The sequence below is a fragment of the Astatotilapia calliptera genome, chromosome 10 (assembly GCF_964374335.1).
Source record: "Astatotilapia calliptera chromosome 10, fAstCal68.1, whole genome shotgun sequence".
In the NCBI taxonomy this organism is placed as follows: domain Eukaryota; kingdom Metazoa; phylum Chordata; class Actinopteri; order Cichliformes; family Cichlidae; genus Astatotilapia; species Astatotilapia calliptera.
The window spans coordinates 9549-80618 of record NC_137431.1 but is presented as its reverse complement, the minus strand read 5'-3'; the positions used below and the strand labels follow the sequence as shown (position 1 = coordinate 80618).

The window sequence follows — 71070 nt, the reverse complement described above, 5'->3', positions numbered from 1 at the left end:
GATGCCCCTCCTTCTTGGACTAACCCTCTTCAGAGGAGCCGTGAGAGCCAGGAACTTGTGAGTTTTGTATGTCCAGTCAGGCATCATTCATACCTGGTCTGTAGGAAGTTCCTGTCAGAAGGAGGTGGCACCGCGAGGGCGTCGAGGGGCGGAAGGCGGTGCCTTAGTGCCTCCCTCCTTCTGACATTGTAAAGGGACCCTAACTTTATTACTTTTTTAATAGTAGGATGTATGTATGTATGTATGTATGTATGTATGTTTGTTTGTTTGTTTGTTTGTTTGTTTGTTTGTTTGTTTGTTTGTTTTTTGTCCCACCAGGACATGCACACCTCACAAGTTCCCGGCTCTCTCGACTCGGTTGAAGACGGCTTTCTAGAAGAAGGCGAGGGCAGTGAGGCACAGTCCCCCGTCCCTCGACGCCCCTCGCGATGCCCCCCCTTCTTGGACTAACCCTCTTCAGAGGAGCCGTGAGAGCCAGGAACTTGTGAGTTTTGTATGTCCAGTCAGGCATCATTCATACCTGGTCTGTAGGAAGTTCCTGTCAGAAGGAGGTGGCACCGCGAGGGCGTCGAGGGGCGGAAGGCGGTGCCTTAGTGCCTCCCTCCTTCTGACATTGTAAAGGGACCCTAACTTTATTACTTTTTTAATAGTAGGATGTATGTATGTATGTATGTATGTATGTATGTATGTATGTATGTTTGTTTGTTTGTTTGTTTGTTTGTTTGTTTGTTTGTTTGTTTGTTTGTTTTTTGTCCCACCAGGACATGCACACCTCACAAGTTCCCGGCTCTCTCGACTCGGTTGAAGACGGCTTTCTAGAAGAAGGCGAGGGCAGTGAGGCACAGTCCCCCGTCCCTCGACGCCCCTCGCGATGCCCCTCCTTCTTGGACTAACCCTCTTCAGAGGAGCCGTGAGAGCCAGGAACTTGTGAGTTTTGTATGTCCAGTCAGGCATCATTCATACCTGGTCTGTAGGAAGTTCCTGTCAGAAGGAGGTGGCACCGCGAGGGCGTCGAGGGGCGGAAGGCGGTGCCTTAGTGCCTCCCTCCTTCTGACATTGTAAAGGGACCCTAACTTTATTACTTTTTTAATAGTAGGATGTATGTATGTATGTATGTATGTATGTATGTATGTATGTATGTATGTTTGTTTGTTTGTTTGTTTGTTTGTTTGTTTGTTTGTTTGTTTGTTTGTTTTTGTCCCACCAGGACATGCACACCTCACAAGTTCCCGGCTCTCTCGACTCGGTTGAAGACGGCTTTCTAGAAGAAGGCGAGGGCAGTGAGGCACAGTCCCCCGTCCCTCGACGCCCCTCGCGATGCCCCTCCTTCTTGGACTAACCCTCTTCAGAGGAGCCGTGAGAGCCAGGAACTTGTGAGTTTTGTATGTCCAGTCAGGCATCATTCATACCTGGTCTGTAGGAAGTTCCTGTCAGAAGGAGGTGGCACCGCGAGGGCGTCGAGGGGCGGAAGGCGGTGCCTTAGTGCCTCCCTCCTTCTGACATTGTAAAGGGACCCTAACTTTATTACTTTTTTAATAGTAGGATGTATGTATGTATGTATGTATGTATGTATGTATGTATGTATGTTTGTTTGTTTGTTTGTTTGTTTGTTTGTTTGTTTGTTTGTTTTTTGTCCCACCAGGACATGCACACCTCACAAGTTCCCGGCTCTCTCGACTCGGTTGAAGACGGCTTTCTAGAAGAAGGCGAGGGCAGTGAGGCACAGTCCCCCGTCCCTCGACGCCCCTCGCGATGCCCCTCCTTCTTGGACTAACCCTCTTCAGAGGAGCCGTGAGAGCCAGGAACTTGTGAGTTTTGTATGTCCAGTCAGGCATCATTCATACCTGGTCTGTAGGAAGTTCCTGTCAGAAGGAGGTGGCACCGCGAGGGCGTCGAGGGGCGGAAGGCGGTGCCTTAGTGCCTCCCTCCTTCTGACATTGTAAAGGGACCCTAACTTTATTACTTTTTTAATAGTAGGATGTATGTATGTATGTATGTTTGTTTGTTTGTTTGTTTGTTTGTTTGTTTGTTTGTTTGTTTGTTTGTTTGTTTGTTTGTTTTTTGTCCCACCAGGACATGCACACCTCACAAGTTCCCGGCTCTCTCGACTCGGTTGAAGACGGCTTTCTAGAAGAAGGCGAGGGCAGTGAGGCACAGTCCCCCGTCCCTCGACGCCCCTCGCGATGCCCCTCCTTCTTGGACTAACCCTCTTCAGAGGAGCCGTGAGAGCCAGGAACTTGTGAGTTTTGTATGTCCAGTCAGGCATCATTCATACCTGGTCTGTAGGAAGTTCCTGTCAGAAGGAGGTGGCACCGCGAGGGCGTCGAGGGGCGGAAGGCGGTGCCTTAGTGCCTCCCTCCTTCTGACATTGTAAAGGGACCCTAACTTTATTACTTTTTTAATAGTAGGATGTATGTATGTATGTATGTATGTATGTATGTATGTATGTATGTTTGTTTGTTTGTTTGTTTGTTTGTTTGTTTGTTTGTTTGTTTTTGTCCCACCAGGACATGCACACCTCACAAGTTCCCGTCTCCGACTCGGTTGAAGACGGCTTTCTAGAAGAAGGCGAGGGCAGTGAGGCACAGTCCCCCGTCCCTCGACGCCCCTCGCGATGCCCCTCCTTCTTGGACTAACCCTCTTCAGAGGAGCCGTGAGAGCCAGGAACTTGTGAGTTTTGTATGTCCAGTCAGGCATCATTCATACCTGGTCTGTAGGAAGTTCCTGTCAGAAGGAGGTGGCACCGCGAGGGCGTCGAGGGGCGGAAGGCGGTGCCTTAGTGCCTCCCTCCTTCTGACATTGTAAAGGGACCCTAACTTTATTACTTTTTTAATAGTAGGATGTATGTATGTATGTATGTATGTATGTATGTATGTATGTATGTATGTATGTATGTATGTTTGTTTGTTTGTTTGTTTGTTTGTTTGTTTGTTTGTTTGTTTGTTTGTTTGTTTGTTTGTTTTTTGTCCCACCAGGACATGCACACCTCACAAGTTCCCGGCTCTCTCGACTCGGTTGAAGACGGCTTTCTAGAAGAAGGCGAGGGCAGTGAGGCACAGTCCCCCGTCCCTCGACGCCCCTCGTGATGCCCCTCCTTCTTGGACTAACCCTCTTCAGAGGAGCCGTGAGAGCCAGGAACTTGTGAGTTTTGTATGTCCAGTCAGGCATCATTCATACCTGGTCTGTAGGAAGTTCCTGTCAGAAGGAGGTGGCACCGCGAGGGCGTCGAGGGGCGGAAGGCGGTGCCTTAGTGCCTCCCTCCTTCTGACATTGTAAAGGGACCCTAACTTTATTACTTTTTTAATAGTAGGATGTATGTATGTATGTATGTATGTTTGTTTGTTTGTTTGTTTGTTTGTTTGTTTGTTTGTTTGTTTGTTTGTTTGTTTGTTTGTTTGTTTGTTTGTTTTTTGTCCCACCAGGACATGCACACCTCACAAGTTCCCGGCTCTCTCGACTCGGTTGAAGACGGCTTTCTAGAAGAAGGCGAGGGCAGTGAGGCACAGTCCCCCGTCCCTCGACGCCCCTCGCGATGCCCCTCCTTCTTGGACTAACCCTCTTCAGAGGAGCCGTGAGAGCCAGGAACTTGTGAGTTTTGTATGTCCAGTCAGGCATCATTCATACCTGGTCTGTAGGAAGTTCCTGTCAGAAGGAGGTGGCACCGCGAGGGCGTCGAGGGGCGGAAGGCGGTGCCTTAGTGCCTCCCTCCTTCTGACATTGTAAAGGGACCCTAACTTTATTACTTTTTTAATAGTAGGATGTATGTATGTATGTATGTATGTATGTATGTATGTATGTATGTATGTATGTTTGTTTGTTTGTTTGTTTGTTTGTTTGTTTTTTGTCCCACCAGGACATGCACACCTCACAAGTTCCCGGCTCTCTCGACTCGGTTGAAGACGGCTTTCTAGAAGAAGGCGAGGGCAGTGAGGCACAGTCCCCCGTCCCTCGACGCCCCTCGCGATGCCCCTCCTTCTTGGACTAACCCTCTTCAGAGGAGCCGTGAGAGCCAGGAACTTGTGAGTTTTGTATGTCCAGTCAGGCATCATTCATACCTGGTCTGTAGGAAGTTCCTGTCAGAAGGAGGTGGCACCGCGAGGGCGTCGAGGGGCGGAAGGCGGTGCCTTAGTGCCTCCCTCCTTCTGACATTGTAAAGGGACCCTAACTTTATTACTTTTTTAATAGTAGGATGTATGTATGTATGTATGTATGTATGTATGTATGTATGTATGTTTGTTTGTTTGTTTGTTTGTTTGTTTGTTTGTTTGTTTGTTTTTTGTCCCACCAGGACATGCACACCTCACAAGTTCCCGGCTCTCTCGACTCGGTTGAAGACGGCTTTCTAGAAGAAGGCGAGGGCAGTGAGGCACAGTCCCCCGTCCCTCGACGCCCCTCGCGATGCCCCTCCTTCTTGGACTAACCCTCTTCAGAGGAGCCGTGAGAGCCAGGAACTTGTGAGTTTTGTATGTCCAGTCAGGCATCATTCATACCTGGTCTGTAGGAAGTTCCTGTCAGAAGGAGGTGGCACCGCGAGGGCGTCGAGGGGCGGAAGGCGGTGCCTTAGTGCCTCCCTCCTTCTGACATTGTAAAGGGACCCTAACTTTATTACTTTTTTAATAGTAGGATGTATGTATGTATGTATGTATGTATGTATGTATGTATGTTTGTTTGTTTGTTTGTTTGTTTGTTTGTTTGTTTGTTTGTTTTTTGTCCCACCAGGACATGCACACCTCACAAGTTCCCGGCTCTCTCGACTCGGTTGAAGACGGCTTTCTAGAAGAAGGCGAGGGCAGTGAGGCACAGTCCCCCGTCCCTCGACGCCCCTCGCGATGCCCCTCCTTCTTGGACTAACCCTCTTCAGAGGAGCCGTGAGAGCCAGGAACTTGTGAGTTTTGTATGTCCAGTCAGGCATCATTCATACCTGGTCTGTAGGAAGTTCCTGTCAGAAGGAGGTGGCACCGCGAGGGCGTCGAGGGGCGGAAGGCGGTGCCTTAGTGCCTCCCTCCTTCTGACATTGTAAAGGGACCCTAACTTTATTACTTTTTTAATAGTAGGATGTATGTATGTATGTATGTTTGTTTGTTTGTTTGTTTGTTTGTTTGTTTGTTTGTTTGTTTGTTTGTTTGTTTTTTGTCCCACCAGGACATGCACACCTCACAAGTTCCCGGCTCTCTCGACTCGGTTGAAGACGGCTTTCTAGAAGAAGGCGAGGGCAGTGAGGCACAGTCCCCCGTCCCTCGACGCCCCTCGCGATGCCCCTCCTTCTTGGACTAACCCTCTTCAGAGGAGCCGTGAGAGCCAGGAACTTGTGAGTTTTGTATGTCCAGTCAGGCATCATTCATACCTGGTCTGTAGGAAGTTCCTGTCAGAAGGAGGTGGCACCGCGAGGGCGTCGAGGGGCGGAAGGCGGTGCCTTAGTGCCTCCCTCCTTCTGACATTGTAAAGGGACCCTAACTTTATTACTTTTTTAATAGTAGGATGTATGTATGTATGTATGTATGTATGTATGTATGTTTGTTTGTTTGTTTGTTTGTTTGTTTGTTTGTTTGTTTGTTTGTTTTTTGTCCCACCAGGACATGCACACCTCACAAGTTCCCGGCTCTCTCGACTCGGTTGAAGACGGCTTTCTAGAAGAAGGCGAGGGCAGTGAGGCACAGTCCCCCGTCCCTCGACGCCCCTCGCGATGCCCCTCCTTCTTGGACTAACCCTCTTCAGAGGAGCCGTGAGAGCCAGGAACTTGTGAGTTTTGTATGTCCAGTCAGGCATCATTCATACCTGGTCTGTAGGAAGTTCCTGTCAGAAGGAGGTGGCACCGCGAGGGCGTCGAGGGGCGGAAGGCGGTGCCTTAGTGCCTCCCTCCTTCTGACATTGTAAAGGGACCCTAACTTTATTACTTTTTTAATAGTAGGATGTATGTATGTATGTATGTATGTATGTATGTATGTATGTATGTTTGTTTGTTTGTTTGTTTGTTTGTTTGTTTGTTTGTTTGTTTTTTGTCCCACCAGGACATGCACACCTCACAAGTTCCCGGCTCTCTCGACTCGGTTGAAGACGGCTTTCTAGAAGAAGGCGAGGGCAGTGAGGCACAGTCCCCCGTCCCTCGACGCCCCTCGCGATGCCCCTCCTTCTTGGACTAACCCTCTTCAGAGGAGCCGTGAGAGCCAGGAACTTGTGAGTTTTGTATGTCCAGTCAGGCATCATTCATACCTGGTCTGTAGGAAGTTCCTGTCAGAAGGAGGTGGCACCGCGAGGGCGTCGAGGGGCGGAAGGCGGTGCCTTAGTGCCTCCCTCCTTCTGACATTGTAAAGGGACCCTAACTTTATTACTTTTTTAATAGTAGGATGTATGTATGTATGTATGTATGTATGTATGTATGTATGTATGTTTGTTTGTTTGTTTGTTTGTTTGTTTGTTTGTTTGTTTGTTTTTTGTCCCACCAGGACATGCACACCTCACAAGTTCCCGGCTCTCTCGACTCGGTTGAAGACGGCTTTCTAGAAGAAGGCGAGGGCAGTGAGGCACAGTCCCCCGTCCCTCGACGCCCCTCGCGATGCCCCTCCTTCTTGGACTAACCCTCTTCAGAGGAGCCGTGAGAGCCAGGAACTTGTGAGTTTTGTATGTCCAGTCAGGCATCATTCATACCTGGTCTGTAGGAAGTTCCTGTCAGAAGGAGGTGGCACCGCGAGGGCGTCGAGGGGCGGAAGGCGGTGCCTTAGTGCCTCCCTCCTTCTGACATTGTAAAGGGACCCTAACTTTATTACTTTTTTAATAGTAGGATGTATGTATGTATGTATGTATGTATGTATGTTTGTTTGTTTGTTTGTTTGTTTGTTTGTTTGTTTTTTGTCCCACCAGGACATGCACACCTCACAAGTTCCCGGCTCTCTCGACTCGGTTGAAGACGGCTTTCTAGAAGAAGGCGAGGGCAGTGAGGCACAGTCCCCCGTCCCTCGACGCCCCTCGCGATGCCCCTCCTTCTTGGACTAACCCTCTTCAGAGGAGCCGTGAGAGCCAGGAACTTGTGAGTTTTGTATGTCCAGTCAGGCATCATTCATACCTGGTCTGTAGGAAGTTCCTGTCAGAAGGAGGTGGCACCGCGAGGGCGTCGAGGGGCGGAAGGCGGTGCCTTAGTGCCTCCCTCCTTCTGACATTGTAAAGGGACCCTAACTTTATTACTTTTTTAATAGTAGGATGTATGTATGTATGTATGTATGTATGTATGTATGTATGTATGTTTGTTTGTTTGTTTGTTTGTTTGTTTGTTTGTTTGTTTGTTTGTTTTTTGTCCCACCAGGACATGCACACCTCACAAGTTCCCGGCTCTCTCGACTCGGTTGAAGACGGCTTTCTAGAAGAAGGCGAGGGCAGTGAGGCACAGTCCCCCGTCCCTCGACGCCCCTCGCGATGCCCCTCCTTCTTGGACTAACCCTCTTCAGAGGAGCCGTGAGAGCCAGGAACTTGTGAGTTTTGTATGTCCAGTCAGGCATCATTCATACCTGGTCTGTAGGAAGTTCCTGTCAGAAGGAGGTGGCACCGCGAGGGCGTCGAGGGGCGGAAGGCGGTGCCTTAGTGCCTCCCTCCTTCTGACATTGTAAAGGGACCCTAACTTTATTACTTTTTTAATAGTAGGATGTATGTATGTATGTATGTATGTATGTATGTATGTATGTTTGTTTGTTTGTTTGTTTGTTTGTTTGTTTGTTTGTTTGTTTTTTGTCCCACCAGGACATGCACACCTCACAAGTTCCCGGCTCTCTCGACTCGGTTGAAGACGGCTTTCTAGAAGAAGGCGAGGGCAGTGAGGCACAGTCCCCCGTCCCTCGACGCCCCTCGCGATGCCCCTCCTTCTTGGACTAACCCTCTTCAGAGGAGCCGTGAGAGCCAGGAACTTGTGAGTTTTGTATGTCCAGTCAGGCATCATTCATACCTGGTCTGTAGGAAGTTCCTGTCAGAAGGAGGTGGCACCGCGAGGGCGTCGAGGGGCGGAAGGCGGTGCCTTAGTGCCTCCCTCCTTCTGACATTGTAAAGGGACCCTAACTTTATTACTTTTTTAATAGTAGGATGTATGTATGTATGTATGTTTGTTTGTTTGTTTGTTTGTTTGTTTGTTTGTTTGTTTGTTTGTTTGTTTGTTTGTTTGTTTGTTTGTTTTTTGTCCCACCAGGACATGCACACCTCACAAGTTCCCGGCTCTCTCGACTCGGTTGAAGACGGCTTTCTAGAAGAAGGCGAGGGCAGTGAGGCACAGTCCCCCGTCCCTCGACGCCCCTCGCGATGCCCCTCCTTCTTGGACTAACCCTCTTCAGAGGAGCCGTGAGAGCCAGGAACTTGTGAGTTTTGTATGTCCAGTCAGGCATCATTCATACCTGGTCTGTAGGAAGTTCCTGTCAGAAGGAGGTGGCACCGCGAGGGCGTCGAGGGGCGGAAGGCGGTGCCTTAGTGCCTCCCTCCTTCTGACATTGTAAAGGGACCCTAACTTTATTACTTTTTTAATAGTAGGATGTATGTATGTATGTATGTATGTATGTATGTATGTATGTATGTTTGTTTGTTTGTTTGTTTGTTTGTTTGTTTGTTTGTTTGTTTGTTTTTTGTCCCACCAGGACATGCACACCTCACAAGTTCCCGGCTCTCTCGACTCGGTTGAAGACGGCTTTCTAGAAGAAGGCGAGGGCAGTGAGGCACAGTCCCCCGTCCCTCGACGCCCCTCGCGATGCCCCTCCTTCTTGGACTAACCCTCTTCAGAGGAGCCGTGAGAGCCAGGAACTTGTGAGTTTTGTATGTCCAGTCAGGCATCATTCATACCTGGTCTGTAGGAAGTTCCTGTCAGAAGGAGGTGGCACCGCGAGGGCGTCGAGGGGCGGAAGGCGGTGCCTTAGTGCCTCCCTCCTTCTGACATTGTAAAGGGACCCTAACTTTATTACTTTTTTAATAGTAGGATGTATGTATGTATGTATGTATGTATGTATGTATGTATGTATGTATGTATGTTTGTTTGTTTGTTTGTTTGTTTGTTTGTTTGTTTGTTTGTTTGTTTGTTTGTTTGTTTTTGTCCCACCAGGACATGCACACCTCACAAGTTCCCGGCTCTCTCGACTCGGTTGAAGACGGCTTTCTAGAAGAAGGCGAGGGCAGTGAGGCACAGTCCCCCGTCCCTCGACGCCCCTCGTGATGCCCCTCCTTCTTGGACTAACCCTCTTCAGAGGAGCCGTGAGAGCCAGGAACTTGTGAGTTTTGTATGTCCAGTCAGGCATCATTCATACCTGGTCTGTAGGAAGTTCCTGTCAGAAGGAGGTGGCACCGCGAGGGCGTCGAGGGGCGGAAGGCGGTGCCTTAGTGCCTCCCTCCTTCTGACATTGTAAAGGGACCCTAACTTTATTACTTTTTTAATAGTAGGATGTATGTATGTATGTATGTATGTATGTTTGTTTGTTTGTTTGTTTGTTTGTTTGTTTGTTTGTTTGTTTGTTTGTTTGTTTGTTTGTTTTTTGTCCCACCAGGACATGCACACCTCACAAGTTCCCGGCTCTCTCGACTCGGTTGAAGACGGCTTTCTAGAAGAAGGCGAGGGCAGTGAGGCACAGTCCCCCGTCCCTCGACGCCCCTCGCGATGCCCCTCCTTCTTGGACTAACCCTCTTCAGAGGAGCCGTGAGAGCCAGGAACTTGTGAGTTTTGTATGTCCAGTCAGGCATCATTCATACCTGGTCTGTAGGAAGTTCCTGTCAGAAGGAGGTGGCACCGCGAGGGCGTCGAGGGGCGGAAGGCGGTGCCTTAGTGCCTCCCTCCTTCTGACATTGTAAAGGGACCCTAACTTTATTACTTTTTTAATAGTAGGATGTATGTATGTATGTATGTATGTATGTATGTATGTATGTTTGTTTGTTTGTTTGTTTGTTTGTTTGTTTGTTTGTTTGTTTGTTTGTTTGTTTTTTGTCCCACCAGGACATGCACACCTCACAAGTTCCCGGCTCTCTCGACTCGGTTGAAGACGGCTTTCTAGAAGAAGGCGAGGGCAGTGAGGCACAGTCCCCCGTCCCTCGACGCCCCTCGTGATGCCCCTCCTTCTTGGACTAACCCTCTTCAGAGGAGCCGTGAGAGCCAGGAACTTGTGAGTTTTGTATGTCCAGTCAGGCATCATTCATACCTGGTCTGTAGGAAGTTCCTGTCAGAAGGAGGTGGCACCGCGAGGGCGTCGAGGGGCGGAAGGCGGTGCCTTAGTGCCTCCCTCCTTCTGACATTGTAAAGGGACCCTAACTTTATTACTTTTTTAATAGTAGGATGTATGTATGTATGTATGTATGTATGTATGTATGTTTGTTTGTTTGTTTGTTTGTTTGTTTGTTTGTTTGTTTGTTTGTTTGTTTGTTTTTTGTCCCACCAGGACATGCACACCTCACAAGTTCCCGGCTCTCTCGACTCGGTTGAAGACGGCTTTCTAGAAGAAGGCGAGGGCAGTGAGGCACAGTCCCCCGTCCCTCGACGCCCCTCGCGATGCCCCTCCTTCTTGGACTAACCCTCTTCAGAGGAGCCGTGAGAGCCAGGAACTTGTGAGTTTTGTATGTCCAGTCAGGCATCATTCATACCTGGTCTGTAGGAAGTTCCTGTCAGAAGGAGGTGGCACCGCGAGGGCGTCGAGGGGCGGAAGGCGGTGCCTTAGTGCCTCCCTCCTTCTGACATTGTAAAGGGACCCTAACTTTATTACTTTTTTAATAGTAGGATGTATGTATGTATGTATGTATGTATGTATGTTTGTTTGTTTGTTTGTTTGTTTGTTTGTTTGTTTTTTGTCCCACCAGGACATGCACACCTCACAAGTTCCCGGCTCTCTCGACTCGGTTGAAGACGGCTTTCTAGAAGAAGGCGAGGGCAGTGAGGCACAGTCCCCCGTCCCTCGACGCCCCTCGCGATGCCCCTCCTTCTTGGACTAACCCTCTTCAGAGGAGCCGTGAGAGCCAGGAACTTGTGAGTTTTGTATGTCCAGTCAGGCATCATTCATACCTGGTCTGTAGGAAGTTCCTGTCAGAAGGAGGTGGCACCGCGAGGGCGTCGAGGGGCGGAAGGCGGTGCCTTAGTGCCTCCCTCCTTCTGACATTGTAAAGGGACCCTAACTTTATTACTTTTTTAATAGTAGGATGTATGTATGTATGTATGTATGTATGTATGTATGTATGTATGTTTGTTTGTTTGTTTGTTTGTTTGTTTGTTTGTTTGTTTGTTTGTTTTTTGTCCCACCAGGACATGCACACCTCACAAGTTCCCGGCTCTCTCGACTCGGTTGAAGACGGCTTTCTAGAAGAAGGCGAGGGCAGTGAGGCACAGTCCCCCGTCCCTCGACGCCCCTCGCGATGCCCCTCCTTCTTGGACTAACCCTCTTCAGAGGAGCCGTGAGAGCCAGGAACTTGTGAGTTTTGTATGTCCAGTCAGGCATCATTCATACCTGGTCTGTAGGAAGTTCCTGTCAGAAGGAGGTGGCACCGCGAGGGCGTCGAGGGGCGGAAGGCGGTGCCTTAGTGCCTCCCTCCTTCTGACATTGTAAAGGGACCCTAACTTTATTACTTTTTTAATAGTAGGATGTATGTATGTATGTATGTATGTATGTATGTTTGTTTGTTTGTTTGTTTGTTTGTTTGTTTGTTTGTTTGTTTGTTTTTTGTCCCACCAGGACATGCACACCTCACAAGTTCCCGGCTCTCTCGACTCGGTTGAAGACGGCTTTCTAGAAGAAGGCGAGGGCAGTGAGGCACAGTCCCCCGTCCCTCGACGCCCCTCGCGATGCCCCTCCTTCTTGGACTAACCCTCTTCAGAGGAGCCGTGAGAGCCAGGAACTTGTGAGTTTTGTATGTCCAGTCAGGCATCATTCATACCTGGTCTGTAGGAAGTTCCTGTCAGAAGGAGGTGGCACCGCGAGGGCGTCGAGGGGCGGAAGGCGGTGCCTTAGTGCCTCCCTCCTTCTGACATTGTAAAGGGACCCTAACTTTATTACTTTTTTAATAGTAGGATGTATGTATGTATGTATGTATGTATGTATGTATGTATGTATGTATGTTTGTTTGTTTGTTTGTTTGTTTGTTTGTTTGTTTGTTTGTTTGTTTGTTTTTTGTCCCACCAGGACATGCACACCTCACAAGTTCCCGGCTCTCTCGACTCGGTTGAAGACGGCTTTCTAGAAGAAGGCGAGGGCAGTGAGGCACAGTCCCCCGTCCCTCGACGCCCCTCGCGATGCCCCTCCTTCTTGGACTAACCCTCTTCAGAGGAGCCGTGAGAGCCAGGAACTTGTGAGTTTTGTATGTCCAGTCAGGCATCATTCATACCTGGTCTGTAGGAAGTTCCTGTCAGAAGGAGGTGGCACCGCGAGGGCGTCGAGGGGCGGAAGGCGGTGCCTTAGTGCCTCCCTCCTTCTGACATTGTAAAGGGACCCTAACTTTATTACTTTTTTAATAGTAGGATGTATGTATGTATGTATGTATGTATGTATGTATGTATGTATGTATGTTTGTTTGTTTGTTTGTTTGTTTGTTTGTTTGTTTGTTTGTTTTTTGTCCCACCAGGACATGCACACCTCACAAGTTCCCGGCTCTCTCGACTCGGTTGAAGACGGCTTTCTAGAAGAAGGCGAGGGCAGTGAGGCACAGTCCCCCGTCCCTCGACGCCCCTCGCGATGCCCCTCCTTCTTGGACTAACCCTCTTCAGAGGAGCCGTGAGAGCCAGGAACTTGTGAGTTTTGTATGTCCAGTCAGGCATCATTCATACCTGGTCTGTAGGAAGTTCCTGTCAGAAGGAGGTGGCACCGCGAGGGCGTCGAGGGGCGGAAGGCGGTGCCTTAGTGCCTCCCTCCTTCTGACATTGTAAAGGGACCCTAACTTTATTACTTTTTTAATAGTAGGATGTATGTATGTATGTATGTATGTATGTATGTATGTATGTATGTATGTATGTATGTATGTTTGTTTGTTTGTTTGTTTGTTTGTTTGTTTGTTTGTTTGTTTGTTTGTTTGTTTGTTTGTTTTTTGTCCCACCAGGACATGCACACCTCACAAGTTCCCGGCTCTCTCGACTCGGTTGAAGACGGCTTTCTAGAAGAAGGCGAGGGCAGTGAGGCACAGTCCCCCGTCCCTCGACGCCCCTCGTGATGCCCCTCCTTCTTGGACTAACCCTCTTCAGAGGAGCCGTGAGAGCCAGGAACTTGTGAGTTTTGTATGTCCAGTCAGGCATCATTCATACCTGGTCTGTAGGAAGTTCCTGTCAGAAGGAGGTGGCACCGCGAGGGCGTCGAGGGGCGGAAGGCGGTGCCTTAGTGCCTCCCTCCTTCTGACATTGTAAAGGGACCCTAACTTTATTACTTTTTTAATAGTAGGATGTATGTATGTATGTATGTATGTTTGTTTGTTTGTTTGTTTGTTTGTTTGTTTGTTTGTTTGTTTGTTTGTTTGTTTGTTTGTTTGTTTGTTTGTTTTTTGTCCCACCAGGACATGCACACCTCACAAGTTCCCGGCTCTCTCGACTCGGTTGAAGACGGCTTTCTAGAAGAAGGCGAGGGCAGTGAGGCACAGTCCCCCGTCCCTCGACGCCCCTCGCGATGCCCCTCCTTCTTGGACTAACCCTCTTCAGAGGAGCCGTGAGAGCCAGGAACTTGTGAGTTTTGTATGTCCAGTCAGGCATCATTCATACCTGGTCTGTAGGAAGTTCCTGTCAGAAGGAGGTGGCACCGCGAGGGCGTCGAGGGGCGGAAGGCGGTGCCTTAGTGCCTCCCTCCTTCTGACATTGTAAAGGGACCCTAACTTTATTACTTTTTTAATAGTAGGATGTATGTATGTATGTATGTATGTATGTATGTTTGTTTGTTTGTTTGTTTGTTTGTTTGTTTGTTTGTTTTTTGTCCCACCAGGACATGCACACCTCACAAGTTCCCGGCTCTCTCGACTCGGTTGAAGACGGCTTTCTAGAAGAAGGCGAGGGCAGTGAGGCACAGTCCCCCGTCCCTCGACGCCCCTCGCGATGCCCCTCCTTCTTGGACTAACCCTCTTCAGAGGAGCCGTGAGAGCCAGGAACTTGTGAGTTTTGTATGTCCAGTCAGGCATCATTCATACCTGGTCTGTAGGAAGTTCCTGTCAGAAGGAGGTGGCACCGCGAGGGCGTCGAGGGGCGGAAGGCGGTGCCTTAGTGCCTCCCTCCTTCTGACATTGTAAAGGGACCCTAACTTTATTACTTTTTTAATAGTAGGATGTATGTATGTATGTATGTATGTATGTATGTATGTATGTTTGTTTGTTTGTTTGTTTGTTTGTTTGTTTGTTTGTTTGTTTTTTGTCCCACCAGGACATGCACACCTCACAAGTTCCCGGCTCTCTCGACTCGGTTGAAGACGGCTTTCTAGAAGAAGGCGAGGGCAGTGAGGCACAGTCCCCCGTCCCTCGACGCCCCTCGCGATGCCCCTCCTTCTTGGACTAACCCTCTTCAGAGGAGCCGTGAGAGCCAGGAACTTGTGAGTTTTGTATGTCCAGTCAGGCATCATTCATACCTGGTCTGTAGGAAGTTCCTGTCAGAAGGAGGTGGCACCGCGAGGGCGTCGAGGGGCGGAAGGCGGTGCCTTAGTGCCTCCCTCCTTCTGACATTGTAAAGGGACCCTAACTTTATTACTTTTTTAATAGTAGGATGTATGTATGTATGTATGTTTGTTTGTTTGTTTGTTTGTTTGTTTGTTTGTTTGTTTGTTTGTTTGTTTGTTTGTTTGTTTTTTGTCCCACCAGGACATGCACACCTCACAAGTTCCCGGCTCTCTCGACTCGGTTGAAGACGGCTTTCTAGAAGAAGGCGAGGGCAGTGAGGCACAGTCCCCCGTCCCTCGACGCCCCTCGCGATGCCCCTCCTTCTTGGACTAACCCTCTTCAGAGGAGCCGTGAGAGCCAGGAACTTGTGAGTTTTGTATGTCCAGTCAGGCATCATTCATACCTGGTCTGTAGGAAGTTCCTGTCAGAAGGAGGTGGCACCGCGAGGGCGTCGAGGGGCGGAAGGCGGTGCCTTAGTGCCTCCCTCCTTCTGACATTGTAAAGGGACCCTAACTTTATTACTTTTTTAATAGTAGGATGTATGTATGTATGTATGTATGTATGTATGTATGTATGTATGTATGTTTGTTTGTTTGTTTGTTTGTTTGTTTGTTTGTTTGTTTGTTTGTTTTTTGTCCCACCAGGACATGCACACCTCACAAGTTCCCGGCTCTCTCGACTCGGTTGAAGACGGCTTTCTAGAAGAAGGCGAGGGCAGTGAGGCACAGTCCCCCGTCCCTCGACGCCCCTCGCGATGCCCCTCCTTCTTGGACTAACCCTCTTCAGAGGAGCCGTGAGAGCCAGGAACTTGTGAGTTTTGTATGTCCAGTCAGGCATCATTCATACCTGGTCTGTAGGAAGTTCCTGTCAGAAGGAGGTGGCACCGCGAGGGCGTCGAGGGGCGGAAGGCGGTGCCTTAGTGCCTCCCTCCTTCTGACATTGTAAAGGGACCCTAACTTTATTACTTTTTTAATAGTAGGATGTATGTATGTATGTATGTATGTATGTATGTATGTATGTATGTTTGTTTGTTTGTTTGTTTGTTTGTTTGTTTGTTTGTTTGTTTTTTGTCCCACCAGGACATGCACACCTCACAAGTTCCCGGCTCTCTCGACTCGGTTGAAGACGGCTTTCTAGAAGAAGGCGAGGGCAGTGAGGCACAGTCCCCCGTCCCTCGACGCCCCTCGCGATGCCCCTCCTTCTTGGACTAACCCTCTTCAGAGGAGCCGTGAGAGCCAGGAACTTGTGAGTTTTGTATGTCCAGTCAGGCATCATTCATACCTGGTCTGTAGGAAGTTCCTGTCAGAAGGAGGTGGCACCGCGAGGGCGTCGAGGGGCGGAAGGCGGTGCCTTAGTGCCTCCCTCCTTCTGACATTGTAAAGGGACCCTAACTTTATTACTTTTTTAATAGTAGGATGTATGTATGTATGTATGTATGTATGTATGTATGTATGTATGTTTGTTTGTTTGTTTGTTTGTTTGTTTGTTTGTTTGTTTGTTTTTTGTCCCACCAGGACATGCACACCTCACAAGTTCCCGGCTCTCTCGACTCGGTTGAAGACGGCTTTCTAGAAGAAGGCGAGGGCAGTGAGGCACAGTCCCCCCGTACCTCGACGCCCCTCGTGATGCCCCTCCTTCTTGGACTAACCCTCTTCAGAGGAGCCGTGAGAGCCAGGAACTTGTGAGTTTTGTATGTCCAGTCAGGCATCATTCATACCTGGTCTGTAGGAAGTTCCTGTCAGAAGGAGGTGGCACCGCGAGGGCGTCGAGGGGCGGAAGGCGGTGCCTTAGTGCCTCCCTCCTTCTGACATTGTAAAGGGACCCTAACTTTATTACTTTTTTAATAGTAGGATGTATGTATGTATGTATGTATGTATGTATGTATGTATGTTTGTTTGTTTGTTTGTTTGTTTGTTTGTTTGTTTGTTTGTTTGTTTGTTTGTTTGTTTGTTTTTTGTCCCACCAGGACATGCACACCTCACAAGTTCCCGGCTCTCTTGACTCGGTTGAAGACGGCTTTCTAGAAGAAGGCGAGGGCAGTGAGGCACAGTCCCCCGTCCCTCGACGCCCCTCGCGATGCCCCTCCTTCTTGGACTAACCCTCTTCAGAGGAGCCGTGAGAGCCAGGAACTTGTGAGTTTTGTATGTCCAGTCAGGCATCATTCATACCTGGTCTGTAGGAAGTTCCTGTCAGAAGGAGGTGGCACCGCGAGGGCGTCGAGGGGCGGAAGGCGGTGCCTTAGTGCCTCCCTCCTTCTGACATTGTAAAGGGACCCTAACTTTATTACTTTTTTAATAGTAGGATGTATGTATGTATGTATGTATGTATGTATGTATGTATGTATGTTTGTTTGTTTGTTTGTTTGTTTGTTTGTTTGTTTGTTTGTTTGTTTGTTTTTTGTCCCACCAGGACATGCACACCTCACAAGTTCCCGGCTCTCTCGACTCGGTTGAAGACGGCTTTCTAGAAGAAGGCGAGGGCAGTGAGGCACAGTCCCCCGTCCCTCGACGCCCCTCGCGATGCCCCTCCTTCTTGGACTAACCCTCTTCAGAGGAGCCGTGAGAGCCAGGAACTTGTGAGTTTTGTATGTCCAGTCAGGCATCATTCATACCTGGTCTGTAGGAAGTTCCTGTCAGAAGGAGGTGGCACCGCGAGGGCGTCGAGGGGCGGAAGGCGGTGCCTTAGTGCCTCCCTCCTTCTGACATTGTAAAGGGACCCTAACTTTATTACTTTTTTAATAGTAGGATGTATGTATGTATGTATGTTTGTTTGTTTGTTTGTTTGTTTGTTTGTTTGTTTGTTTGTTTGTTTGTTTGTTTGTTTTTTGTCCCACCAGGACATGCACACCTCACAAGTTCCCGGCTCTCTCGACTCGGTTGAAGACGGCTTTCTAGAAGAAGGCGAGGGCAGTGAGGCACAGTCCCCCGTCCCTCGACGCCCCTCGCGATGCCCCTCCTTCTTGGACTAACCCTCTTCAGAGGAGCCGTGAGAGCCAGGAACTTGTGAGTTTTGTATGTCCAGTCAGGCATCATTCATACCTGGTCTGTAGGAAGTTCCTGTCAGAAGGAGGTGGCACCGCGAGGGCGTCGAGGGGCGGAAGGCGGTGCCTTAGTGCCTCCCTCCTTCTGACATTGTAAAGGGACCCTAACTTTATTACTTTTTTAATAGTAGGATGTATGTATGTATGTATGTATGTATGTATGTATGTATGTATGTTTGTTTGTTTGTTTGTTTGTTTGTTTGTTTGTTTGTTTGTTTTTTGTCCCACCAGGACATGCACACCTCACAAGTTCCCGGCTCTCTCGACTCGGTTGAAGACGGCTTTCTAGAAGAAGGCGAGGGCAGTGAGGCACAGTCCCCCGTCCCTCGACGCCCCTCGCGATGCCCCTCCTTCTTGGACTAACCCTCTTCAGAGGAGCCGTGAGAGCCAGGAACTTGTGAGTTTTGTATGTCCAGTCAGGCATCATTCATACCTGGTCTGTAGGAAGTTCCTGTCAGAAGGAGGTGGCACCGCGAGGGCGTCGAGGGGCGGAAGGCGGTGCCTTAGTGCCTCCCTCCTTCTGACATTGTAAAGGGACCCTAACTTTATTACTTTTTTAATAGTAGGATGTATGTATGTATGTATGTATGTATGTATGTATGTATGTATGTATGTATGTTTGTTTGTTTGTTTGTTTGTTTGTTTGTTTGTTTGTTTGTTTGTTTGTTTGTTTGTTTTTTGTCCCACCAGGACATGCACACCTCACAAGTTCCCGGCTCTCTCGACTCGGTTGAAGACGGCTTTCTAGAAGAAGGCGAGGGCAGTGAGGCACAGTCCCCCGTCCCTCGACGCCCCTCGCGATGCCCCTCCTTCTTGGACTAACCCTCTTCAGAGGAGCCGTGAGAGCCAGGAACTTGTGAGTTTTGTATGTCCAGTCAGGCATCATTCATACCTGGTCTGTAGGAAGTTCCTGTCAGAAGGAGGTGGCACCGCGAGGGCGTCGAGGGGCGGAAGGCGGTGCCTTAGTGCCTCCCTCCTTCTGACATTGTAAAGGGACCCTAACTTTATTACTTTTTTAATAGTAGGATGTATGTATGTATGTATGTATGTATGTTTGTTTGTTTGTTTGTTTGTTTGTTTGTTTGTTTGTTTGTTTGTTTGTTTGTTTGTTTTTTGTCCCACCAGGACATGCACACCTCACAAGTTCCCGGCTCTCTCGACTCGGTTGAAGACGGCTTTCTAGAAGAAGGCGAGGGCAGTGAGGCACAGTCCCCCGTCCCTCGACGCCCCTCGCGATGCCCCTCCTTCTTGGACTAACCCTCTTCAGAGGAGCCGTGAGAGCCAGGAACTTGTGAGTTTTGTATGTCCAGTCAGGCATCATTCATACCTGGTCTGTAGGAAGTTCCTGTCAGAAGGAGGTGGCACCGCGAGGGCGTCGAGGGGCGGAAGGCGGTGCCTTAGTGCCTCCCTCCTTCTGACATTGTAAAGGGACCCTAACTTTATTACTTTTTTAATAGTAGGATGTATGTATGTATGTATGTATGTATGTATGTTTGTTTGTTTGTTTGTTTGTTTGTTTGTTTGTTTGTTTTTTGTCCCACCAGGACATGCACACCTCACAAGTTCCCGGCTCTCTCGACTCGGTTGAAGACGGCTTTCTAGAAGAAGGCGAGGGCAGTGAGGCACAGTCCCCCGTCCCTCGACGCCCCTCGCGATGCCCCTCCTTCTTGGACTAACCCTCTTCAGAGGAGCCGTGAGAGCCAGGAACTTGTGAGTTTTGTATGTCCAGTCAGGCATCATTCATACCTGGTGTTAGGTATTTTAGTACCATGGGAGCATTTACTGGATATTGTTTTATAGTGACATTATGCAGGAAAACTCTGTCATTCAATAAGGCCCCTTTGTTTCAGTATTTTTCTCTTTGACCCAAGAATTGATGTGTGAGAATCACAGGCTGGTACAAGGTTGAAATACCACAGAGATCACTCCCTCAGCTACATTAGTTTCTTAATCTTTTAGACGCCTGTTGAAGGCCAAATGGTTTGTTTCAGATTTCACTAATGTAAGAACTCTTCGTTTTGTGCCTTGAAAATATGTCGCTGAGATAATCACAATTGTAGCTGAACTAATAAACTACACAAAGGATGCTTCTTCACCCAAGGGCAGGAAGACGCTGCCTTATCTTGGTCTGTACTGGTTTAAACTGATAATCTGCTGTCTCATGAATTTTACCCTCTATATAAACTGTTGTACTTGTGAATAAAGTTGAGTCACTTTGGGAAGACAATCTAAAGCAGTCTCTGTTTTCTTGTTCTCCCAAGCTGCTCCCGAGCTCGTACTAACACGCTGAATGGCATGCTTGAATATTACTTGAGAATATATTTGACTGTGTTACAGACTAAGGGACATTCTCTGCTGATAGGTGAAGGTACATTCTCTGCTGATAGACGTCCACGCCTCGGAGGAAGCCGATCCACGGAGTAGGCCCTGGAAACAGTTTCCCTCAATTTTGGTGTCGAGAAGTGGGATCCTGACGAAGGTAGGCACGTGTCTTTTATTTTATAAGACTGTGTTATGCCTTTCTCAGTGATCCACATAGAAACGGGATACGCTGACGAGGCCTTCTTCGGTGGCCCACATAGTAACAAGTGGGATACACTGAGGAGCCTTATTTAGTGGCCCACATAGAAACACAGGAAGTTGCCTGTTGTTTTGTAAAATAAAAGCAGAAAGGACACAGGAAGTTGCCTGCTGTCATAAACTAAGAAGTTGCTCACCAGCAGAAAGGACACAGGAAGTTGCCTGGGGTCATAAAACGAGAAGTTGCTCGTTAAAAAGTGAGAAGTTGCTCACTAAAAACATAAAATTGCTAGCAAAAAATCAAGTAACCTCAGGTGTGCCACAGCAAAAATAGATACTAACTTAAATCCTTCAAAGCGTCTAAACCCCTCTGGAAATCACTGACCATGGGTCAGAATAATTCAAAGACCTTAGACGGGTCCGATAAAAACTCAAAATTAACTGTAAAACCGAAAAAAAATAAAATATAAAATCACAAATAGCGGCTCAGTACGACTCCCACTTCCGGTTACGTTTAACCCACGCTCGCGAATCAATGAAGACTTCCATGATTACGTATCCAGAACATGCGGAAGTGCTTACGTGACTGATTTCGTCTCGAACTTAAGAACTATAACTTTAATGCATCCTAATGTATTTCCGGAGCCCTATCCCGAACGATTATCGCCAGAAAACAGGTCAGTAGAAATGTTAAATACTATTTGTGATAAGAAAAGTAGGCTGATTAAAAAGTCCTGTAAAAAATATATGATAGAATGTCGTGATGTGACCAATCGCATGCTACCACTATGGAAAAAAGGACCCGAGCCAGACGTAAATGCTTTAAATCAAGCCAGTGTAGGCTCTAGTAAATCCACTGCAGAAAAAACTAGCCTTATATGCCCATCCGTTCAACCTACGGCTCCGCCGCCTTATGATGAAAAAACAGAACTAATAGCTGCTGCGGCGGCTGCACGTCATCAGCGCGTATATCCTGATTTAACAGCAGAATCCCAAAAGAGTGAGGAAGGCACTGAAATGACACCTAAATCAGAAGAAGATGACTGGTTTAACCTAGATCAAAGACAGGAACGAGAATACACTGAACGAGAAAGAGAGTTACAGGAACATAAAAAGCAAACAAAACAGTTAATGACAGAGTGTGAGGAAATCATGAAAGATCCTTTAACTGAACGTACGGAAGCTGAACTGCAGGAAGCCGTTTCTATCATAGATAATCATGTTCAGCGCCACACTAGAGTAGCGAATGGTTTAACTGTGCCAAAAGCAATAACTAACACCAGAAATTTAATAAGGAACTACTTAAAGCAGAAAAAAGAGGAAAAAACTCAAGAGGGCCCCCACAAAAACACCCGTTATAAAGAAAAGCAGGGATCACAATTTAATGACGCCAGCACCTCCCTCCCGTTCATGATAATAGGGGACATGTGTTGCATTCAACCCCCTAAAATTTCAGAGTTAGCAGCAACCATTAAAGAACTTCCCGATCCTCTACAAAATCCTACAGCCTTTGTTTCTGCATTACAGAGAAGTACCAGATACCACCACTTGGGTGGGCCTGACTATAGATATATATTATGTCAACGAATCCCAGGTGTGACTGAATCTCAGCTTATTGAAGAAGTAGAGGAACTAGACCCTAAAAACGACCAAGCAGCCAACACCACCTCGTTTTTGTGGATAAATGATGACAAAATCACAGCCTTTTTTCAAAATCTAAAGAGATTTCTGCTCACAATGTCTAGAGATAAAATTGATTTAAATGCAGTAACCATGTGTAAGCAAAAGCCAGATGAATCCATTCTAGTGTTTATGAAACGTTTCACACACTGCTGGACTAATGAGGCATGCATGCCTGAAGGAGGAAATGATCAGATTTTCATAACAACATTCTTAAACAACATTCATCCAGAATGTTCACAACTATTGAAGCTGACTGCCACTGATAATCTCTATGACATGAAAATAAAGAACTTTATCACACTTGTCAAAACAAAAGCTGGTGCAGATCTTTTCCCCAACAGCACGAAGGCTAAAACTGTTAAGATGTTGTTGAATTTTGATGTTGAAGGCTCAGAGGAAAGTGAAAAAATGATGTATGCAGGGGCCCCGCCCCCTCAACAAGCGCAGCAGGGAGATTTCAGAAGGAGAGATAGGAGTGGAGACGTATGTTTTTATTGTGGAAAAATAGGACACTGGAGGACGGAATGCAAATCAGCAGCAGGTAGATCTCAACCACAGAACACAGGACCAGCTCCTGCCACTAGGCGTAAGCAGAGCTCTTACAGACAAGGTAACTGGCAACGCAGACAGGAATCACATCAAAATAATGGCCCCTTTGCACTTAGGCAGCAACCTTATAATCCACATTTTAATCCCCACCCATATGATAACGAAAGACTGGACCGACAATAGGGAGGCCCAGGTGATGATGAGGGACAGTGTGAAGCACTACACACGATGCTGCATTTGCAATTGTCCCGTAACACAGAAAGCTTGCCCATGTTAGATATAGAGATAGGTGAAAAGACTTATTCCTTTTTAGTTGACAGTGGAGCCACTAAAAGTTCACTGTCTGGAAAATTCTATAGTGGGCCTGTTTCCTCTGTGTGCATCAACACCATGGGAATAAACGGAACTCTAGTGCAATGCCCCAAAACTCATTCTCTAAAAACACGCTGGGGCCCAAAACCAGATGAAATTACATATCATCCATTCATAATTATTCCAAACTCGCCTGTGAATCTATTAGGCAGAGATTTAATGGCAAAAATGAACTTGTGTATTTCATTTAACACAAAGGGTGAAATGTTTGCAGATACTGATAACAGCTATGTTTTCTCTGCCCTATGCACCGACACCATGGAGAAGGAACAGCCTCTGTGTCAGCTGGACGCCTCAGCGGAGAATGAACTCAATATCCATCTGACTGGTATCCCACGTCACACTCTGTGTCAAAAACATGTGCAAACACCGTTACCAGGTAGCCCCATGCCTGGAAGCCACATATTTGTTTCTCTCACACTGTTCAACAACATGATAACTGCTCACACCAGTGAAGGCCAAACAGTGGTTTTGTCACATAACTCAGACATAGGCTATGACATCACTGCACCATGTCAACACCTAGATCTAACCTACCCCATACACTGTACTATCTCTGCTGTCACATTGCCAGCTGAATATCAAAACATGACATTATGGTCAAGAGGTGAGAATGATGTAGGATTTATTGACTGTACACCTTATCATGCTCAGCTGAAAAACAACAAGCCGGTATATGTCAAGCAATATCCCATTTCCGCTGAAAAAGCCGCAGCCTTAGACATCATCATAGGAGATTTATTGACAGCTGGAGTAATAAAGCCCACAGTATCTCCATATAACACTCCTGTCAATCCTGTGCCAAAGCCTAACAAACCTGGCGTATGGCGTTTCACACAAGACTTAAGGCAAGTTAATGCAGTCATCATGCCTCTGCCACCTCTGGTTCCAGATGTTCCCAGCATACTGACATCTATTCCAGCAACAGCTACACATTTTACTGTGGTGGATTTGTGCTCCGCCTTTTTCTCAGTGCCTGTGCATAAAGACACACAGCCGATATTTGCTTTTACACATAGAGATAAGCAGTACACATGGACTCGCTTACCCCAAGGCATGGTAGACAGCCCTGCGGCTTTCTCAATGGTAGTACGTGCTACCCTGGACGGCTTCACTCCTCCAGAGGGCTGTACTCTGATCCAGTATGTAGATGATCTCCTCCTCTGTGCTGATAGTGAAAAACTATGTCAAACTGCCACACACATGCTACTCCAGCACCTCCAACAGACTGGCCACAAAGCATCAGCAAAGAAAATGCAGTACTGTCAGACTTCTGTTCAATATTTGGGATTTACACTGTCTCACGGACAACGTTCTATGACTACAGACAGGGTCAAAGCTGTGACCTCTGTCCCTAAGCCCACTACACAGAAAGAAATGCTGTCTTTCCTAGGCATGGTGAACTATTGCAGACAGTGGATACCAGACTGTTCTTTTCATGACCACATTCTGCGTGAATGCTGCAAAAAAGACAAGCCTCCTCGAATACTGTGGTCCACAGAAATGACTGCCTCTTTCAATGCATTACAGGGAGCGCTGACCTCCGCCCCTTGTTTGGGTCTGCCTGACTACCACTTACCGTTCCACCTGTACGTCACAGAGAACGGCACGACCTGTGCAGGTGTATTGGCCCAAGAGCATGGCTGTGGCTACCGTCCAGTAGCCTTCTACTCAAAGGTGCTGCCAGCAGTAGTTCAGGGGATGCCGGCCTGCCTGAGAGCAGTAGCAGCTTGCTCTATCATGATAAGGGACTGCGAGAAGCTCACACTCTCACATGACACTATTCTACACACCAATCACCAGGTCACGACCATTCTAGCAAACATAACTACACAACACATGACCGCACAACGTCACTCAGGTTATGAAGCTACACTGACTTCAACAGCAAATCTCACTATAAAAGCAAGCAGCACACCCAATTCGCCAGCACACTTACTCATTCGTATGCTGTGTTCTTCTGACCGACAGGATGGTTCAGACGACCCTGACGTTCATGATTGTATGACACGTATACAGGAATCCACAGCACCACGCCCAGACTTAGAGCAGACACCAATCCCAGACTCAGTCATTGTTTATGTGGACGGGTCCTGTTCAAAACCAAATGACAACTTATTTCTTTGTGGCTATTCGGTGGTGACATTGCCTGACATCATACTAGAGGCTCACTCATTACCATTTCACTCAGCACAAAAAGCAGAACTCATGGCTTTAATACGCGCCTGTGAGTTACATGTGGATAAGCGGGTAACAGTTTACACTGATAGCCGTTATGCATTCGGTGTGGTGCATGACTTTGGCACATTGTGGAGACAAAGAGGATTTAGATCTGCTGATGGAAAATCGATCGCTAATTCTGACCTTGTTCAAAGACTTTTGCAGGCTATACAGCTGCCATCGGCAATTGCAGTTGTTAAAACGAAGGGGCACAGCACGGCTGACACAGACGAAGCAGTGGGAAATGCTCTTGCAGACGTAACCGCGAAAGCAGCTGCTGCCTCACAGCAACCACCCAGAAGGGAAGTATTATCTTTGCCTTTACAGCTGCCACTTGTCACGCTCCCAGACTATTTAGAAACAAATGTTGACCTAAAATTCATACAAGAGCAAGCCTCTGCCTTAGATTACACTTACTGGGAAAGTAATGATTGTACCTTAGATAACAGAGACGGCTTATACAAAAACCTTGAGGGTTTGATTGCCCTCCCATCTTCACTACTGCCAATCCTTGTCCGCCATTTTCACGGTGTGAGTCATGTCGGACAAAGAGGGGTAATAGGAGCAATAAAATCAAGATTTGTAATCAAGAAAACATCACACGCAGTAAAACGCATATTAGCAACCTGTCTAACATGTGCACGAACTAATGTAGGAAAACCAAAAGCAAAACATCAGCATTTACCACAACCAGATTTCCCATTTCATACATTACAGATTGATTTTACACACATGCCAGCACAAGGAAGCATCAAGTACTTACTGGTAATAGTGGACCAATTTAGTAAATGGGTAGAAGCTTACCCAACATCAAAAGAAACTGCAGAAGTAGTCTGTCAAAAGTTGTGCAAGGAAATAATACCCAGATTTGGAATACCCCACCAAATTAACAGTGATAGAGGACCTTCATTCACATCAGAAGTAATTCAAAAGTGTGCTAAAACTCTAGCAATAGACTGGAAATATCATGTGCCATACCATCCTCAGAGTTCAGGAGTTGTAGAAAGAATGAATAGGACCATAAAAAACCGCCTGACTAAAGCAATGATAGAAACAGGAATGACCTGGATCAAACTACTTCCTCAAATCCTCTGCGAGATTAGAATGACTCCATCCGCAGCAACCAAATTATCTCCATTTGAAATAATCATGGGAAGACCGTTTCCAACACCATGGTCAGCCTCCAGAGGGGCACCGCTATTGGAAGGGGACATAGACACTGCATTGTCTGACTATGTTCATAACCTGGTAGAAACACTGAATAATAACTATCAGAAAGTTTGTCTCTCTCAGCCTCTCCCTTCCATAGATCCAACCCATCCGTGGAAACCAGGAGATGCGGTGTTGGTACAGTCGCTAAAACCAAGGGCACTCGGGGAGGCCGCGTGTTCCAGCCCCCAGACTGTACTTGCAGTGACGAGAACCAGCATCCTAACAGACGGACAACCTCAGTGGATTCATGCCAGCAGGGTTAAGACCAGCCCCACCAAACCACCTAAGGCGTCGGATCAAGTAGATGACGACTCAGGCGAGCCAGCGCCCGGATTCAATACACCTATAGATGACGACTCAGGCGAGCCAGCGCCCGGATCCAATCCACCTACACACACACAATCACTGATTAACACACAACGCCTGAAAGAGCCAAGACTCAGAAAGCCCTCTGATCCCCCGCCTGAACAACAACAAGGTACTCGAACATCCAGCAGGAACAGAAAGCCTAGAGTACCACACAATGTCTAACCTGATAAAGATAGACTCATTCCATCCTGATAATGGAGAAAATGAAATGCCCATTGTCATCACACGACGCTTATACGGTGTCTCTCGAACCTGGGACCAGGCCAGGAGACGACTAAAGAACTGTCTTTTTTATATATTTAGGTTATTAATCATATCTACTGCATTAATCTTAGGATTTTTATTTACTATTTCGTATTGTAAAGTGCAACCCTGTTCACATTTCTGCAAGCCACATTTTCAATGATAACCCATATAGCTACTAGTACAGCTACTTCAATGTATTTGCAATTAGCACAAATTGATCCTGAGGATGTGCCAGATGTTACCAATGATGTTCCTGATGTGTATATTGAACATTAGGTTGTGAACTATTACATTTTATGATTTGCCTTTTATATTATATTATTACATTTGTGATTTTTCCTTTCTATTTGAGTTATTATTTTTTTTAAAAAATAATAATAAAAAAAGAGTGGAACTGTTAGGTATTTTAGTACCATGGGAGCATTTACTGGATATTGTTTTATAGTGACATTATGCAGGAAAACTCTGTCATTCAATAAGGCCCCTTTGTTTCAGTATTTTTCTCTTTGACCCAAGAATTGATGTGTGAGAATCACAGGCTGGTACAAGGTTGAAATACCACAGAGATCACTCCCTCAGCTACATTAGTTTCTTAATCTTTTAGACGCCTGTTGAAGGCCAAATGGTTTGTTTCAGATTTCACTAATGTAAGAACTCTTCGTTTTGTGCCTTGAAAATATGTCGCTGAGATAATCACAATTGTAGCTGAACTAATAAACTACACAAAGGATGCTTCTTCACCCAAGGGCAGGAAGACGCTGCCTTATCTTGGTCTGTACTGGTTTAAACTGATAATCTGCTGTCTCATGAATTTTACCCTCTATATAAACTGTTGTACTTGTGAATAAAGTTGAGTCACTTTGGGAAGACAATCTAAAGCAGTCTCTGTTTTCTTGTTCTCCCAAGCTGCTCCCGAGCTCGTACTAACACGCTGAATGGCATGCTTGAATATTACTTGAGAATATATTTGACTGTGTTACAGACTAAGGGACATTCTCTGCTGATAGGTGAAGGTACATTCTCTGCTGATAGACGTCCACGCCTCGGAGGAAGCCGATCCACGGAGTAGGCCCTGGAAACAGTTTCCTTCACCTGGTCTGTAGGAAGTTCCTGTCAGAAGGAGGTGGCACCGCGAGGGCGTCGAGGGGCGGAAGGCGGTGCCTTAGTGCCTCCCTCCTTCTGACATTGTAAAGGGACCCTAACTTTATTACTTTTTTAATAGTAGGATGTATGTATGTATGTATGTATGTATGTATGTATGTATGTTTGTTTGTTTGTTTGTTTGTTTGTTTGTTTGTTTGTTTGTTTTTTGTCCCACCAGGACATGCACACCTCACAAGTTCCCGGCTCTCTCGACTCGGTTGAAGACGGCTTTCTAGAAGAAGGCGAGGGCAGTGAGGCACAGTCCCCCGTCCCTCGACGCCCCTCGCGATGCCCCTCCTTCTTGGACTAACCCTCTTCAGAGGAGCCGTGAGAGCCAGGAACTTGTGAGTTTTGTATGTCCAGTCAGGCATCATTCATACCTGGTCTGTAGGAAGTTCCTGTCAGAAGGAGGTGGCACCGCGAGGGCGTCGAGGGGCGGAAGGCGGTGCCTTAGTGCCTCCCTCCTTCTGACATTGTAAAGGGACCCTAACTTTATTACTTTTTTAATAGTAGGATGTATGTATGTATGTATGTATGTATGTATGTATGTATGTATGTATGTTTGTTTGTTTGTTTGTTTGTTTGTTTGTTTGTTTGTTTGTTTGTTTGTTTTTTGTCCCACCAGGACATGCACACCTCACAAGTTCCCGGCTCTCTCGACTCGGTTGAAGACGGCTTTCTAGAAGAAGGCGAGGGCAGTGAGGCACAGTCCCCCGTCCCTCGACGCCCCTCGCGATGCCCCTCCTTCTTGGACTAACCCTCTTCAGAGGAGCCGTGAGAGCCAGGAACTTGTGAGTTTTGTATGTCCAGTCAGGCATCATTCATACCTGGTCTGTAGGAAGTTCCTGTCAGAAGGAGGTGGCACCGCGAGGGCGTCGAGGGGCGGAAGGCGGTGCCTTAGTGCCTCCCTCCTTCTGACATTGTAAAGGGACCCTAACTTTATTACTTTTTTAATAGTAGGATGTATGTATGTATGTATGTATGTATGTATGTATGTATGTATGTTTGTTTGTTTGTTTGTTTGTTTGTTTGTTTGTTTGTTTGTTTGTTTGTTTTTTGTCCCACCAGGACATGCACACCTCACAAGTTCCCGGCTCTCTCGACTCGGTTGAAGACGGCTTTCTAGAAGAAGGCGAGGGCAGTGAGGCACAGTCCCCCGTCCCTCGACGCCCCTCGCGATGCCCCTCCTTCTTGGACTAACCCTCTTCAGAGGAGCCGTGAGAGCCAGGAACTTGTGAGTTTTGTATGTCCAGTCAGGCATCATTCATACCTGGTCTGTAGGAAGTTCCTGTCAGAAGGAGGTGGCACCGCGAGGGCGTCGAGGGGCGGAAGGCGGTGCCTTAGTGCCTCCCTCCTTCTGACATTGTAAAGGGACCCTAACTTTATTACTTTTTTAATAGTAGGATGTATGTATGTATGTATGTTTGTTTGTTTGTTTGTTTGTTTGTTTGTTTGTTTGTTTGTTTGTTTGTTTGTTTGTTTGTTTGTTTGTTTGTCCCACCAGGACATGCACACCTCACAAGTTCCCGGCTCTCTCGACTCGGTTGAAGACGGCTTTCTAGAAGAAGGCGAGGGCAGTGAGGCACAGTCCCCCGTCCCTCGACGCCCCTCGCGATGCCCCTCCTTCTTGGACTAACCCTCTTCAGAGGAGCCGTGAGAGCCAGGAACTTGTGAGTTTTGTATGTCCAGTCAGGCATCATTCATACCTGGTCTGTAGGAAGTTCCTGTCAGAAGGAGGTGGCACCGCGAGGGCGTCGAGGGGCGGAAGGCGGTGCCTTAGTGCCTCCCTCCTTCTGACATTGTAAAGGGACCCTAACTTTATTACTTTTTTAATAGTAGGATGTATGTATGTATGTATGTATGTATGTATGTATGTATGTATGTTTGTTTGTTTGTTTGTTTGTTTGTTTGTTTGTTTGTTTGTTTTTTGTCCCACCAGGACATGCACACCTCACAAGTTCCCGGCTCTCTCGACTCGGTTGAAGACGGCTTTCTAGAAGAAGGCGAGGGCAGTGAGGCACAGTCCCCCGTCCCTCGACGCCCCTCGCGATGCCCCTCCTTCTTGGACTAACCCTCTTCAGAGGAGCCGTGAGAGCCAGGAACTTGTGAGTTTTGTATGTCCAGTCAGGCATCATTCATACCTGGTCTGTAGGAAGTTCCTGTCAGAAGGAGGTGGCACCGCGAGGGCGTCGAGGGGCGGAAGGCGGTGCCTTAGTGCCTCCCTCCTTCTGACATTGTAAAGGGACCCTAACTTTATTACTTTTTTAATAGTAGGATGTATGTATGTATGTATGTATGTATGTATGTATGTATGTATGTATGTATGTTTGTTTGTTTGTTTGTTTGTTTGTTTGTTTGTTTGTTTGTTTGTTTGTTTGTTTGTTTTTTGTCCCACCAGGACATGCACACCTCACAAGTTCCCGGCTCTCTCGACTCGGTTGAAGACGGCTTTCTAGAAGAAGGCGAGGGCAGTGAGGCACAGTCCCCCGTCCCTCGACGCCCCTCGCGATGCCCCTCCTTCTTGGACTAACCCTCTTCAGAGGAGCCGTGAGAGCCAGGAACTTGTGAGTTTTGTATGTCCAGTCAGGCATCATTCATACCTGGTCTGTAGGAAGTTCCTGTCAGAAGGAGGTGGCACCGCGAGGGCGTCGAGGGGCGGAAGGCGGTGCCTTAGTGCCTCCCTCCTTCTGACATTGTAAAGGGACCCTAACTTTATTACTTTTTTAATAGTAGGATGTATGTATGTATGTATGTATGTATGTTTGTTTGTTTGTTTGTTTGTTTGTTTGTTTGTTTGTTTGTTTGTTTGTTTGTTTGTTTGTTTGTTTTTTGTCCCACCAGGACATGCACACCTCACAAGTTCCCGGCTCTCTCGACTCGGTTGAAGACGGCTTTCTAGAAGAAGGCGAGGGCAGTGAGGCACAGTCCCCCGTCCCTCGACGCCCCTCGCGATGCCCCTCCTTCTTGGACTAACCCTCTTCAGAGGAGCCGTGAGAGCCAGGAACTTGTGAGTTTTGTATGTCCAGTCAGGCATCATTCATACCTGGTCTGTAGGAAGTTCCTGTCAGAAGGAGGTGGCACCGCGAGGGCGTCGAGGGGCGGAAGGCGGTGCCTTAGTGCCTCCCTCCTTCTGACATTGTAAAGGGACCCTAACTTTATTACTTTTTTAATAGTAGGATGTATGTATGTATGTATGTATGTATGTATGTTTGTTTGTTTGTTTGTTTGTTTGTTTGTTTGTTTGTTTTTTGTCCCACCAGGACATGCACACCTCACAAGTTCCCGGCTCTCTCGACTCGGTTGAAGACGGCTTTCTAGAAGAAGGCGAGGGCAGTGAGGCACAGTCCCCCGTCCCTCGACGCCCCTCGCGATGCCCCTCCTTCTTGGACTAACCCTCTTCAGAGGAGCCGTGAGAGCCAGGAACTTGTGAGTTTTGTATGTCCAGTCAGGCATCATTCATACCTGGTGTTAGGTATTTTAGTACCATGGGAGCATTTACTGGATATTGTTTTATAGTGACATTATGCAGGAAAACTCTGTCATTCAATAAGGCCCCTTTGTTTCAGTATTTTTCTCTTTGACCCAAGAATTGATGTGTGAGAATCACAGGCTGGTACAAGGTTGAAATACCACAGAGATCACTCCCTCAGCTACATTAGTTTCTTAATCTTTTAGACGCCTGTTGAAGGCCAAATGGTTTGTTTCAGATTTCACTAATGTAAGAACTCTTCGTTTTGTGCCTTGAAAATATGTCGCTGAGATAATCACAATTGTAGCTGAACTAATAAACTACACAAAGGATGCTTCTTCACCCAAGGGCAGGAAGACGCTGCCTTATCTTGGTCTGTACTGGTTTAAACTGATAATCTGCTGTCTCATGAATTTTACCCTCTATATAAACTGTTGTACTTGTGAATAAAGTTGAGTCACTTTGGGAAGACAATCTAAAGCAGTCTCTGTTTTCTTGTTCTCCCAAGCTGCTCCCGAGCTCGTACTAACACGCTGAATGGCATGCTTGAATATTACTTGAGAATATATTTGACTGTGTTACAGACTAAGGGACATTCTCTGCTGATAGGTGAAGGTACATTCTCTGCTGATAGACGTCCACGCCTCGGAGGAAGCCGATCCACGGAGTAGGCCCTGGAAACAGTTTCCCTCAATTTTGGTGTCGAGAAGTGGGATCCTGACGAAGGTAGGCACGTGTCTTTTATTTTATAAGACTGTGTTATGCCTTTCTCAGTGATCCACATAGAAACGGGATACGCTGACGAGGCCTTCTTCGGTGGCCCACATAGTAACAAGTGGGATACACTGAGGAGCCTTATTTAGTGGCCCACATAGAAACACAGGAAGTTGCCTGTTGTTTTGTAAAATAAAAGCAGAAAGGACACAGGAAGTTGCCTGCTGTCATAAACTAAGAAGTTGCTCACCAGCAGAAAGGACACAGGAAGTTGCCTGGGGTCATAAAACGAGAAGTTGCTCGTTAAAAAGTGAGAAGTTGCTCACTAAAAACATAAAATTGCTAGCAAAAAATCAAGTAACCTCAGGTGTGCCACAGCAAAAATAGATACTAACTTAAATCCTTCAAAGCGTCTAAACCCCTCTGGAAATCACTGACCATGGGTCAGAATAATTCAAAGACCTTAGACGGGTCCGATAAAAACTCAAAATTAACTGTAAAACCGAAAAAAAATAAAATATAAAATCACAAATAGCGGCTCAGTACGACTCCCACTTCCGGTTACGTTTAACCCACGCTCGCGAATCAATGAAGACTTCCATGATTACGTATCCAGAACATGCGGAAGTGCTTACGTGACTGATTTCGTCTCGAACTTAAGAACTATAACTTTAATGCATCCTAATGTATTTCCGGAGCCCTATCCCGAACGATTATCGCCAGAAAACAGGTCAGTAGAAATGTTAAATACTATTTGTGATAAGAAAAGTAGGCTGATTAAAAAGTCCTGTAAAAAATATATGATAGAATGTCGTGATGTGACCAATCGCATGCTACCACTATGGAAAAAAGGACCCGAGCCAGACGTAAATGCTTTAAATCAAGCCAGTGTAGGCTCTAGTAAATCCACTGCAGAAAAAACTAGCCTTATATGCCCATCCGTTCAACCTACGGCTCCGCCGCCTTATGATGAAAAAACAGAACTAATAGCTGCTGCGGCGGCTGCACGTCATCAGCGCGTATATCCTGATTTAACAGCAGAATCCCAAAAGAGTGAGGAAGGCACTGAAATGACACCTAAATCAGAAGAAGATGACTGGTTTAACCTAGATCAAAGACAGGAACGAGAATACACTGAACGAGAAAGAGAGTTACAGGAACATAAAAAGCAAACAAAACAGTTAATGACAGAGTGTGAGGAAATCATGAAAGATCCTTTAACTGAACGTACGGAAGCTGAACTGCAGGAAGCCGTTTCTATCATAGATAATCATGTTCAGCGCCACACTAGAGTAGCGAATGGTTTAACTGTGCCAAAAGCAATAACTAACACCAGAAATTTAATAAGGAACTACTTAAAGCAGAAAAAAGAGGAAAAAACTCAAGAGGGCCCCCACAAAAACACCCGTTATAAAGAAAAGCAGGGATCACAATTTAATGACGCCAGCACCTCCCTCCCGTTCATGATAATAGGGGACATGTGTTGCATTCAACCCCCTAAAATTTCAGAGTTAGCAGCAACCATTAAAGAACTTCCCGATCCTCTACAAAATCCTACAGCCTTTGTTTCTGCATTACAGAGAAGTACCAGATACCACCACTTGGGTGGGCCTGACTATAGATATATATTATGTCAACGAATCCCAGGTGTGACTGAATCTCAGCTTATTGAAGAAGTAGAGGAACTAGACCCTAAAAACGACCAAGCAGCCAACACCACCTCGTTTTTGTGGATAAATGATGACAAAATCACAGCCTTTTTTCAAAATCTAAAGAGATTTCTGCTCACAATGTCTAGAGATAAAATTGATTTAAATGCAGTAACCATGTGTAAGCAAAAGCCAGATGAATCCATTCTAGTGTTTATGAAACGTTTCACACACTGCTGGACTAATGAGGCATGCATGCCTGAAGGAGGAAATGATCAGATTTTCATAACAACATTCTTAAACAACATTCATCCAGAATGTTCACAACTATTGAAGCTGACTGCCACTGATAATCTCTATGACATGAAAATAAAGAACTTTATCACACTTGTCAAAACAAAAGCTGGTGCAGATCTTTTCCCCAACAGCACGAAGGCTAAAACTGTTAAGATGTTGTTGAATTTTGATGTTGAAGGCTCAGAGGAAAGTGAAAAAATGATGTATGCAGGGGCCCCGCCCCCTCAACAAGCGCAGCAGGGAGATTTCAGAAGGAGAGATAGGAGTGGAGACGTATGTTTTTATTGTGGAAAAATAGGACACTGGAGGACGGAATGCAAATCAGCAGCAGGTAGATCTCAACCACAGAACACAGGACCAGCTCCTGCCACTAGGCGTAAGCAGAGCTCTTACAGACAAGGTAACTGGCAACGCAGACAGGAATCACATCAAAATAATGGCCCCTTTGCACTTAGGCAGCAACCTTATAATCCACATTTTAATCCCCACCCATATGATAACGAAAGACTGGACCGACAATAGGGAGGCCCAGGTGATGATGAGGGACAGTGTGAAGCACTACACACGATGCTGCATTTGCAATTGTCCCGTAACACAGAAAGCTTGCCCATGTTAGATATAGAGATAGGTGAAAAGACTTATTCCTTTTTAGTTGACAGTGGAGCCACTAAAAGTTCACTGTCTGGAAAATTCTATAGTGGGCCTGTTTCCTCTGTGTGCATCAACACCATGGGAATAAACGGAACTCTAGTGCAATGCCCCAAAACTCATTCTCTAAAAACACGCTGGGGCCCAAAACCAGATGAAATTACATATCATCCATTCATAATTATTCCAAACTCGCCTGTGAATCTATTAGGCAGAGATTTAATGGCAAAAATGAACTTGTGTATTTCATTTAACACAAAGGGTGAAATGTTTGCAGATACTGATAACAGCTATGTTTTCTCTGCCCTATGCACCGACACCATGGAGAAGGAACAGCCTCTGTGTCAGCTGGACGCCTCAGCGGAGAATGAACTCAATATCCATCTGACTGGTATCCCACGTCACACTCTGTGTCAAAAACATGTGCAAACACCGTTACCAGGTAGCCCCATGCCTGGAAGCCACATATTTGTTTCTCTCACACTGTTCAACAACATGATAACTGCTCACACCAGTGAAGGCCAAACAGTGGTTTTGTCACATAACTCAGACATAGGCTATGACATCACTGCACCATGTCAACACCTAGATCTAACCTACCCCATACACTGTACTATCTCTGCTGTCACATTGCCAGCTGAATATCAAAACATGACATTATGGTCAAGAGGTGAGAATGATGTAGGATTTATTGACTGTACACCTTATCATGCTCAGCTGAAAAACAACAAGCCGGTATATGTCAAGCAATATCCCATTTCCGCTGAAAAAGCCGCAGCCTTAGACATCATCATAGGAGATTTATTGACAGCTGGAGTAATAAAGCCCACAGTATCTCCATATAACACTCCTGTCAATCCTGTGCCAAAGCCTAACAAACCTGGCGTATGGCGTTTCACACAAGACTTAAGGCAAGTTAATGCAGTCATCATGCCTCTGCCACCTCTGGTTCCAGATGTTCCCAGCATACTGACATCTATTCCAGCAACAGCTACACATTTTACTGTGGTGGATTTGTGCTCCGCCTTTTTCTCAGTGCCTGTGCATAAAGACACACAGCCGATATTTGCTTTTACACATAGAGATAAGCAGTACACATGGACTCGCTTACCCCAAGGCATGGTAGACAGCCCTGCGGCTTTCTCAATGGTAGTACGTGCTACCCTGGACGGCTTCACTCCTCCAGAGGGCTGTACTCTGATCCAGTATGTAGATGATCTCCTCCTCTGTGCTGATAGTGAAAAACTATGTCAAACTGCCACACACATGCTACTCCAGCACCTCCAACAGACTGGCCACAAAGCATCAGCAAAGAAAATGCAGTACTGTCAGACTTCTGTTCAATATTTGGGATTTACACTGTCTCACGGACAACGTTCTATGACTACAGACAGGGTCAAAGCTGTGACCTCTGTCCCTAAGCCCACTACACAGAAAGAAATGCTGTCTTTCCTAGGCATGGTGAACTATTGCAGACAGTGGATACCAGACTGTTCTTTTCATGACCACATTCTGCGTGAATGCTGCAAAAAAGACAAGCCTCCTCGAATACTGTGGTCCACAGAAATGACTGCCTCTTTCAATGCATTACAGGGAGCGCTGACCTCCGCCCCTTGTTTGGGTCTGCCTGACTACCACTTACCGTTCCACCTGTACGTCACAGAGAACGGCACGACCTGTGCAGGTGTATTGGCCCAAGAGCATGGCTGTGGCTACCGTCCAGTAGCCTTCTACTCAAAGGTGCTGCCAGCAGTAGTTCAGGGGATGCCGGCCTGCCTGAGAGCAGTAGCAGCTTGCTCTATCATGATAAGGGACTGCGAGAAGCTCACACTCTCACATGACACTATTCTACACACCAATCACCAGGTCACGACCATTCTAGCAAACATAACTACACAACACATGACCGCACAACGTCACTCAGGTTATGAAGCTACACTGACTTCAACAGCAAATCTCACTATAAAAGCAAGCAGCACACCCAATTCGCCAGCACACTTACTCATTCGTATGCTGTGTTCTTCTGACCGACAGGATGGTTCAGACGACCCTGACGTTCATGATTGTATGACACGTATACAGGAATCCACAGCACCACGCCCAGACTTAGAGCAGACACCAATCCCAGACTCAGTCATTGTTTATGTGGACGGGTCCTGTTCAAAACCAAATGACAACTTATTTCTTTGTGGCTATTCGGTGGTGACATTGCCTGACATCATACTAGAGGCTCACTCATTACCATTTCACTCAGCACAAAAAGCAGAACTCATGGCTTTAATACGCGCCTGTGAGTTACATGTGGATAAGCGGGTAACAGTTTACACTGATAGCCGTTATGCATTCGGTGTGGTGCATGACTTTGGCACATTGTGGAGACAAAGAGGATTTAGATCTGCTGATGGAAAATCGATCGCTAATTCTGACCTTGTTCAAAGACTTTTGCAGGCTATACAGCTGCCATCGGCAATTGCAGTTGTTAAAACGAAGGGGCACAGCACGGCTGACACAGACGAAGCAGTGGGAAATGCTCTTGCAGACGTAACCGCGAAAGCAGCTGCTGCCTCACAGCAACCACCCAGAAGGGAAGTATTATCTTTGCCTTTACAGCTGCCACTTGTCACGCTCCCAGACTATTTAGAAACAAATGTTGACCTAAAATTCATACAAGAGCAAGCCTCTGCCTTAGATTACACTTACTGGGAAAGTAATGATTGTACCTTAGATAACAGAGACGGCTTATACAAAAACCTTGAGGGTTTGATTGCCCTCCCATCTTCACTACTGCCAATCCTTGTCCGCCATTTTCACGGTGTGAGTCATGTCGGACAAAGAGGGGTAATAGGAGCAATAAAATCAAGATTTGTAATCAAGAAAACATCACACGCAGTAAAACGCATATTAGCAACCTGTCTAACATGTGCACGAACTAATGTAGGAAAACCAAAAGCAAAACATCAGCATTTACCACAACCAGATTTCCCATTTCATACATTACAGATTGATTTTACACACATGCCAGCACAAGGAAGCATCAAGTACTTACTGGTAATAGTGGACCAATTTAGTAAATGGGTAGAAGCTTACCCAACATCAAAAGAAACTGCAGAAGTAGTCTGTCAAAAGTTGTGCAAGGAAATAATACCCAGATTTGGAATACCCCACCAAATTAACAGTGATAGAGGACCTTCATTCACATCAGAAGTAATTCAAAAGTGTGCTAAAACTCTAGCAATAGACTGGAAATATCATGTGCCATACCATCCTCAGAGTTCAGGAGTTGTAGAAAGAATGAATAGGACCATAAAAAACCGCCTGACTAAAGCAATGATAGAAACAGGAATGACCTGGATCAAACTACTTCCTCAAATCCTCTGCGAGATTAGAATGACTCCATCCGCAGCAACCAAATTATCTCCATTTGAAATAATCATGGGAAGACCGTTTCCAACACCATGGTCAGCCTCCAGAGGGGCACCGCTATTGGAAGGGGACATAGACACTGCATTGTCTGACTATGTTCATAACCTGGTAGAAACACTGAATAATAACTATCAGAAAGTTTGTCTCTCTCAGCCTCTCCCTTCCATAGATCCAACCCATCCGTGGAAACCAGGAGATGCGGTGTTGGTACAGTCGCTAAAACCAAGGGCACTCGGGGAGGCCGCGTGTTCCAGCCCCCAGACTGTACTTGCAGTGACGAGAACCAGCATCCTAACAGACGGACAACCTCAGTGGATTCATGCCAGCAGGGTTAAGACCAGCCCCACCAAACCACCTAAGGCGTCGGATCAAGTAGATGACGACTCAGGCGAGCCAGCGCCCGGATTCAATACACCTATAGATGACGACTCAGGCGAGCCAGCGCCCGGATCCAATCCACCTACACACACACAATCACTGATTAACACACAACGCCTGAAAGAGCCAAGACTCAGAAAGCCCTCTGATCCCCCGCCTGAACAACAACAAGGTACTCGAACATCCAGCAGGAACAGAAAGCCTAGAGTACCACACAATGTCTAACCTGATAAAGATAGACTCATTCCATCCTGATAATGGAGAAAATGAAATGCCCATTGTCATCACACGACGCTTATACGGTGTCTCTCGAACCTGGGACCAGGCCAGGAGACGACTAAAGAACTGTCTTTTTTATATATTTAGGTTATTAATCATATCTACTGCATTAATCTTAGGATTTTTATTTACTATTTCGTATTGTAAAGTGCAACCCTGTTCACATTTCTGCAAGCCACATTTTCAATGATAACCCATATAGCTACTAGTACAGCTACTTCAATGTATTTGCAATTAGCACAAATTGATCCTGAGGATGTGCCAGATGTTACCAATGATGTTCCTGATGTGTATATTGAACATTAGGTTGTGAACTATTACATTTTATGATTTGCCTTTTATATTATATTATTACATTTGTGATTTTTCCTTTCTATTTGAGTTATTATTTTTTTTAAAAAATAATAATAAAAAAAGAGTGGAACTGTTAGGTATTTTAGTACCATGGGAGCATTTACTGGATATTGTTTTATAGTGACATTATGCAGGAAAACTCTGTCATTCAATAAGGCCCCTTTGTTTCAGTATTTTTCTCTTTGACCCAAGAATTGATGTGTGAGAATCACAGGCTGGTACAAGGTTGAAATACCACAGAGATCACTCCCTCAGCTACATTAGTTTCTTAATCTTTTAGACGCCTGTTGAAGGCCAAATGGTTTGTTTCAGATTTCACTAATGTAAGAACTCTTCGTTTTGTGCCTTGAAAATATGTCGCTGAGATAATCACAATTGTAGCTGAACTAATAAACTACACAAAGGATGCTTCTTCACCCAAGGGCAGGAAGACGCTGCCTTATCTTGGTCTGTACTGGTTTAAACTGATAATCTGCTGTCTCATGAATTTTACCCTCTATATAAACTGTTGTACTTGTGAATAAAGTTGAGTCACTTTGGGAAGACAATCTAAAGCAGTCTCTGTTTTCTTGTTCTCCCAAGCTGCTCCCGAGCTCGTACTAACACGCTGAATGGCATGCTTGAATATTACTTGAGAATATATTTGACTGTGTTACAGACTAAGGGACATTCTCTGCTGATAGGTGAAGGTACATTCTCTGCTGATAGACGTCCACGCCTCGGAGGAAGCCGATCCACGGAGTAGGCCCTGGAAACAGTTTCCTTCACCTGGTCTGTAGGAAGTTCCTGTCAGAAGGAGGTGGCACCGCGAGGGCGTCGAGGGGCGGAAGGCGGTGCCTTAGTGCCTCCCTCCTTCTGACATTGTAAAGGGACCCTAACTTTATTACTTTTTTAATAGTAGGATGTATGTATGTATGTATGTATGTATGTATGTATGTATGTTTGTTTGTTTGTTTGTTTGTTTGTTTGTTTGTTTGTTTGTTTGTTTTTTGTCCCACCAGGACATGCACACCTCACAAGTTCCCGGCTCTCTCGACTCGGTTGAAGACGGCTTTCTAGAAGAAGGCGAGGGCAGTGAGGCACAGTCCCCCGTCCCTCGACGCCCCTCGCGATGCCCCTCCTTCTTGGACTAACCCTCTTCAGAGGAGCCGTGAGAGCCAGGAACTTGTGAGTTTTGTATGTCCAGTCAGGCATCATTCATACCTGGTCTGTAGGAAGTTCCTGTCAGAAGGAGGTGGCACCGCGAGGGCGTCGAGGGGCGGAAGGCGGTGCCTTAGTGCCTCCCTCCTTCTGACATTGTAAAGGGACCCTAACTTTATTACTTTTTTAATAGTAGGATGTATGTATGTATGTATGTATGTATGTATGTATGTATGTATGTATGTATGTTTGTTTGTTTGTTTGTTTGTTTGTTTGTTTGTTTGTTTGTTTGTTTGTTTGTTTTTTGTCCCACCAGGACATGCACACCTCACAAGTTCCCGGCTCTCTCGACTCGGTTGAAGACGGCTTTCTAGAAGAAGGCGAGGGCAGTGAGGCACAGTCCCCCGTCCCTCGACGCCCCTCGCGATGCCCCTCCTTCTTGGACTAACCCTCTTCAGAGGAGCCGTGAGAGCCAGGAACTTGTGAGTTTTGTATGTCCAGTCAGGCATCATTCATACCTGGTCTGTAGGAAGTTCCTGTCAGAAGGAGGTGGCACCGCGAGGGCGTCGAGGGGCGGAAGGCGGTGCCTTAGTGCCTCCCTCCTTCTGACATTGTAAAGGGACCCTAACTTTATTACTTTTTTAATAGTAGGATGTATGTATGTATGTATGTATGTATGTATGTTTGTTTGTTTGTTTGTTTGTTTGTTTGTTTGTTTTTTGTCCCACCAGGACATGCACACCTCACAAGTTCCCGGCTCTCTCGACTCGGTTGAAGACGGCTTTCTAGAAGAAGGCGAGGGCAGTGAGGCACAGTCCCCCGTCCCTCGACGCCCCTCGCGATGCCCCTCCTTCTTGGACTAACCCTCTTCAGAGGAGCCGTGAGAGCCAGGAACTTGTGAGTTTTGTATGTCCAGTCAGGCATCATTCATACCTGGTCTGTAGGAAGTTCCTGTCAGAAGGAGGTGGCACCGCGAGGGCGTCGAGGGGCGGAAGGCGGTGCCTTAGTGCCTCCCTCCTTCTGACATTGTAAAGGGACCCTAACTTTATTACTTTTTTAATAGTAGGATGTATGTATGTATGTATGTATGTATGTATGTATGTATGTATGTATGTTTGTTTGTTTGTTTGTTTGTTTGTTTGTTTGTTTGTTTGTTTGTTTTTTGTCCCACCAGGACATGCACACCTCACAAGTTCCCGGCTCTCTCGACTCGGTTGAAGACGGCTTTCTAGAAGAAGGCGAGGGCAGTGAGGCACAGTCCCCCGTCCCTCGACGCCCCTCGCGATGCCCCTCCTTCTTGGACTAACCCTCTTCAGAGGAGCCGTGAGAGCCAGGAACTTGTGAGTTTTGTATGTCCAGTCAGGCATCATTCATACCTGGTCTGTAGGAAGTTCCTGTCAGAAGGAGGTGGCACCGCGAGGGCGTCGAGGGGCGGAAGGCGGTGCCTTAGTGCCTCCCTCCTTCTGACATTGTAAAGGGACCCTAACTTTATTACTTTTTTAATAGTAGGATGTATGTATGTATGTATGTATGTATGTATGTATGTATGTTTGTTTGTTTGTTTGTTTGTTTGTTTGTTTGTTTGTTTGTTTGTTTTTTGTCCCACCAGGACATGCACACCTCACAAGTTCCCGGCTCTCTCGACTCGGTTGAAGACGGCTTTCTAGAAGAAGGCGAGGGCAGTGAGGCACAGTCCCCCGTCCCTCGACGCCCCTCGCGATGCCCCTCCTTCTTGGACTAACCCTCTTCAGAGGAGCCGTGAGAGCCAGGAACTTGTGAGTTTTGTATGTCCAGTCAGGCATCATTCATACCTGGTCTGTAGGAAGTTCCTGTCAGAAGGAGGTGGCACCGCGAGGGCGTCGAGGGGCGGAAGGCGGTGCCTTAGTGCCTCCCTCCTTCTGACATTGTAAAGGGACCCTAACTTTATTACTTTTTTAATAGTAGGATGTATGTATGTATGTATGTATGTATGTATGTTTGTTTGTTTGTTTGTTTGTTTGTTTGTTTGTTTGTTTGTTTGTTTGTTTGTTTTTTGTCCCACCAGGACATGCACACCTCACAAGTTCCCGGCTCTCTCGACTCGGTTGAAGACGGCTTTCTAGAAGAAGGCGAGGGCAGTGAGGCACAGTCCCCCGTCCCTCGACGCCCCTCGCGATGCCCCTCCTTCTTGGACTAACCCTCTTCAGAGGAGCCGTGAGAGCCAGGAACTTGTGAGTTTTGTATGTCCAGTCAGGCATCATTCATACCTGGTCTGTAGGAAGTTCCTGTCAGAAGGAGGTGGCACCGCGAGGGCGTCGAGGGGCGGAAGGCGGTGCCTTAGTGCCTCCCTCCTTCTGACATTGTAAAGGGACCCTAACTTTATTACTTTTTTAATAGTAGGATGTATGTATGTATGTATGTATGTATGTATGTATGTATGTATGTATGTTTGTTTGTTTGTTTGTTTGTTTGTTTGTTTGTTTGTTTGTTTTTTGTCCCACCAGGACATGCACACCTCACAAGTTCCCGGCTCTCTCGACTCGGTTGAAGACGGCTTTCTAGAAGAAGGCGAGGGCAGTGAGGCACAGTCCCCCGTCCCTCGACGCCCCTCGCGATGCCCCTCCTTCTTGGACTAACCCTCTTCAGAGGAGCCGTGAGAGCCAGGAACTTGTGAGTTTTGTATGTCCAGTCAGGCATCATTCATACCTGGTCTGTAGGAAGTTCCTGTCAGAAGGAGGTGGCACCGCGAGGGCGTCGAGGGGCGGAAGGCGGTGCCTTAGTGCCTCCCTCCTTCTGACATTGTAAAGGGACCCTAACTTTATTACTTTTTTAATAGTAGGATGTATGTATGTATGTATGTATGTATGTATGTATGTATGTTTGTTTGTTTGTTTGTTTGTTTGTTTGTTTGTTTGTTTGTTTGTTTTTTGTCCCACCAGGACATGCACACCTCACAAGTTCCCGGCTCTCTCGACTCGGTTGAAGACGGCTTTCTAGAAGAAGGCGAGGGCAGTGAGGCACAGTCCCCCGTCCCTCGACGCCCCTCGCGATGCCCCTCCTTCTTGGACTAACCCTCTTCAGAGGAGCCGTGAGAGCCAGGAACTTGTGAGTTTTGTATGTCCAGTCAGGCATCATTCATACCTGGTCTGTAGGAAGTTCCTGTCAGAAGGAGGTGGCACCGCGAGGGCGTCGAGGGGCGGAAGGCGGTGCCTTAGTGCCTCCCTCCTTCTGACATTGTAAAGGGACCCTAACTTTATTACTTTTTTAATAGTAGGATGTATGTATGTATGTATGTATGTATGTATGTATGTATGTTTGTTTGTTTGTTTGTTTGTTTGTTTGTTTGTTTGTTTGTTTTTTGTCCCACCAGGACATGCACACCTCACAAGTTCCCGGCTCTCTCGACTCGGTTGAAGACGGCTTTCTAGAAGAAGGCGAGGGCAGTGAGGCACAGTCCCCCGTCCCTCGACGCCCCTCGCGATGCCCCTCCTTCTTGGACTAACCCTCTTCAGAGGAGCCGTGAGAGCCAGGAACTTGTGAGTTTTGTATGTCCAGTCAGGCATCATTCATACCTGGTCTGTAGGAAGTTCCTGTCAGAAGGAGGTGGCACCGCGAGGGCGTCGAGGGGCGGAAGGCGGTGCCTTAGTGCCTCCCTCCTTCTGACATTGTAAAGGGACCCTAACTTTATTACTTTTTTAATAGTAGGATGTATGTATGTATGTATGTATGTATGTATGTATGTATGTTTGTTTGTTTGTTTGTTTGTTTGTTTGTTTGTTTGTTTGTTTGTTTTTTGTCCCACCAGGACATGCACACCTCACAAGTTCCCGGCTCTCTCGACTCGGTTGAAGACGGCTTTCTAGAAGAAGGCGAGGGCAGTGAGGCACAGTCCCCCGTCCCTCGACGCCCCTCGCGATGCCCCTCCTTCTTGGACTAACCCTCTTCAGAGGAGCCGTGAGAGCCAGGAACTTGTGAGTTTTGTATGTCCAGTCAGGCATCATTCATACCTGGTCTGTAGGAAGTTCCTGTCAGAAGGAGGTGGCACCGCGAGGGCGTCGAGGGGCGGAAGGCGGTGCCTTAGTGCCTCCCTCCTTCTGACATTGTAAAGGGACCCTAACTTTATTACTTTTTTAATAGTAGGATGTATGTATGTATGTATGTATGTATGTATGTATGTATGTTTGTTTGTTTGTTTGTTTGTTTGTTTGTTTGTTTGTTTGTTTGTTTGTTTTTTGTCCCACCAGGACATGCACACCTCACAAGTTCCCGGCTCTCTCGACTCGGTTGAAGACGGCTTTCTAGAAGAAGGCGAGGGCAGTGAGGCACAGTCCCCCGTCCCTCGACGCCCCTCGCGATGCCCCTCCTTCTTGGACTAACCCTCTTCAGAGGAGCCGTGAGAGCCAGGAACTTGTGAGTTTTGTATGTCCAGTCAGGCATCATTCATACCTGGTCTGTAGGAAGTTCCTGTCAGAAGGAGGTGGCACCGCGAGGGCGTCGAGGGGCGGAAGGCGGTGCCTTAGTGCCTCCCTCCTTCTGACATTGTAAAGGGACCCTAACTTTATTACTTTTTTAATAGTAGGATGTATGTATGTATGTATGTATGTATGTATGTATGTATGTATGTTTGTTTGTTTGTTTGTTTGTTTGTTTGTTTGTTTGTTTGTTTTTTGTCCCACCAGGACATGCACACCTCACAAGTTCCCGGCTCTCTCGACTCGGTTGAAGACGGCTTTCTAGAAGAAGGCGAGGGCAGTGAGGCACAGTCCCCCGTCCCTCGACGCCCCTCGCGATGCCCCTCCTTCTTGGACTAACCCTCTTCAGAGGAGCCGTGAGAGCCAGGAACTTGTGAGTTTTGTATGTCCAGTCAGGCATCATTCATACCTGGTCTGTAGGAAGTTCCTGTCAGAAGGAGGTGGCACCGCGAGGGCGTCGAGGGGCGGAAGGCGGTGCCTTAGTGCCTCCCTCCTTCTGACATTGTAAAGGGACCCTAACTTTATTACTTTTTTAATAGTAGGATGTATGTATGTATGTATGTATGTATGTATGTTTGTTTGTTTGTTTGTTTGTTTGTTTGTTTGTTTTTTGTCCCACCAGGACATGCACACCTCACAAGTTCCCGGCTCTCTCGACTCGGTTGAAGACGGCTTTCTAGAAGAAGGCGAGGGCAGTGAGGCACAGTCCCCCGTCCCTCGACGCCCCTCGCGATGCCCCTCCTTCTTGGACTAACCCTCTTCAGAGGAGCCGTGAGAGCCAGGAACTTGTGAGTTTTGTATGTCCAGTCAGGCATCATTCATACCTGGTCTGTAGGAAGTTCCTGTCAGAAGGAGGTGGCACCGCGAGGGCGTCGAGGGGCGGAAGGCGGTGCCTTAGTGCCTCCCTCCTTCTGACATTGTAAAGGGACCCTAACTTTATTACTTTTTTAATAGTAGGATGTATGTATGTATGTATGTATGTATGTATGTATGTATGTTTGTTTGTTTGTTTGTTTGTTTGTTTGTTTGTTTGTTTGTTTGTTTTTTGTCCCACCAGGACATGCACACCTCACAAGTTCCCGGCTCTCTCGACTCGGTTGAAGACGGCTTTCTAGAAGAAGGCGAGGGCAGTGAGGCACAGTCCCCCGTCCCTCGACGCCCCTCGCGATGCCCCTCCTTCTTGGACTAACCCTCTTCAGAGGAGCCGTGAGAGCCAGGAACTTGTGAGTTTTGTATGTCCAGTCAGGCATCATTCATACCTGGTCTGTAGGAAGTTCCTGTCAGAAGGAGGTGGCACCGCGAGGGCGTCGAGGGGCGGAAGGCGGTGCCTTAGTGCCTCCCTCCTTCTGACATTGTAAAGGGACCCTAACTTTATTACTTTTTTAATAGTAGGATGTATGTATGTATGTATGTATGTATGTATGTATGTATGTTTGTTTGTTTGTTTGTTTGTTTGTTTGTTTGTTTGTTTGTTTTTTGTCCCACCAGGACATGCACACCTCACAAGTTCCCGGCTCTCTCGACTCGGTTGAAGACGGCTTTCTAGAAGAAGGCGAGGGCAGTGAGGCACAGTCCCCCGTCCCTCGACGCCCCTCGCGATGCCCCTCCTTCTTGGACTAACCCTCTTCAGAGGAGCCGTGAGAGCCAGGAACTTGTGAGTTTTGTATGTCCAGTCAGGCATCATTCATACCTGGTCTGTAGGAAGTTCCTGTCAGAAGGAGGTGGCACCGCGAGGGCGTCGAGGGGCGGAAGGCGGTGCCTTAGTGCCTCCCTCCTTCTGACATTGTAAAGGGACCCTAACTTTATTACTTTTTTAATAGTAGGATGTATGTATGTATGTATGTTTGTTTGTTTGTTTGTTTGTTTGTTTGTTTGTTTGTTTGTTTGTTTGTTTGTTTGTTTGTTTTTTGTCCCACCAGGACATGCACACCTCACAAGTTCCCGGCTCTCTCGACTCGGTTGAAGACGGCTTTCTAGAAGAAGGCGAGGGCAGTGAGGCACAGTCCCCCGTCCCTCGACGCCCCTCGCGATGCCCCTCCTTCTTGGACTAACCCTCTTCAGAGGAGCCGTGAGAGCCAGGAACTTGTGAGTTTTGTATGTCCAGTCAGGCATCATTCATACCTGGTCTGTAGGAAGTTCCTGTCAGAAGGAGGTGGCACCGCGAGGGCGTCGAGGGGCGGAAGGCGGTGCCTTAGTGCCTCCCTCCTTCTGACATTGTAAAGGGACCCTAACTTTATTACTTTTTTAATAGTAGGATGTATGTATGTATGTATGTATGTATGTATGTATGTATGTATGTTTGTTTGTTTGTTTGTTTGTTTGTTTGTTTGTTTGTTTGTTTGTTTTTTGTCCCACCAGGACATGCACACCTCACAAGTTCCCGGCTCTCTCGACTCGGTTGAAGACGGCTTTCTAGAAGAAGGCGAGGGCAGTGAGGCACAGTCCCCCGTCCCTCGACGCCCCTCGCGATGCCCCTCCTTCTTGGACTAACCCTCTTCAGAGGAGCCGTGAGAGCCAGGAACTTGTGAGTTTTGTATGTCCAGTCAGGCATCATTCATACCTGGTCTGTAGGAAGTTCCTGTCAGAAGGAGGTGGCACCGCGAGGGCGTCGAGGGGCGGAAGGCGGTGCCTTAGTGCCTCCCTCCTTCTGACATTGTAAAGGGACCCTAACTTTATTACTTTTTTAATAGTAGGATGTATGTATGTATGTATGTATGTATGTATGTATGTATGTATGTTTGTTTGTTTGTTTGTTTGTTTGTTTGTTTGTTTGTTTGTTTGTTTGTTTTTTGTCCCACCAGGACATGCACACCTCACAAGTTCCCGGCTCTCTCGACTCGGTTGAAGACGGCTTTCTAGAAGAAGGCGAGGGCAGTGAGGCACAGTCCCCCGTCCCTCGACGCCCCTCGCGATGCCCCTCCTTCTTGGACTAACCCTCTTCAGAGGAGCCGTGAGAGCCAGGAACTTGTGAGTTTTGTATGTCCAGTCAGGCATCATTCATACCTGGTCTGTAGGAAGTTCCTGTCAGAAGGAGGTGGCACCGCGAGGGCGTCGAGGGGCGGAAGGCGGTGCCTTAGTGCCTCCCTCCTTCTGACATTGTAAAGGGACCCTAACTTTATTACTTTTTTAATAGTAGGATGTATGTATGTATGTATGTATGTATGTATGTATGTATGTATGTATGTTTGTTTGTTTGTTTGTTTGTTTGTTTGTTTGTTTGTTTGTTTTTTGTCCCACCAGGACATGCACACCTCACAAGTTCCCGGCTCTCTCGACTCGGTTGAAGACGGCTTTCTAGAAGAAGGCGAGGGCAGTGAGGCACAGTCCCCCCGTACCTCGACGCCCCTCGTGATGCCCCTCCTTCTTGGACTAACCCTCTTCAGAGGAGCCGTGAGAGCCAGGAACTTGTGAGTTTTGTATGTCCAGTCAGGCATCATTCATACCTGGTCTGTAGGAAGTTCCTGTCAGAAGGAGGTGGCACCGCGAGGGCGTCGAGGGGCGGAAGGCGGTGCCTTAGTGCCTCCCTCCTTCTGACATTGTAAAGGGACCCTAACTTTATTACTTTTTTAATAGTAGGATGTATGTATGTATGTATGTATGTATGTATGTATGTATGTATGTATGTTTGTTTGTTTGTTTGTTTGTTTGTTTGTTTGTTTGTTTGTTTGTTTGTTTGTTTGTTTTTTGTCCCACCAGGACATGCACACCTCACAAGTTCCCGGCTCTCTTGACTCGGTTGAAGACGGCTTTCTAGAAGAAGGCGAGGGCAGTGAGGCACAGTCCCCCGTCCCTCGACGCCCCTCGCGATGCCCCTCCTTCTTGGACTAACCCTCTTCAGAGGAGCCGTGAGAGCCAGGAACTTGTGAGTTTTGTATGTCCAGTCAGGCATCATTCATACCTGGTCTGTAGGAAGTTCCTGTCAGAAGGAGGTGGCACCGCGAGGGCGTCGAGGGGCGGAAGGCGGTGCCTTAGTGCCTCCCTCCTTCTGACATTGTAAAGGGACCCTAACTTTATTACTTTTTTAATAGTAGGATGTATGTATGTATGTATGTATGTATGTATGTATGTATGTATGTTTGTTTGTTTGTTTGTTTGTTTGTTTGTTTGTTTGTTTGTTTGTTTTTTGTCCCACCAGGACATGCACACCTCACAAGTTCCCGGCTCTCTCGACTCGGTTGAAGACGGCTTTCTAGAAGAAGGCGAGGGCAGTGAGGCACAGTCCCCCGTCCCTCGACGCCCCTCGCGATGCCCCTCCTTCTTGGACTAACCCTCTTCAGAGGAGCCGTGAGAGCCAGGAACTTGTGAGTTTTGTATGTCCAGTCAGGCATCATTCATACCTGGTCTGTAGGAAGTTCCTGTCAGAAGGAGGTGGCACCGCGAGGGCGTCGAGGGGCGGAAGGCGGTGCCTTAGTGCCTCCCTCCTTCTGACATTGTAAAGGGACCCTAACTTTATTACTTTTTTAATAGTAGGATGTATGTATGTATGTATGTATGTATGTATGTATGTATGTATGTATGTTTGTTTGTTTGTTTGTTTGTTTGTTTGTTTGTTTTTTGTCCCACCAGGACATGCACACCTCACAAGTTCCCGGCTCTCTCGACTCGGTTGAAGACGGCTTTCTAGAAGAAGGCGAGGGCAGTGAGGCACAGTCCCCCGTCCCTCGACGCCCCTCGTGATGCCCCTCCTTCTTGGACTAACCCTCTTCAGAGGAGCCGTGAGAGCCAGGAACTTGTGAGTTTTGTATGTCCAGTCAGGCATCATTCATACCTGGTCTGTAGGAAGTTCCTGTCAGAAGGAGGTGGCACCGCGAGGGCGTCGAGGGGCGGAAGGCGGTGCCTTAGTGCCTCCCTCCTTCTGACATTGTAAAGGGACCCTAACTTTATTACTTTTTTAATAGTAGGATGTATGTATGTATGTATGTATGTATGTTTGTTTGTTTGTTTGTTTGTTTGTTTGTTTGTTTGTTTGTTTTTTGTCCCACCAGGACATGCACACCTCACAAGTTCCCGGCTCTCTCGACTCGGTTGAAGACGGCTTTCTAGAAGAAGGCGAGGGCAGTGAGGCACAGTCCCCCGTCCCTCGACGCCCCTCGCGATGCCCCTCCTTCTTGGACTAACCCTCTTCAGAGGAGCCGTGAGAGCCAGGAACTTGTGAGTTTTGTATGTCCAGTCAGGCATCATTCATACCTGGTCTGTAGGAAGTTCCTGTCAGAAGGAGGTGGCACCGCGAGGGCGTCGAGGGGCGGAAGGCGGTGCCTTAGTGCCTCCCTCCTTCTGACATTGTAAAGGGACCCTAACTTTATTACTTTTTTAATAGTAGGATGTATGTATGTATGTATGTATGTATGTATGTTTGTTTGTTTGTTTGTTTGTTTGTTTGTTTGTTTGTTTTTTGTCCCACCAGGACATGCACACCTCACAAGTTCCCGGCTCTCTCGACTCGGTTGAAGACGGCTTTCTAGAAGAAGGCGAGGGCAGTGAGGCACAGTCCCCCGTCCCTCGACGCCCCTCGCGATGCCCCTCCTTCTTGGACTAACCCTCTTCAGAGGAGCCGTGAGAGCCAGGAACTTGTGAGTTTTGTATGTCCAGTCAGGCATCATTCATACCTGGTCTGTAGGAAGTTCCTGTCAGAAGGAGGTGGCACCGCGAGGGCGTCGAGGGGCGGAAGGCGGTGCCTTAGTGCCTCCCTCCTTCTGACATTGTAAAGGGACCCTAACTTTATTACTTTTTTAATAGTAGGATGTATGTATGTATGTATGTATGTATGTATGTATGTATGTTTGTTTGTTTGTTTGTTTGTTTGTTTGTTTGTTTGTTTGTTTTTTGTCCCACCAGGACATGCACACCTCACAAGTTCCCGGCTCTCTCGACTCGGTTGAAGACGGCTTTCTAGAAGAAGGCGAGGGCAGTGAGGCACAGTCCCCCGTCCCTCGACGCCCCTCGCGATGCCCCTCCTTCTTGGACTAACCCTCTTCAGAGGAGCCGTGAGAGCCAGGAACTTGTGAGTTTTGTATGTCCAGTCAGGCATCATTCATACCTGGTCTGTAGGAAGTTCCTGTCAGAAGGAGGTGGCACCGCGAGGGCGTCGAGGGGCGGAAGGCGGTGCCTTAGTGCCTCCCTCCTTCTGACATTGTAAAGGGACCCTAACTTTATTACTTTTTTAATAGTAGGATGTATGTATGTATGTATGTATGTATGTATGTATGTATGTATGTTTGTTTGTTTGTTTGTTTGTTTGTTTGTTTGTTTGTTTGTTTTTTGTCCCACCAGGACATGCACACCTCACAAGTTCCCGGCTCTCTCGACTCGGTTGAAGACGGCTTTCTAGAAGAAGGCGAGGGCAGTGAGGCACAGTCCCCCGTCCCTCGACGCCCCTCGCGATGCCCCTCCTTCTTGGACTAACCCTCTTCAGAGGAGCCGTGAGAGCCAGGAACTTGTGAGTTTTGTATGTCCAGTCAGGCATCATTCATACCTGGTCTGTAGGAAGTTCCTGTCAGAAGGAGGTGGCACCGCGAGGGCGTCGAGGGGCGGAAGGCGGTGCCTTAGTGCCTCCCTCCTTCTGACATTGTAAAGGGACCCTAACTTTATTACTTTTTTAATAGTAGGATGTATGTATGTATGTATGTATGTATGTATGTATGTATGTTTGTTTGTTTGTTTGTTTGTTTGTTTGTTTGTTTGTTTGTTTTTTGTCCCACCAGGACATGCACACCTCACAAGTTCCCGGCTCTCTCGACTCGGTTGAAGACGGCTTTCTAGAAGAAGGCGAGGGCAGTGAGGCACAGTCCCCCCGTACCTCGACGCCCCTCGTGATGCCCCTCCTTCTTGGACTAACCCTCTTCAGAGGAGCCGTGAGAGCCAGGAACTTGTGAGTTTTGTATGTCCAGTCAGGCATCATTCATACCTGGTCTGTAGGAAGTTCCTGTCAGAAGGAGGTGGCACCGCGAGGGCGTCGAGGGGCGGAAGGCGGTGCCTTAGTGCCTCCCTCCTTCTGACATTGTAAAGGGACCCTAACTTTATTACTTTTTTAATAGTAGGATGTATGTATGTATGTATGTATGTATGTATGTTTGTTTGTTTGTTTGTTTGTTTGTTTGTTTGTTTGTTTGTTTGTTTGTTTGTTTTTTGTCCCACCAGGACATGCACACCTCACAAGTTCCCGGCTCTCTTGACTCGGTTGAAGACGGCTTTCTAGAAGAAGGCGAGGGCAGTGAGGCACAGTCCCCCGTCCCTCGACGCCCCTCGCGATGCCCCTCCTTCTTGGACTAACCCTCTTCAGAGGAGCCGTGAGAGCCAGGAACTTGTGAGTTTTGTATGTCCAGTCAGGCATCATTCATACCTGGTCTGTAGGAAGTTCCTGTCAGAAGGAGGTGGCACCGCGAGGGCGTCGAGGGGCGGAAGGCGGTGCCTTAGTGCCTCCCTCCTTCTGACATTGTAAAGGGACCCTAACTTTATTACTTTTTTAATAGTAGGATGTATGTATGTATGTATGTATGTATGTATGTATGTATGTTTGTTTGTTTGTTTGTTTGTTTGTCTGTTTGTTTGTTTGTTTTTTGTCCCACCAGGACATGCACACCTCACAAGTTCCCGGCTCTCTCGACTCGGTTGAAGACGGCTTTCTAGAAGAAGGCGAGGGCAGTGAGGCACAGTCCCCCGTCCCTCGACGCCCCTCGCGATGCCCCTCCTTCTTGGACTAACCCTCTTCAGAGGAGCCGTGAGAGCCAGGAACTTGTGAGTTTTGTATGTCCAGTCAGGCATCATTCATACCTGGTCTGTAGGAAGTTCCTGTCAGAAGGAGGTGGCACCGCGAGGGCGTCGAGGGGCGGAAGGCGGTGCCTTAGTGCCTCCCTCCTTCTGACATTGTAAAGGGACCCTAACTTTATTACTTTTTTAATAGTAGGATGTATGTATGTATGTATGTTTGTTTGTTTGTTCGTTTGTTTGTTTGTTTGTTTGTTTGTTTGTTTGTTTGTTTGTTTGTTTGTTTTTTGTCCCACCAGGACATGCACACCTCACAAGTTCCCGGCTCTCTCGACTCGGTTGAAGACGGCTTTCTAGAAGAAGGCGAGGGCAGTGAGGCACAGTCCCCCGTCCCTCGACGCCCCTCGCGATGCCCCTCCTTCTTGGACTAACCCTCTTCAGAGGAGCCGTGAGAGCCAGGAACTTGTGAGTTTTGTATGTCCAGTCAGGCATCATTCATACCTGGTCTGTAGGAAGTTCCTGTCAGAAGGAGGTGGCACCGCGAGGGCGTCGAGGGGCGGAAGGCGGTGCCTTAGTGCCTCCCTCCTTCTGACATTGTAAAGGGACCCTAACTTTATTACTTTTTTAATAGTAGGATGTATGTATGTATGTATGTATGTATGTATGTATGTATGTATGTTTGTTTGTTTGTTTGTTTGTTTGTTTGTTTGTTTGTTTGTTTGTTTGTTTTTTGTCCCACCAGGACATGCACACCTCACAAGTTCCCGGCTCTCTCGACTCGGTTGAAGACGGCTTTCTAGAAGAAGGCGAGGGCAGTGAGGCACAGTCCCCCGTCCCTCGACGCCCCTCGCGATGCCCCTCCTTCTTGGACTAACCCTCTTCAGAGGAGCCGTGAGAGCCAGGAACTTGTGAGTTTTGTATGTCCAGTCAGGCATCATTCATACCTGGTCTGTAGGAAGTTCCTGTCAGAAGGAGGTGGCACCGCGAGGGCGTCGAGGGGCGGAAGGCGGTGCCTTAGTGCCTCCCTCCTTCTGACATTGTAAAGGGACCCTAACTTTATTACTTTTTTAATAGTAGGATGTATGTATGTATGTATGTATGTATGTATGTATGTATGTATGTTTGTTTGTTTGTTTGTTTGTTTGTTTGTTTGTTTGTTTGTTTTTTGTCCCACCAGGACATGCACACCTCACAAGTTCCCGGCTCTCTCGACTCGGTTGAAGACGGCTTTCTAGAAGAAGGCGAGGGCAGTGAGGCACAGTCCCCCGTCCCTCGACGCCCCTCGCGATGCCCCTCCTTCTTGGACTAACCCTCTTCAGAGGAGCCGTGAGAGCCAGGAACTTGTGAGTTTTGTATGTCCAGTCAGGCATCATTCATACCTGGTCTGTAGGAAGTTCCTGTCAGAAGGAGGTGGCACCGCGAGGGCGTCGAGGGGCGGAAGGCGGTGCCTTAGTGCCTCCCTCCTTCTGACATTGTAAAGGGACCCTAACTTTATTACTTTTTTAATAGTAGGATGTATGTATGTATGTATGTATGTATGTATGTATGTATGTTTGTTTGTTTGTTTGTTTGTTTGTTTGTTTGTTTGTTTGTTTTTTGTCCCACCAGGACATGCACACCTCACAAGTTCCCGGCTCTCTCGACTCGGTTGAAGACGGCTTTCTAGAAGAAGGCGAGGGCAGTGAGGCACAGTCCCCCCGTACCTCGACGCCCCTCGTGATGCCCCTCCTTCTTGGACTAACCCTCTTCAGAGGAGCCGTGAGAGCCAGGAACTTGTGAGTTTTGTATGTCCAGTCAGGCATCATTCATACCTGGTCTGTAGGAAGTTCCTGTCAGAAGGAGGTGGCACCGCGAGGGCGTCGAGGGGCGGAAGGCGGTGCCTTAGTGCCTCCCTCCTTCTGACATTGTAAAGGGACCCTAACTTTATTACTTTTTTAATAGTAGGATGTATGTATGTATGTATGTATGTATGTATGTATGTATGTTTGTTTGTTTGTTTGTTTGTTTGTTTGTTTGTTTGTTTGTTTTTTGTCCCACCAGGACATGCACACCTCACAAGTTCCCGGCTCTCTTGACTCGGTTGAAGACGGCTTTCTAGAAGAAGGCGAGGGCAGTGAGGCACAGTCCCCCGTCCCTCGACGCCCCTCGCGATGCCCCTCCTTCTTGGACTAACCCTCTTCAGAGGAGCCGTGAGAGCCAGGAACTTGTGAGTTTTGTATGTCCAGTCAGGCATCATTCATACCTGGTCTGTAGGAAGTTCCTGTCAGAAGGAGGTGGCACCGCGAGGGCGTCGAGGGGCGGAAGGCGGTGCCTTAGTGCCTCCCTCCTTCTGACATTGTAAAGGGACCCTAACTTTATTACTTTTTTAATAGTAGGATGTATGTATGTTTGTTTGTTTGTTTGTTTGTTTGTTTGTTTGTTTGTTTGTTTGTTTGTTTGTTTGTTTGTTTGTTTTTTGTCCCACCAGGACATGCACACCTCACAAGTTCCCGGCTCTCTCGACTCGGTTGAAGACGGCTTTCTAGAAGAAGGCGAGGGCAGTGAGGCACAGTCCCCCGTCCCTCGACGCCCCTCGCGATGCCCCTCCTTCTTGGACTAACCCTCTTCAGAGGAGCCGTGAGAGCCAGGAACTTGTGAGTTTTGTATGTCCAGTCAGGCATCATTCATACCTGGTCTGTAGGAAGTTCCTGTCAGAAGGAGGTGGCACCGCGAGGGCGTCGAGGGGCGGAAGGCGGTGCCTTAGTGCCTCCCTCCTTCTGACATTGTAAAGGGACCCTAACTTTATTACTTTTTTAATAGTAGGATGTATGTATGTATGTATGTATGTATGTATGTATGTATGTATGTATGTTTGTTTGTTTGTTTGTTTGTTTGTTTGTTTGTTTGTTTGTTTGTTTTTTGTCCCACCAGGACATGCACACCTCACAAGTTCCCGGCTCTCTCGACTCGGTTGAAGACGGCTTTCTAGAAGAAGGCGAGGGCAGTGAGGCACAGTCCCCCGTCCCTCGACGCCCCTCGCGATGCCCCTCCTTCTTGGACTAACCCTCTTCAGAGGAGCCGTGAGAGCCAGGAACTTGTGAGTTTTGTATGTCCAGTCAGGCATCATTCATACCTGGTCTGTAGGAAGTTCCTGTCAGAAGGAGGTGGCACCGCGAGGGCGTCGAGGGGCGGAAGGCGGTGCCTTAGTGCCTCCCTCCTTCTGACATTGTAAAGGGACCCTAACTTTATTACTTTTTTAATAGTAGGATGTATGTATGTATGTATGTATGTATGTATGTATGTATGTATGTTTGTTTGTTTGTTTGTTTGTTTGTTTGTTTGTTTGTTTGTTTGTTTGTTTGTTTTTTGTCCCACCAGGACATGCACACCTCACAAGTTCCCGGCTCTCTCGACTCGGTTGAAGACGGCTTTCTAGAAGAAGGCGAGGGCAGTGAGGCACAGTCCCCCGTCCCTCGACGCCCCTCGTGATGCCCCTCCTTCTTGGACTAACCCTCTTCAGAGGAGCCGTGAGAGCCAGGAACTTGTGAGTTTTGTATGTCCAGTCAGGCATCATTCATACCTGGTCTGTAGGAAGTTCCTGTCAGAAGGAGGTGGCACCGCGAGGGCGTCGAGGGGCGGAAGGCGGTGCCTTAGTGCCTCCCTCCTTCTGACATTGTAAAGGGACCCTAACTTTATTACTTTTTTAATAGTAGGATGTATGTATGTATGTATGTATGTATGTTTGTTTGTTTGTTTGTTTGTTTGTTTGTTTGTTTGTTTGTTTGTTTGTTTGTTTGTTTGTTTGTTTGTTTTTTGTCCCACCAGGACATGCACACCTCACAAGTTCCCGGCTCTCTCGACTCGGTTGAAGACGGCTTTCTAGAAGAAGGCGAGGGCAGTGAGGCACAGTCCCCCGTCCCTCGACGCCCCTCGCGATGCCCCTCCTTCTTGGACTAACCCTCTTCAGAGGAGCCGTGAGAGCCAGGAACTTGTGAGTTTTGTATGTCCAGTCAGGCATCATTCATACCTGGTCTGTAGGAAGTTCCTGTCAGAAGGAGGTGGCACCGCGAGGGCGTCGAGGGGCGGAAGGCGGTGCCTTAGTGCCTCCCTCCTTCTGACATTGTAAAGGGACCCTAACTTTATTACTTTTTTAATAGTAGGATGTATGTATGTATGTATGTATGTATGTATGTTTGTTTGTTTGTTTGTTTGTTTGTTTGTTTGTTTGTTTTTTGTCCCACCAGGACATGCACACCTCACAAGTTCCCGGCTCTCTCGACTCGGTTGAAGACGGCTTTCTAGAAGAAGGCGAGGGCAGTGAGGCACAGTCCCCCGTCCCTCGACGCCCCTCGCGATGCCCCTCCTTCTTGGACTAACCCTCTTCAGAGGAGCCGTGAGAGCCAGGAACTTGTGAGTTTTGTATGTCCAGTCAGGCATCATTCATACCTGGTCTGTAGGAAGTTCCTGTCAGAAGGAGGTGGCACCGCGAGGGCGTCGAGGGGCGGAAGGCGGTGCCTTAGTGCCTCCCTCCTTCTGACATTGTAAAGGGACCCTAACTTTATTACTTTTTTAATAGTAGGATGTATGTATGTATGTATGTATGTATGTATGTATGTATGTATGTTTGTTTGTTTGTTTGTTTGTTTGTTTGTTTGTTTGTTTGTTTTTTGTCCCACCAGGACATGCACACCTCACAAGTTCCCGGCTCTCTCGACTCGGTTGAAGACGGCTTTCTAGAAGAAGGCGAGGGCAGTGAGGCACAGTCCCCCGTCCCTCGACGCCCCTCGCGATGCCCCTCCTTCTTGGACTAACCCTCTTCAGAGGAGCCGTGAGAGCCAGGAACTTGTGAGTTTTGTATGTCCAGTCAGGCATCATTCATACCTGGTCTGTAGGAAGTTCCTGTCAGAAGGAGGTGGCACCGCGAGGGCGTCGAGGGGCGGAAGGCGGTGCCTTAGTGCCTCCCTCCTTCTGACATTGTAAAGGGACCCTAACTTTATTACTTTTTTAATAGTAGGATGTATGTATGTATGTATGTATGTATGTATGTATGTATGTATGTTTGTTTGTTTGTTTGTTTGTTTGTTTGTTTGTTTGTTTGTTTTTTGTCCCACCAGGACATGCACACCTCACAAGTTCCCGGCTCTCTCGACTCGGTTGAAGACGGCTTTCTAGAAGAAGGCGAGGGCAGTGAGGCACAGTCCCCCGTCCCTCGACGCCCCTCGCGATGCCCCTCCTTCTTGGACTAACCCTCTTCAGAGGAGCCGTGAGAGCCAGGAACTTGTGAGTTTTGTATGTCCAGTCAGGCATCATTCATACCTGGTCTGTAGGAAGTTCCTGTCAGAAGGAGGTGGCACCGCGAGGGCGTCGAGGGGCGGAAGGCGGTGCCTTAGTGCCTCCCTCCTTCTGACATTGTAAAGGGACCCTAACTTTATTACTTTTTTAATAGTAGGATGTATGTATGTATGTATGTATGTATGTATGTATGTATGTTTGTTTGTTTGTTTGTTTGTTTGTTTGTTTGTTTGTTTGTTTTTTGTCCCACCAGGACATGCACACCTCACAAGTTCCCGGCTCTCTCGACTCGGTTGAAGACGGCTTTCTAGAAGAAGGCGAGGGCAGTGAGGCACAGTCCCCCCGTACCTCGACGCCCCTCGTGATGCCCCTCCTTCTTGGACTAACCCTCTTCAGAGGAGCCGTGAGAGCCAGGAACTTGTGAGTTTTGTATGTCCAGTCAGGCATCATTCATACCTGGTCTGTAGGAAGTTCCTGTCAGAAGGAGGTGGCACCGCGAGGGCGTCGAGGGGCGGAAGGCGGTGCCTTAGTGCCTCCCTCCTTCTGACATTGTAAAGGGACCCTAACTTTATTACTTTTTTAATAGTAGGATGTATGTATGTATGTATGTATGTATGTATGTATGTATGTATGTATGTATGTTTGTTTGTTTGTTTGTTTGTTTGTTTGTTTGTTTGTTTGTTTGTTTGTTTGTTTTTTGTCCCACCAGGACATGCACACCTCACAAGTTCCCGGCTCTCTCGACTCGGTTGAAGACGGCTTTCTAGAAGAAGGCGAGGGCAGTGAGGCACAGTCCCCCGTCCCTCGACGCCCCTCGCGATGCCCCTCCTTCTTGGACTAACCCTCTTCAGAGGAGCCGTGAGAGCCAGGAACTTGTGAGTTTTGTATGTCCAGTCAGGCATCATTCATACCTGGTCTGTAGGAAGTTCCTGTCAGAAGGAGGTGGCACCGCGAGGGCGTCGAGGGGCGGAAGGCGGTGCCTTAGTGCCTCCCTCCTTCTGACATTGTAAAGGGACCCTAACTTTATTACTTTTTTAATAGTAGGATGTATGTATGTATGTATGTATGTATGTATGTATGTATGTATGTTTGTTTGTTTGTTTGTTTGTTTGTTTGTTTGTTTGTTTGTTTGTTTTTTGTCCCACCAGGACATGCACACCTCACAAGTTCCCGGCTCTCTCGACTCGGTTGAAGACGGCTTTCTAGAAGAAGGCGAGGGCAGTGAGGCACAGTCCCCCGTCCCTCGACGCCCCTCGCGATGCCCCTCCTTCTTGGACTAACCCTCTTCAGAGGAGCCGTGAGAGCCAGGAACTTGTGAGTTTTGTATGTCCAGTCAGGCATCATTCATACCTGGTCTGTAGGAAGTTCCTGTCAGAAGGAGGTGGCACCGCGAGGGCGTCGAGGGGCGGAAGGCGGTGCCTTAGTGCCTCCCTCCTTCTGACATTGTAAAGGGACCCTAACTTTATTACTTTTTTAATAGTAGGATGTATGTATGTATGTATGTATGTATGTATGTATGTATGTTTGTTTGTTTGTTTGTTTGTTTGTTTGTTTGTTTGTTTGTTTTTTGTCCCACCAGGACATGCACACCTCACAAGTTCCCGGCTCTCTCGACTCGGTTGAAGACGGCTTTCTAGAAGAAGGCGAGGGCAGTGAGGCACAGTCCCCCCGTACCTCGACGCCCCTCGTGATGCCCCTCCTTCTTGGACTAACCCTCTTCAGAGGAGCCGTGAGAGCCAGGAACTTGTGAGTTTTGTATGTCCAGTCAGGCATCATTCATACCTGGTCTGTAGGAAGTTCCTGTCAGAAGGAGGTGGCACCGCGAGGGCGTCGAGGGGCGGAAGGCGGTGCCTTAGTGCCTCCCTCCTTCTGACATTGTAAAGGGACCCTAACTTTATTACTTTTTTAATAGTAGGATGTATGTATGTATGTATGTATGTATGTATGTATGTATGTTTGTTTGTTTGTTTGTTTGTTTGTTTGTTTGTTTGTTTGTTTGTTTGTTTGTTTTTTGTCCCACCAGGACATGCACACCTCACAAGTTCCCGGCTCTCTTGACTCGGTTGAAGACGGCTTTCTAGAAGAAGGCGAGGGCAGTGAGGCACAGTCCCCCGTCCCTCGACGCCCCTCGCGATGCCCCTCCTTCTTGGACTAACCCTCTTCAGAGGAGCCGTGAGAGCCAGGAACTTGTGAGTTTTGTATGTCCAGTCAGGCATCATTCATACCTGGTCTGTAGGAAGTTCCTGTCAGAAGGAGGTGGCACCACGAGGGCGTCGAGGGGCGGAAGGCGGTGCCTTAGTGCCTCCCTCCTTCTGACATTGTAAAGGGACCCTAACTTTATTACTTTTTTAATAGTAGGATGTATGTATGTTTGTTTGTTTGTTTGTTTGTTTGTTTGTTTGTTTGTTTGTTTGTTTGTTTGTTTGTTTGTTTGTTTTTTGTCCCACCAGGACATGCACACCTCACAAGTTCCCGGCTCTCTCGACTCGGTTGAAGACGGCTTTCTAGAAGAAGGCGAGGGCAGTGAGGCACAGTCCCCCGTCCCTCGACGCCCCTCGCGATGCCCCTCCTTCTTGGACTAACCCTCTTCAGAGGAGCCGTGAGAGCCAGGAACTTGTGAGTTTTGTATGTCCAGTCAGGCATCATTCATACCTGGTCTGTAGGAAGTTCCTGTCAGAAGGAGGTGGCACCGCGAGGGCGTCGAGGGGCGGAAGGCGGTGCCTTAGTGCCTCCCTCCTTCTGACATTGTAAAGGGACCCTAACTTTATTACTTTTTTAATAGTAGGATGTATGTATGTATGTATGTATGTATGTATGTATGTATGTATGTTTGTTTGTTTGTTTGTTTGTTTGTTTGTTTGTTTGTTTGTTTGTTTTTTGTCCCACCAGGACATGCACACCTCACAAGTTCCCGGCTCTCTCGACTCGGTTGAAGACGGCTTTCTAGAAGAAGGCGAGGGCAGTGAGGCACAGTCCCCCGTCCCTCGACGCCCCTCGCGATGCCCCTCCTTCTTGGACTAACCCTCTTCAGAGGAGCCGTGAGAGCCAGGAACTTGTGAGTTTTGTATGTCCAGTCAGGCATCATTCATACCTGGTCTGTAGGAAGTTCCTGTCAGAAGGAGGTGGCACCGCGAGGGCGTCGAGGGGCGGAAGGCGGTGCCTTAGTGCCTCCCTCCTTCTGACATTGTAAAGGGACCCTAACTTTATTACTTTTTTAATAGTAGGATGTATGTATGTATGTATGTATGTATGTATGTATGTATGTATGTATGTATGTATGTTTGTTTGTTTGTTTGTTTGTTTGTTTGTTTGTTTGTTTGTTTGTTTTTTGTCCCACCAGGACATGCACACCTCACAAGTTCCCGGCTCTCTCGACTCGGTTGAAGACGGCTTTCTAGAAGAAGGCGAGGGCAGTGAGGCACAGTCCCCCGTCCCTCGACGCCCCTCGTGATGCCCCTCCTTCTTGGACTAACCCTCTTCAGAGGAGCCGTGAGAGCCAGGAACTTGTGAGTTTTGTATGTCCAGTCAGGCATCATTCATACCTGGTCTGTAGGAAGTTCCTGTCAGAAGGAGGTGGCACCGCGAGGGCGTCGAGGGGCGGAAGGCGGTGCCTTAGTGCCTCCCTCCTTCTGACATTGTAAAGGGACCCTAACTTTATTACTTTTTTAATAGTAGGATGTATGTATGTATGTATGTATGTATGTTTGTTTGTTTGTTTGTTTGTTTGTTTGTTTGTTTGTTTGTTTGTTTGTTTGTTTGTTTTTTGTCCCACCAGGACATGCACACCTCACAAGTTCCCGGCTCTCTCGACTCGGTTGAAGACGGCTTTCTAGAAGAAGGCGAGGGCAGTGAGGCACAGTCCCCCGTCCCTCGACGCCCCTCGCGATGCCCCTCCTTCTTGGACTAACCCTCTTCAGAGGAGCCGTGAGAGCCAGGAACTTGTGAGTTTTGTATGTCCAGTCAGGCATCATTCATACCTGGTCTGTAGGAAGTTCCTGTCAGAAGGAGGTGGCACCGCGAGGGCGTCGAGGGGCGGAAGGCGGTGCCTTAGTGCCTCCCTCCTTCTGACATTGTAAAGGGACCCTAACTTTATTACTTTTTTAATAGTAGGATGTATGTATGTATGTATGTATGTATGTATGTTTGTTTGTTTGTTTGTTTGTTTGTTTGTTTGTTTGTTTTTTGTCCCACCAGGACATGCACACCTCACAAGTTCCCGGCTCTCTCGACTCGGTTGAAGACGGCTTTCTAGAAGAAGGCGAGGGCAGTGAGGCACAGTCCCCCGTCCCTCGACGCCCCTCGCGATGCCCCTCCTTCTTGGACTAACCCTCTTCAGAGGAGCCGTGAGAGCCAGGAACTTGTGAGTTAGGATAATGGTAATGGCCCCGTCCCCCCTGGGGGGGACCAAGGAATGCACGGTCCTTCCCTCCTGGGCCCCTCCCTCCCCGGTCCCCTAAAAACCAGTCCTGGTCTCGAGATTGGGGTCGATAAGTGTCGGGCCGCATACGGGAGCGACCCCTCCTCCCATAGCGGACCTGCTGCCACCCCTCATCAGACATGATGGAGGGCTTAAGTAAATTTTTTTCAATATTTTTTTGTTATTTTTTTGTGTTTTTTACTTTTTTTTAATTTTTTATTTTTTAGAAAAAGAGAAAATAAAAATCAAAAAGGAGAATAAAACTCTTAAAAACGAAAAATGCCCGGAAAAGGGTTCAAAAAACTAAAAATTCCCTGAAAAGGGGTCAAAAAAGACTAAGCGTGTGCCACTGTGGCGACGTTTCGACCAATTGTGGTCTTCTTCAGGCCTGGGCACACCCAAAACTAAAATAAGCCCGCTACAGAAAAAGCGACTGTCATCGTCGAAGGGCAGCAAAAAAATGAGCCTGACCTGCAGGCTCACCCCTTAAATAAGCTCTGGCTCCGCCCCAACGGCTTCTGAAATTCCAACAAAAAGAAAAAGAAAAAGAAAAAGAAAACCCCACAGTAAAAATAAATTTAAACGTTTTTTTAACCCTTCCAATGAATTAAAACAACACCATATGAACTAACATGAACTAAATGGTGTGTATATACAGAAAATAAAATTACTATTTATAAAAAGGTTTTAAACTTAATATTTATACATCCATGAAGTATTTATGTATTTATTCATTTGGTTTTTTGTATTTTTAATTTTTTAATTTTTAATTTTTTTAATTTTTAATTTTTTTAGTAATTTACATATTTTTCACCAAGTATTCAACAAAATAGTGGGGGATGGGGGAAAGGGGAAGGGGATGGGACTAGGGTCAGGAATAGGAATAGGAATAGGGAAGGGGATTAGGGTTAGGATATAGGACAGGGGTTAGGACGATAGGTTAGGGTTAGGGCTAGGAGTGGGAAGTGGTTAGGGTTAGGGTAAGGAAACAGGATAGGGGATAGGGTTAGGATTAGGAACAAGGGAATGGTTAGGGTTAGGGTAAGGGAAAAGGATTAGGGTTAGGACATGGGTTGGGGTTGGGGTTAGGACAGGGAAGGGGTTAAGATTAGGGTAAGGGAAGCAGGTGGGGGTAGGAATAGGGAACGGGGTTAGGATAGGAAATGGGGTTAGGACAGGGAATGGGGCAGGAACAGGAATGGGGAAGGGATTGGGACAGGGATAAGGAAATACCAAGTCACCATACCTTGAATTCCCGCAATCCAAAGTGCTTGGAATCCGTGTGAAATAAAATGTCTAACCAAGGGATACAAAAAATCAAATTACAAGTTTAACTCCTCCGACCAACGGTCAAACATTGCCTGTGCCGTGTCCTTTGTCCAATGAATATTTTCCCTTTCAGTCTGGCACTCATCCGCCGTGAGCGGGCTGACAAAGGGCCAGTTTCCCCGGCCGTCCCAATATGTCCGGTCGGTCCAAACCCGTGAGGTTGTGGGGTAGAGACCCCACTCGGCTCCTCCAAAGCCGAATCAAGGTCCAACAGACCAACCGCATCAACGGACTTGTCATGCGGATCCCCGCAGACTTGAACGACTCCCGCAGGAAGTCGGACCGGCGGTTCCGCGTCCCCCGACTTATCCACACTCGGATCTCTCCCTCGGACCCTCCGGTCCCTCAGTGGCCGAGGGGGGGCGCCTCCAAGCGGTGAGGACTCCGTCCCAATCTCGTCCCAAGAGTTGACTTCAGTCGGACTGTCCTCCTGCCACCGCATTGCCCCTTGTTCCCCCTGTTCCCCATCTGTACGAGTGGATTGTTGGTGTGTTGCAATCACCTCCTCCTCAAAGGCCACCCGGGAAGGATCCCCCTGTGTGTTCCTGCTTGTCAATATACCCCGTGTGGGTGCGTTCCTCTCTACGGGTCCGTCACCCTGTTGTGGTTCCGTAGTGGTTGACCCAGTTGTCCCACCCGTCTGAGGGCTACCATCCGGACCCATGGCAGCTGCCACCAAGGCTTCAGCATGCTCCACCACGTCCTGAGGCAACCGTGGCAAGTTACGCCGAGTCCACCGTGTTGCAACGTCAAAGGCCACCTTCCAGTCCACATCTGTATCCAAAACCAAGCCCCCCAACGCCTCCTGCAAGGCCGTTTCATAATGATCCTGAAGAATCAACATGGTGGCATCGCCCCAGTTTTTGGCATTACCAAGGATCATGTCAGCCGTCTTGGCGTTTGGGGCTGCTGGCTTAATAACACCAGCCAACATGTCCACCATTCGGGAGATCATTTGGGGTGGAGACCTCTCTCCATTCACATTCCGTAAATGGTGCACAAGCTTAATAACCTTTTTCAATCGTCGCACCAATGCCCCAAATTTGGGGTCCACCGACGTGTCTTTCTGCTGACTCCTCGGCTGAGGAAGCTTCCCCTGCTGCCTAAACCAAGGTCGCCGGAAAAAATCATCATCACCGGCACTGCCCCCCCATCCGGGGTTGGCATGGCGAACCACCTCCGCATAGGACTGTTGTGGCACCCAATCCCTTGGCGGCATGGGAAGAAGGCGACACGGGAAGGAAGGAACCCTTTCGAAGGGAGGCACAGGCTGGTTAGGATAATGGTAATGGCCCCGTCCCCCCTGGGGGGGACCAAGGAATGCACGGTCCTTCCCTCCTGGGCCCCTCCCTCCCCGGTCCCCTAAAAACCAGTCCTGGTCTCGAGATTGGGGTCGATAAGTGTCGGGCCGCATACGGGAGCGACCCCTCCTCCCATAGCGGACCTGCTGCCACCCCTCATCAGACATGATGGAGGGCTTAAGTAAATTTTTTTCAATATTTTTTTGTTATTTTTTTGTGTTTTTTACTTTTTTTTAATTTTTTATTTTTTAGAAAAAGAGAAAATAAAAATCAAAAAGGAGAATAAAACTCTTAAAAACGAAAAATGCCCGGAAAAGGGTTCAAAAAACTAAAAATTCCCTGAAAAGGGGTCAAAAAAGACTAAGCGTGTGCCACTGTGGCGACGTTTCGACCAATTGTGGTCTTCTTCAGGCCTGGGCACACCCAAAACTAAAATAAGCCCGCTACAGAAAAAGCGACTGTCATCGTCGAAGGGCAGCAAAAAAATGAGCCTGACCTGCAGGCTCACCCCTTAAATAAGCTCTGGCTCCGCCCCAACGGCTTCTGAAATTCCAACAAAAAGAAAAAGAAAAAGAAAAAGAAAACCCCACAGTAAAAATAAATTTAAACGTTTTTTTAACCCTTCCAATGAATTAAAACAACACCATATGAACTAACATGAACTAAATGGTGTGTATATACAGAAAATAAAATTACTATTTATAAAAAGGTTTTAAACTTAATATTTATACATCCATGAAGTATTTATGTATTTATTCATTTGGTTTTTTGTATTTTTAATTTTTTAATTTTTAATTTTTTTAATTTTTAATTTTTTTAGTAATTTACATATTTTTCACCAAGTATTCAACAAAATAGTGGGGGATGGGGGAAAGGGGAAGGGGATGGGACTAGGGTCAGGAATAGGAATAGGAATAGGGAAGGGGATTAGGGTTAGGATATAGGACAGGGGTTAGGACGATAGGTTAGGGTTAGGGCTAGGAGTGGGAAGTGGTTAGGGTTAGGGTAAGGAAACAGGATAGGGGATAGGGTTAGGATTAGGAACAAGGGAATGGTTAGGGTTAGGGTAAGGGAAAAGGATTAGGGTTAGGACATGGGTTGGGGTTGGGGTTAGGACAGGGAAGGGGTTAAGATTAGGGTAAGGGAAGCAGGTGGGGGTAGGAATAGGGAACGGGGTTAGGATAGGAAATGGGGTTAGGACAGGGAATGGGGCAGGAACAGGAATGGGGAAGGGATTGGGACAGGGATAAGGAAATACCAAGTCACCATACCTTGAATTCCCGCAATCCAAAGTGCTTGGAATCCGTGTGAAATAAAATGTCTAACCAAGGGATACAAAAAATCAAATTACAAGTTTAACTCCTCCGACCAACGGTCAAACATTGCCTGTGCCGTGTCCTTTGTCCAATGAATATTTTCCCTTTCAGTCTGGCACTCATCCGCCGTGAGCGGGCTGACAAAGGGCCAGTTTCCCCGGCCGTCCCAATATGTCCGGTCGGTCCAAACCCGTGAGGTTGTGGGGTAGAGACCCCACTCGGCTCCTCCAAAGCCGAATCAAGGTCCAACAGACCAACCGCATCAACGGACTTGTCTTGCGGATCCCCGCAGACTTGAACGACTCCCGCAGGAAGTCGGACCGGCGGTTCCGCGTCCCCCGACTTATCCACACTCGGATCTCTCCCTCGGACCCTCCGGTCCCTCAGTGGCCGAGGGGGGGCGCCTCCAAGCGGTGAGGACTCCGTCCCAATCTCGTCCCAAGAGTTGACTTCAGTCGGACTGTCCTCCTGCCACCGCATTGCCCCTTGTTCCCCCTGTTCCCCATCTGTACGAGTGGATTGTTGGTGTGTTGCAATCACCTCCTCCTCAAAGGCCACCCGGGAAGGATCCCCCTGTGTGTTCCTGCTTGTCAATATACCCCGTGTGGGTGCGTTCCTCTCTACGGGTCCGTCACCCTGTTGTGGTTCCGTAGTGGTTGACCCAGTTGTCCCACCCGTCTGAGGGCTACCATCCGGACCCATGGCAGCTGCCACCAAGGCTTCAGCATGCTCCACCACGTCCTGAGGCAACCGTGGCAAGTTACGCCGAGTCCACCGTGTTGCAACGTCAAAGGCCACCTTCCAGTCCACATCTGTATCCAAAACCAAGCCCCCCAACGCCTCCTGCAAGGCCGTTTCATAATGATCCTGAAGAATCAACATGGTGGCATCGCCCCAGTTTTTGGCATTACCAAGGATCATGTCAGCCGTCTTGGCGTTTGGGGCTGCTGGCTTAATAACACCAGCCAACATGTCCACCATTCGGGAGATCATTTGGGGTGGAGACCTCTCTCCATTCACATTCCGTAAATGGTGCACAAGCTTAATAACCTTTTTCAATCGTCGCACCAATGCCCCAAATTTGGGGTCCACCGACGTGTCTTTCTGCTGACTCCTCGGCTGAGGAAGCTTCCCCTGCTGCCTAAACCAAGGTCGCCGGAAAAAATCATCATCACCGGCACTGCCCCCCCATCCGGGGTTGGCATGGCGAACCACCTCCGCATAGGACTGTTGTGGCACCCAATCCCTTGGCGGCATGGGAAGAAGGCGACACGGGAAGGAAGGAACCCTTTCGAAGGGAGGCACAGGCTGGTTAGGATAATGGTAATGGCCCCGTCCCCCCTGGGGGGGACCAAGGAATGCACGGTCCTTCCCTCCTGGGCCCCTCCCTCCCCGGTCCCCTAAAAACCAGTCCTGGTCTCGAGATTGGGGTCGATAAGTGTCGGGCCGCATACGGGAGCGACCCCTCCTCCCATAGCGGACCTGCTGCCACCCCTCATCAGACATGATGGAGGGCTTAAGTAAATTTTTTTCAATATTTTTTTGTTATTTTTTTGTGTTTTTTACTTTTTTTTAATTTTTTATTTTTTAGAAAAAGAGAAAATAAAAATCAAAAAGGAGAATAAAACTCTTAAAAACGAAAAATGCCCGGAAAAGGGTTCAAAAAACTAAAAATTCCCTGAAAAGGGGTCAAAAAAGACTAAGCGTGTGCCACTGTGGCGACGTTTCGACCAATTGTGGTCTTCTTCAGGCCTGGGCACACCCAAAACTAAAATAAGCCCGCTACAGAAAAAGCGACTGTCATCGTCGAAGGGCAGCAAAAAAATGAGCCTGACCTGCAGGCTCACCCCTTAAATAAGCTCTGGCTCCGCCCCAACGGCTTCTGAAATTCCAACAAAAAGAAAAAGAAAAAGAAAAAGAAAACCCCACAGTAAAAATAAATTTAAACGTTTTTTTAACCCTTCCAATGAATTAAAACAACACCATATGAACTAACATGAACTAAATGGTGTGTATATACAGAAAATAAAATTACTATTTATAAAAAGGTTTTAAACTTAATATTTATACATCCATGAAGTATTTATGTATTTATTCATTTGGTTTTTTGTATTTTTAATTTTTTAATTTTTAATTTTTTTAATTTTTAATTTTTTTAGTAATTTACATATTTTTCACCAAGTATTCAACAAAATAGTGGGGGATGGGGGAAAGGGGAAGGGGATGGGACTAGGGTCAGGAATAGGAATAGGAATAGGGAAGGGGATTAGGGTTAGGATATAGGACAGGGGTTAGGACGATAGGTTAGGGTTAGGGCTAGGAGTGGGAAGTGGTTAGGGTTAGGGTAAGGAAACAGGATAGGGGATAGGGTTAGGATTAGGAACAAGGGAATGGTTAGGGTTAGGGTAAGGGAAAAGGATTAGGGTTAGGACATGGGTTGGGGTTGGGGTTAGGACAGGGAAGGGGTTAAGATTAGGGTAAGGGAAGCAGGTGGGGGTAGGAATAGGGAACGGGGTTAGGATAGGAAATGGGGTTAGGACAGGGAATGGGGCAGGAACAGGAATGGGGAAGGGATTGGGACAGGGATAAGGAAATACCAAGTCACCATACCTTGAATTCCCGCAATCCAAAGTGCTTGGAATCCGTGTGAAATAAAATGTCTAACCAAGGGATACAAAAAATCAAATTACAAGTTTAACTCCTCCGACCAACGGTCAAACATTGCCTGTGCCGTGTCCTTTGTCCAATGAATATTTTCCCTTTCAGTCTGGCACTCATCCGCCGTGAGCGGGCTGACAAAGGGCCAGTTTCCCCGGCCGTCCCAATATGTCCGGTCGGTCCAAACCCGTGAGGTTGTGGGGTAGAGACCCCACTCGGCTCCTCCAAAGCCGAATCAAGGTCCAACAGACCAACCGCATCAACGGACTTGTCTTGCGGATCCCCGCAGACTTGAACGACTCCCGCAGGAAGTCGGACCGGCGGTTCCGCGTCCCCCGACTTATCCACACTCGGATCTCTCCCTCGGACCCTCCGGTCCCTCAGTGGCCGAGGGGGGGCGCCTCCAAGCGGTGAGGACTCCGTCCCAATCTCGTCCCAAGAGTTGACTTCAGTCGGACTGTCCTCCTGCCACCGCATTGCCCCTTGTTCCCCCTGTTCCCCATCTGTACGAGTGGATTGTTGGTGTGTTGCAATCACCTCCTCCTCAAAGGCCACCCGGGAAGGATCCCCCTGTGTGTTCCTGCTTGTCAATATACCCCGTGTGGGTGCGTTCCTCTCTACGGGTCCGTCACCCTGTTGTGGTTCCGTAGTGGTTGACCCAGTTGTCCCACCCGTCTGAGGGCTACCATCCGGACCCATGGCAGCTGCCACCAAGGCTTCAGCATGCTCCACCACGTCCTGAGGCAACCGTGGCAAGTTACGCCGAGTCCACCGTGTTGCAACGTCAAAGGCCACCTTCCAGTCCACATCTGTATCCAAAACCAAGCCCCCCAACGCCTCCTGCAAGGCCGTTTCATAATGATCCTGAAGAATCAACATGGTGGCATCGCCCCAGTTTTTGGCATTACCAAGGATCATGTCAGCCGTCTTGGCGTTTGGGGCTGCTGGCTTAATAACACCAGCCAACATGTCCACCATTCGGGAGATCATTTGGGGTGGAGACCTCTCTCCATTCACATTCCGTAAATGGTGCACAAGCTTAATAACCTTTTTCAATCGTCGCACCAATGCCCCAAATTTGGGGTCCACCGACGTGTCTTTCTGCTGACTCCTCGGCTGAGGAAGCTTCCCCTGCTGCCTAAACCAAGGTCGCCGGAAAAAATCATCATCACCGGCACTGCCCCCCCATCCGGGGTTGGCATGGCGAACCACCTCCGCATAGGACTGTTGTGGCACCCAATCCCTTGGCGGCATGGGAAGAAGGCGACACGGGAAGGAAGGAACCCTTTCGAAGGGAGGCACAGGCTGGTTAGGATAATGGTAATGGCCCCGTCCCCCCTGGGGGGGACCAAGGAATGCACGGTCCTTCCCTCCTGGGCCCCTCCCTCCCCGGTCCCCTAAAAACCAGTCCTGGTCTCGAGATTGGGGTCGATAAGTGTCGGGCCGCATACGGGAGCGACCCCTCCTCCCATAGCGGACCTGCTGCCACCCCTCATCAGACATGATGGAGGGCTTAAGTAAATTTTTTTCAATATTTTTTTGTTATTTTTTTGTGTTTTTTACTTTTTTTTAATTTTTTATTTTTTAGAAAAAGAGAAAATAAAAATCAAAAAGGAGAATAAAACTCTTAAAAACGAAAAATGCCCGGAAAAGGGTTCAAAAAACTAAAAATTCCCTGAAAAGGGGTCAAAAAAGACTAAGCGTGTGCCACTGTGGTGACGTTTCGACCAATTGTGGTCTTCTTCAGGCCTGGGCACACCCAAAACTAAAATAAGCCCGCTACAGAAAAAGCGACTGTCATCGTCGAAGGGCAGCAAAAAAATGAGCCTGACCTGCAGGCTCACCCCTTAAATAAGCTCTGGCTCCGCCCCAACGGCTTCTGAAATTCCAACAAAAAGAAAAAGAAAAAGAAAAAGAAAACCCCACAGTAAAAATAAATTTAAACGTTTTTTTAACCCTTCCAATGAATTAAAACAACACCATATGAACTAACATGAACTAAATGGTGTGTATATACAGAAAATAAAATTACTATTTATAAAAAGGTTTTAAACTTAATATTTATACATCCATGAAGTATTTATGTATTTATTCATTTGGTTTTTTGTATTTTTAATTTTTTAATTTTTAATTTTTTTAATTTTTAATTTTTTTAGTAATTTACATATTTTTCACCAAGTATTCAACAAAATAGTGGGGGATGGGGGAAAGGGGAAGGGGATGGGACTAGGGTCAGGAATAGGAATAGGAATAGGGAAGGGGATTAGGGTTAGGATATAGGACAGGGGTTAGGACGATAGGTTAGGGTTAGGGCTAGGAGTGGGAAGTGGTTAGGGTTAGGGTAAGGAAACAGGATAGGGGATAGGGT

At 47.4% G+C, this 71070-nt stretch overlaps 4 long non-coding RNA genes across 4 annotated transcripts; all 4 read left to right on the top strand.

Annotated features, from left to right (window-relative positions):
• The first annotated feature begins 20647 nt into the window (after positions 1-20647).
• Positions 20648-27639, top strand: LOC145431327 (uncharacterized). The gene is made up of 2 exons (XR_013911619.1): positions 20648-20787; positions 26228-27639. It is a non-coding gene; the product is annotated as an uncharacterized LOC145431327 (long non-coding RNA).
• On the top strand, positions 22953-25401 carry LOC145431328 (uncharacterized). Its single transcript, XR_013911620.1, has 2 exons — positions 22953-23093; positions 25090-25401. It is a non-coding gene; the product is annotated as an uncharacterized LOC145431328 (long non-coding RNA).
• A 5038-nt stretch (positions 27640-32677) lies between the features above and the next one.
• LOC113007946 (uncharacterized) lies at positions 32678-39669 on the top strand. The gene is made up of 2 exons (XR_013911617.1): positions 32678-32817; positions 38258-39669. It is a non-coding gene; the product is annotated as an uncharacterized LOC113007946 (long non-coding RNA).
• LOC145431326 (uncharacterized) lies at positions 34983-37431 on the top strand. The gene is made up of 2 exons (XR_013911618.1): positions 34983-35123; positions 37120-37431. It is a non-coding gene; the product is annotated as an uncharacterized LOC145431326 (long non-coding RNA).
• Positions 39670-71070: the final 31401 nt, after the last annotated feature.